The 72,089-nt window shown below is 44.2% G+C and overlaps 2 protein-coding genes across 3 annotated transcripts in view; one reads left to right on the top strand and one right to left on the bottom strand.

The window, feature by feature from the left end:
* The window catches only part of cenpf (centromere protein F), a 16,161-nt gene extending 10,076 nt beyond the window's left edge, over positions 1-6,085 (top strand). Inside the window, exons 15-21 of one of the 2 annotated variants that reach the window (XM_042325197.1) lie at positions 1-48; positions 233-1,698; positions 1,937-2,161; positions 2,326-2,383; positions 3,891-4,574; positions 4,685-4,815; positions 5,333-6,085. The exon at positions 1-48 is cut by the window's left edge and continues 69 nt beyond it. In XM_042325197.1, the coding sequence (XP_042181131.1) occupies positions 1-48; positions 233-1,698; positions 1,937-2,161; positions 2,326-2,383; positions 3,891-4,574; positions 4,685-4,815; positions 5,333-5,548 (2,828 nt within the window). In that variant the 3' untranslated portion in view covers positions 5,549-6,085. Of the gene's footprint in view, positions 49-232; positions 1,699-1,936; positions 2,162-2,325; positions 2,483-3,890; positions 4,575-4,684; positions 4,816-5,332 lie in introns of both variants that reach the window. The other variant, XM_042325196.1, reaches the window with a different exon arrangement.
* Positions 6,086-36,912: 30,827 nt separating this feature from the next.
* LOC112255805 (potassium channel subfamily K member 2-like) lies at positions 36,913-62,508 on the bottom strand. Its single transcript, XM_042325195.1, has 8 exons — positions 62,315-62,508; positions 55,792-56,011; positions 55,352-55,442; positions 53,090-53,207; positions 52,326-52,486; positions 48,922-49,108; positions 48,179-48,318; positions 36,913-41,764 (listed from the first exon to the last, which is right to left on the bottom strand). Coding segments are annotated over exons 1-8 (1,269 nt in total). The 5' UTR covers positions 62,316-62,508; the 3' UTR covers positions 36,913-41,413.
* Positions 62,509-72,089: the final 9,581 nt, after the last annotated feature.

Genomic DNA, 72,089 nt, shown 5'->3' with positions numbered 1-72,089 from the left:
AGCTCTCTGATGTCATGGAGATGCTAGAGACGCTGGAGATGGCCAAAGGTAAGGACCAGAAGCCCAAATTGTGGACCTCTGGACCTCTAATTTAATCTTTGTAATATGCCTCATTTTAATAGTGTTTGCATGTAATTGGTTTAATTTTTGTGCTTTAGGCTAATGTATAGAAAGTGAAAAGCTTTTTACTTTATTTATGAATGAATGAAGATATGATTCTTCCATCCTGAAGGTGGTTGGAGCGAGAGGTTCTTCCAGGTGGAAAGCGAACTGAAGAGGGTTCGTTCTGAGAAGGACAATCTAGAGAAACACATCCTCTCCATGGAGGCTGATTTGGAGTGCCTGACCGAGCAGAAAGTCACGCTGGAGAGGGAGATGGAGGCTAGCCGCAAAGCTAAATGTGACCTGGCCCAGCAGCTGGCCACCCTCACCTCAGAGAACGGACAACTCAGACAAGAGATGGTGTCCTGCAGCGAGGATAGGAATGAGCTGGAACAGTCAGTGGCACAGTGGAGGGATAAGGCAGAGAGTCTGGAGAAGACAAACGTGGATACTAGAGAGGTTATTAAGATCTTAGAGGAAGATATCAGAAATGGGAAGACGGAATCTGATGTGACGTCTGCTAACCTGGAGAGTCTGCAGATGGAGAGAGGTCAGCTGGTGCTGCAGTGTCAGGCGCTAGAGAAGACCATCACCCTGCAGAGCGGGGAGAAGGACAACCTGATTAACCAACTGAACAGCTTCAAAGATGACCAGAGCTCTGCGAGCAAAAACACTGAGTCCATGGCCTCTAAGATCCAGTCTCTGGAAGGGGAGATATCTAGACTAGCCCAGTCTCTGGAGTCTTCTCTGCTAGAGAAAGGAGAGATAGCCTCACGCCTCAACTCAACCCAGGAGGAGGTGGCCCAAATGAGGTCGGGCATCGAGAGGCTCCGGGTCCGCATAGAGTCCGACGAGAGAAAGAAAAAACACATGAGCGAACTGCTGAAGGCTGCCCAGAGGAAAGCAGATGCTCTTCAGGACCAGCTAGACAAACGGGAGAGGGAGAGGGAAGACGCTGACCAAAACCTAGAGGAGGCTGTGCTTCAGGCCGAGACCGCCACGGCCCAACTTGAAGAGTTGGAGGAAGAGAAGAAGGAACTGGCCAGTAAGATTGAGGAGATGACCGCCGAACTGGACAGCCTGAGAAATGAGAAGGAGAGGCTTGAGGAATTGCTCTCTCTGAAGAACGCAGAGATTGAGGAGATGAAGGCAGCAAACCGAGCTGCCACTGAGGAACTGGAGAAGGGAATGAGAGAGGCGGAGGACAAACAGAGGGCAATGGTGGAAGAGTTACAGGCCCAGCTTGGCTCTATGAGCTCTGAGCTGCAGAAATGCAGAGAAGGCCTGGAGGGGGAGAAGGAGAGAATGCGGTCTCTAACAGAGGAATGGAAGACTGAGGGGGAGAGGCTGAAGAAAGAGGTGGATCGACTGCAGGCTTTGGAGATCGAGCGGGAGAAGGAGAGAGAGATGCTGACTCTGAGACTGCAGGAGGACCTGGAGGCACAGCAGAGAGAGATGGGGGACATCCGAGAGAACAACAACACCCTGCAGCAAGAGATGGAGAAGCTGCAGGCACTACTGTCTGAGCGGGAGCAGAAAGAACAGGCTCAGTGTGCAGAGAGACTAGAACTACAGCAGCAGTCAGAAAGCTACAAGGTCAGTCGTTTTCTATAGTCCTATTGATATCATGTAGAATAGCCTATATTCTTAGTATTTGGAGTTTTCATTCATCCATACGAGACTGGAATGATCTTGGTACTTTGTACTTTTCAACCACGGTTAACGGTGTTGGAAACAGATGTGTTAAACTGTGCCGGTCTTCTGGTTCAGCAATGCAGTGTGTCAGTCACACTATGTATGTCCTCTTTCAAACACACTACTGACTCCTCCCTAGTTATCCCTGGAGGAGGTTACCTCGGAGAAGGAGGTGCTGAAGGCACAGCAGGAGGAGGAGGTTGCAGCCCTTAGGGGTGAGCTGACCTCGGAGCAGGAGGTGCTGAGGGGACAGTTGGCTGCAGCGGAGGAGGAGATCAGAGGTCATCTGTCAGAGCTGAGCAGTCTGAGAACCAGAATGGAGGAGCTCAGCACTACCATCACACAGCAGGACAGCAGCAAACAGGTATACAGCCCTTGTCACATTGTTGCTTTACGGCCTGGAAATTCATTGCATTAAATTAGGAGTGAAAACCACTTGAAAATGTATTACTTTAAAAAATATATATATTATCTGTGAGTGATTTATTATGGTAACTAATATTTTTTTATCTGTGTCCTGTCTGGAAGGTATCGGAGCTGAGCTCCAGAGTGGCCCGTCTGTCTAAGGAGAGGGACTCAGCCCTAGGTAAGGTTAACCTGTGGATGAACTCCTGTAAACAGCTGGAGAAGGAGAGGGAGGCTCTTGTACTGGAGACCCAGAAACTACAGGCCAGCCAGACACCAGGTACCATTATCTACTACATTACCATCAATAATAAATATCATTGATATATGAAAACAGTAGGGGCCCCAGAATTGAACCCTGGGGAACCCCACATGAATACTTACATTATTTGAAACAAGTGGTGAAAAAAGTACCCAATTTGTAAAACTTGAGTAAAAGTAAAGATATCTTAGTAGAACATTTCTCAAGTAAAAGTCACCCAGTAAAACACTACTTGAGTAAAAGTCTAAAAGTATTTGGTTTTAAATATACTTAAGTATCAAAAGTAAATGTAATTGCTAAAATATACTTCAGTATTGAAAGTAAATGTATAAATCATTTCAAATTCCTTATATTGCAAACCAGACGGCACCATTTTTTAAATGTATTTTATTAATGGGTAGCCAGGGGCACACTCAGACATAATTTACAGTGCATTTGGCAGGGATACAAAAATTTGCCGTTTTAAATCCAAAATAGGTAACCTACATGGTTCGTGTTGATCCGATGCGAAAGTTTAGGGGGGGCTTTGGATCAGTACTGGCTGTAAGTGAAAGAGTGATTCGCGTTTGGAGCGATACTGTCTGTGTCCAAGGCTCAGCCAATCGTTCACATCACATCAGAACGCGACTGAAGAGAGAAGAGACAACCAATTCGCTAGTTACAGCATCAGCTTTGTAAAGCCGAAGAGTAGAAAGGCAGTTTGTCAGTAAACAGCAGCACGTCCCCTGAACCATAACCAAGAGGTAACGGTAGGTGAGAAGCCTGACCAGGGGTGAGAAGGTGATGAAAGAGTAGAAAGGCAGTTTGTCAGTAAACAGCAGCGCGTCCCCTGAACCATAACCAAGAGGTAACGGTAGGTGAGAAGCCTGACCACGGAGACGGGGCTGAGAAGGTGATGAAGTGTACTTCATGAGCTGTAACTGAAAAACAACTGGCATTTGGAAAGTTTGAGGTGAGGGAGAAAGTGTGGTGGAACAAGTATTGTTAAGTAGCGTCATCTTGCTAGCTTGATCAAATTATCCGTTAGCTAGCCAGAGAAATGTTGAGCAACATTAGCCAACTTAAGTGAACAAATAATTGTGTTTATGGTGTGAAAAATGTGCAGGCTAATAACATCAGACAGCTAACGCCAGCTAGCTAACGTTAGTAACCTAACCAATTCTCTATAGTATTATTAACTGGTCTACGACTCCTTGCCGTTCATCAATTTGCGTTACTGGACTCTGGTAATCTGTGTGAAATGTTAACTAGTTTACGAGCTAACTCACTAATCTGTGAACTAATGTTTTCCCTCTACAGTATGTGGTTAATTTTCAGAATGCGAGAGTTAGGTGAAAATAAGGCGTTTGTTTAAACAAGTGGATTCAGGGATCAAGTGTAGCTGGGCCTGGGTCATTTTTCATGTAAAACCTCCATGTCGTTCCAGCTGGTGAAGAGAGCAGTGATGAGGTACAGAAGAGGAGCTCTGAGGAGGTGCAGGCTGAACTCAAAGAGTTGAAGAAAGCTCTAGAGGAGAGGAGTGAGGAGGTGCAGGAGCTCAGCAAGACTCTAGCAGAGAGAAGCAGGGAGTTGGAGGCGCAGAAGAGGAGCAGTGAGTCTGAACTGGAGGAGCTAACTGAAGCCTTGGAGGAGAGGAGCAGGGAGGTGGACGAGAGCATGGATAAATACTGCAGCCTGATGGTCCGTGTCCACAAGCTGGAGGAGACCAACGACACGCTGGAAACACGCCTGGAGCGCCTTGTCACGCAGACCACTAGCAGCACGGCTAACAACGCTAGCAACACGGCTAACAATGCTAGCAATAAAACACCCAGGCGAAAGTCAGGCAGGAGGTCAGCCTCCAGGGCACAGGAAGCACTCATACCGTTGGGTCCCACAGAGACAGACTCTGAGAACACGGTGCCTGCTGGTCAGGGTCAGGGGTCGTTGGGGAAGAGGGGTTGTGGTGTTCTAGCAGCTAGTGACAACAGCAACACTCCATTTAAAGCCCAGGAGGCCCTGCTGAACACTGCCAAGAGGATCAAAGCAACAGCAACCACGCCCAAACCAGGAAGTAGACAGGAAGAGGAGGAGTTTAGGCCAGAGGGACTTCCTGAGCTGGTGCAGAGAGGTGAGACCTGGGAACATGGATTCCAACAATAACTTTGTTCTTATTGAAGCATAATAAACCTGAGCTACTACGATCGGCCTCATGTTTGATTTGTCTCATGTCTCTCTCAGGGTTTGCTGATATCCCTCTAGGAGAGGCCAGTCCCTTCATCATGAGGAGAACCGCAGTGCAGCGCTGTAGCCCTCGCCTGGCCGCCGCACGACACACTGCCACCACCCCCTCTGTAACCCCCCAACACAAGGTGAGTTACACACACACACACACACACAAGACAGAGCACCTGCGGATTGTCACATGCAGCCAGAAACACAGCCCCACACTGCACACGACACACACACCTACAGGGGGGCCGCAGAGTCCTAAAGGTGAGCCCCACACTGCACACGAGACACACACACACAGGGGGGCAGCAGAGTCCTGAAGGTTAGCCACACACTGCAGTTAAATTACAGTGTGTCATTGGTCAGCAGAGAGTGATCTAAGCCATGGGAGAGATGGAGGGTAGAGAACAGACTTGTCACTAAAAGAAGGTGAGAGATGGTTGTGTTCAGTCAGTCAGCCGGATGTGACCCTAACCTAATTTCACTTTAGGAAGCTTTAGGGGGGGCATTTCACTTTAGGAGGGGGAAGGGGGGGTGGACCATTTCACTTTAGGAAGCTGGGGGGGGGTGGACCATTTCACTTTAGGAAGACTGGGAGAGTCCACTCATGTCTCTGTCCATAACATGACCATTTAAAACCCTTTCCTCCTCTTGCAGGTGCTGGAGCCCCTGTCTCTTCAGAGCCCTGTCGGCATGGCAACTCTGTCTGACAGCCCTGGTGGGAAAGGCCTGTGTGTTAGTCCCGCCTCCAGTGGCGAGGAGAGGCGTGGCCGTCGGTCCCTGAGCACACGGAAGACTCCGGAACAGAGGGAGAAACGCAAAGAGGCCATGATGACAGCATCACGCCAAGAGGAGAACTGCCAAGTGCAGTAACATAGCAACTAACTAACCTGTACAAAGCCAGTAACACCCCAGCCCAAACCAATGTGAGGACAGAATACTGGTGTCAGAATGTCTGTAAACTGCATTACTAATGTAATTCATCTGTCTGCTGTCTGTGGTACAGGTGAAACGCGATTCTCCAATGTAAGCTGTAGATATTAAATGTTTTTGTGTTTTTGCTCTGAACCTGTTTTATACTTTCTATTCCTCCTGATTTACTACTACTGTTAATAGCACAACAATAAACTTTTTTTTTTTTTAAATTTTATCTGTTATTAGGGCTGGTTTTCCAGACCCAAATGAATCCTACTGGACTAGAAAGCATGCTCGATGGAGAATCTCCATACCATTGGAACTTAATGTGTGTCTGTAGAAACTATCCCATAAAGTCGTATAAGATAACTCCAATACCTAGTTCTGTAGCTTTACGGGTCTTTTCTGTGTCAATAACTAATAATTCCACTTCACTCCAGCTCATTGGTTGTTCATAATGATATAACTGCTGTTTTACTAAACATTGTGATCACATTTGCTTGACTGCGTCTCTTTTAACCCATGGTCTCACATCAGTGTACATATTTCATTTGACTTTGTCTTACGTGGCATTTTCTCACTCTTGGTTGTATTCAGTCAGACGGTGACTAGTCTGTCGACACACACACACCTCAACTCTTATCTCTCACGCACAGCTCAGGAAATCAATAATCCTGTGTTTTGAAGCCACAGGGAGAGAGGGATCTCACTGCACAAAATACCCCTGTATCAAGATCTGACACATTCTGATACAGCATATTTCAATGTGTATCTGATTGTGTCCAACTCAACCGTATCAAACTGCTTCAGCCCACGTTGATGCGTCATGTCAATCACCAATCATATTCGTTGACACATCCTAACATCTCAGGTATGCATTTGATCCCTTATTGACTAATTGTATGAAATTAATCTTAAAAGTTACTGTGCTCATTGCTGTCACCATGAAAATACCCCCTCCCAAAAAACAAAATGTTACAGTGGAACCCAGACCTACAGACCAGGGCTTTTGATAATCAAACTTAATACTGGGTCTAAAACGTGTGATTAAATGTCCCCCCATGGGGGCAGTATTGTACAATTATTCTATTTAAACAGGGAAGTTTATACCTTAATTTCAAGTCTTGTCAGTCAAATTTCAAGATGTAATTTATAGGCCTGCGGTACTTGCTGCAGCAGACACTACAAAGAACGATCATTTATAACCCAACAAACAAACGTAATATGGTGACAAATATTTAATTTGTTTACAGTAACAAAAACCACGTTTCACAAATCAGTGTAACTCCAGCACTCACAAATAAAGAATGAAAAAAGCAGAGTTTTCATTAGTTTGACTTAAAGGATCTGTGCATGAAGCGGTTTCTTCAGGGATTGAACCGACTCTACCACAGACAGGAACAGGACTCTACCACAGACAGGAACAGGACTCTACCACAGACAGGAACAGGACTCTACCACAGACAGGAACAGGACTCTACCACAGACAGGAACAGGACTCTACCACAGACAGGAACAGGACTCTACCACAGACAGGAATTAAGTTTAGAATGTCCAACCACAGTCCTGGCAGAGACTCTGCCCTTTAAATGACTGTTACCATGCAGCACCACTCTTATAACAGGGCCCAGGAGTGGAGATGGACACTTTGAAATACAAAAGTTGAATATAAAAACATTAAAAAGATGGTATGTTCAGGTTAAGATTCATCTTCCATTCTAAAGGGTAATGTGAGTACCCATATCGTTTGTGTTTTGTAACCTAGACTAGTGCACCTCCCTCTAACTGTAACATGTATCATTTAACCTAGCTAATGTAATCCACAGTGGAAATATATTTCAGTTACCAAATTGTAGAAATGGGATATTAGTGTGGAGATGAAGGAGCGTCTTTATTTTGATATCAGTGGAGGCTGCTGGAGCGAATGGAATGATGCCAAACTATGTGTGATGCATTTGACACAGTTCTCATTCCGTTCTGGCCATTACAACCAGCCCGTCCTCCCCGATTAAGGTGCCACCAACCTCCTGTGGTGTGTAGTGTATGTTTGGGTATTATACATGGAAGATTCTTGCTTCTGCAGCGATCACCTGAATGGTCCTTTCAGCTGTAAAAGAGAAATAATTGGTTGAGAGTATTGTGTGTACGTAGGCTATATCGGCATGTATGTTGAATGTGTGAGAGAACAAAAGAGAGACCAATGGGGGGGAAGAGAAGATGAGGACAGTTAAAATGATAATATCTGATGGACAGACCACGTAAATTTAGCATCTGACCAGATTACGCAAGGTTTTAGTTCTGGGTGAACTGAGATTACACCCAAAATGCCATACATCTCAGTTTCTAAGGTCTGTTCAGAAACAGTCCTACATCTTCACATCCAGATCAATATACACTGAAAAAAAAAATTATATATATATATAAATAAACACAACATGTGAAGTCATGGTCTCATGTTTCATGAGCTGAAATTTTCCATACACACAAAAAAAACATTTTTTTTGTACACAAATTTGTTTACATTTCTGTTAGTGCCAACATAATCCATCCGTCTGACAGGTGTGGCATATCAAGAAGCTGATTAAACAGGATGATCATTACACAGGTGCACCTTGTGCTGGGTACAATAAAAGGCTACTCTAAAATGTGCAGTTTTGTCACACAACACAATGCCACATATGTCTTTGAGGGAACGTGCAATTGGCATGCTGACTACAGGAATGTTCACGAGAGCTGTTGCCAGAGAATTAAATGTACATTTCTCTACCATAAACCGCCTTCAATGTTGAGAGAGAATTTGGCAGCATGTTAAACCGGCCTCACAACCACAGACCACGTGTTACCATGCCAGCCCAGGACCTCCACATCCGGCCTCTTCACCTGTGGGATCGTCTGAGACCAGCAACCCAGACAGCTGATGAATCTGTGGGTTTGCACACCCAAGAATTTCTGCACAAACTGTCAGAAACCGTCTCAGGCAAGCTCAATTGCGTGCTCGTCGTCCTCACCAGGGTCTTGACCTGACTGCAGTTTGACGTCGTAACCGACTTCAGCTCACCTTTAATGTCCACTGGCACACTGTGCTCTTCACGGATGAATCCCGGTTTCAACTGTACCAGGCAGATGGCAGAGTGCCCCATGGTGGCGGTGTGGTTATGGTATAGGCAGGCATAAGCTGTGGACAACTGTTACGAATCCCTTTTGGCCCGACAGTCTAGGGGGGATGGTAATGAGACCCGTAACATAACTCATGCAAATTATTATTGTGACGAAGTAAAAAAGTGTGAACGAAACCACGACAGAAATGTACCGTCAAACTCCAGGTTTATTTATAAACACACGGTAATGGGGGGAGAACAGGAAAAGGGGCTGAGCTGGACCCAAGGAAAGAAACAATAAATATACAAAAACACCCCTAAGCTAGACTAGCCTACTTTAACAACAGCTAACTAACTAACTAACCAAAAATACAGTGGGTTGTCCGCCCAGTTCTAACTAGTGTATTTAACAAAGTTCACCTACGGGTAGTGTATGCCCATGGGCGACTTGTCTTGGTTTCCCCCTTTTCCCACCAGCAACAAACAAACACCATAACCAAAAATAATACTCACAGGTGATGACAAAGTGCTATGGAGGTGCTCAAACAAAAGAGAGGTTAAGACACAAAGAGAGAGTGAAACACAGAGACCTACAGACATGGCATTTACAGAGAGATTGAGCTCTAGAGCAAACAAATGATGGAGTTTTTAAACCAAGGGGAAGGAACTGTGATAGGGTAGGAAATAGGAGGAGGTGTGTCTTCTGATTGATGATTGATTGTTGACTGATTGGGGAGTGATGATCTTCACCTGTGAGGGGAGAAGGAGAGAAAAGAAACACACACACAGGATACACACACACACAGGATAACTGTATACGTAACAACAACGAACACAATTGCATTTTATCAATGGCAGTTTGAATACACAGAGATACTGTGACAAGATCCTAATGCCCAATGTTGTGCCATTCATCAGCCGCCATCACCTTAACATGATAATGCATAATGTCGCAAGTGTGACGACCCTCCCACTCTGTCTGCCGTATTCTCTCTTTGTTCTTGTTTCCTTATTAGGATGCCGGTGGGCGGAGTTGGGAGGGTCGTCATCTACATGGGAAACACCTGGGCCCGGTGTCTCCCAGGATAAATACACCACTTCCCCATTCATGGAGGAGACTCTCTCCATGCAGACACACCTGGGCCCGGTGTCTCCCAGGATAAATACACCACTTCCCCATTCATGGAGGAGTCTCTCTCCATGCAGACACACCTGGGCCCGGTGTCTCCCAGGACAAATACACCACTTCCCCATTCATGGAGGAGTCTCTCTCCATGCAGACACACCTGGGCCCGGTGTCTCCCAGGACAAATACACCACTTCCCCATTCATGGAAGAGACTCTCTCCATGCAGACACACCTGGGCCCGGTGTCTCCCAGGATAAATACACCACTTCCCCATTCATGGAGGAGACTCTCTCCATGCAGACACACCTGGGCCCGGTGTCTCCCAGGACGAATACACCACTTCCCCATTCATGGAGGAGACTCTCTCCATGCAGACACACCTGGGCCCGGTGTCTCCCAGGATAAATACACCACTTCCCCATTCATGGAGGAGACTCTCTCCTTGCAGACACACCTGGGCCCGGTGTCTCCCAGGATAAATACACCACTTCCCCATTCATGGAGGAGACTCTCTCCATGCAGACACCTTTATAGATTTTGTTGTGTTTCTTGGTGGTTTTTTGGTTGTTTGTTTTAGCATCTTTCAACACCCTCCATTATCACATTCATGCATGCAGAACACTCACTTACACTACTGATTACTGACTACACACACCATTGTATATTATACTTAGTTACTTATTTAATAAATATATATTTTGTTACTCCTTATCTCCACGTTGTCTCCCTTTTGTTACGGGCTTTGAGCCGGTTCGTGACACAAGGATCTGTACACAATTCCTGAAAGCTAAAAATGTCCCAGTTCTTCCATGGCCTGAATACTCACCAGACATGTCACAGCAGATACCGACTGGCTTTATTTGCTCTGTCCCTTAACGTAATACTTTATGAAACACTTGAGTAGTTGAATCGGGTGTGTTAGTCCTGGGCTGGAACAACAGTGTAGAGTGACTATGGGTTGGATTTCTGGATACCAGAAAGTGGGACATACAGTGCCTTCAGAAAGCATTCCGACCCTTTGACTTTTTCCACATTTTGTTACATTACAGCCTCATTCTCAAATAGATTAAATAAATACAAATCCTCAGCAATCTATACACAATCCCTCATAATGATAAAGTGAAAACAGGTTTTTAGAATTTTTTGCAAATGTATATATATATTTTTTTTTAAATACCTTATTTACATACATATTCAGACTCTTTGCTATGAGGCTCGAAATTGAGCTCAGGTGCATCCTGTTTCCATTGATCAACCTTGAGATGTTTCTACAACTTGATTGGAGTCCACCTGTGGTAAATTCAATTGATTCGACATTATTTGGAAAGGCACACACCTGTCTATATAAGGTCCCATAGTTGACAGTGCATGTCAGAGCAAAAACCAAGCCGTGAGGTTGAAAGAATTGTCTGTAGAACGCCGAGACACGACTGTGTTGAGGCACAGATCTGGGGAAGGGTACCAAAAAATGTCTGCAGCATTGAAGGTCCCAAAGAACACAGTGGCCTCCATCATTCTTAAATGGAAGAAGTTAGTAACCACCAAGACTCTTCCTAGAGCTGGCCACCCGGCCAAACTGAGCATTCGGGCGAGAAGGGTAACGGTCAGGGAGGTGACCAAGAAGCCGATGGTCACTCTGACAGAGCTCTAGAGTTCCTCTGTGGAGATGGGAGAACCTCCCAGGAGGACAGCCATCTCTGCAGCACTCCACCAATCAGGCCTTTACGGTAGAGTGGCCACTCCTCAGTAAAAGGCACGTGACAGCCTGCCTGGAGTTTGCCAAAAGGCACCTAAAGACTCTCAGACCATGAGAAACCACATTCTCTGGTCTGATGAAACCATGATGGAACTCTTTGGCCTGAATGCAAAGCGTCACGTCTGGAGGAAACCTGGCACCATGGATGCACGGTTCACCTTCCAACAGGACAACGACCCTAAGCACACAGCCAAGACAACGTAGCACAAGTGACTAGATCATAACAAATTGGTCAGATGACGCAGATGCCAAGCTACAGGACTGTTTTGCTAGCACAGACTGGAACATGTTCCGGGATTCCTCTAATGGCATTGAGGAGTACACCACATCTGTCATTGGCTTCATCAATAAGTGCATCGAGGACGTCGTCCCAACAGTGACTGTACGTACATACCCCAACCAGAAGCCATGGATTACAGGCAGCATCTGCACTGAGCTAAAGGCTAGAGCTGCCACTTTGAAGGAGGGGGACTCCAACCCGGAAGCTTATAAGAAATCCCACTATGCCCTCCGACAAACCATCAAACAGGCAAAGCGTCAATACAAGACTAAGATCGAGTTGTATTACTCCGGCTCTGGTGCTCGTCGGATGTGGCATGGCTTGCAAACCATTACAGACTACAAAGGGAAGCACAGCTGAGATCCGCCCAGTGACACGAGCCTACCAGACGAGCTAAACTACTTCTATGCTCGCTTCAAGGCAAATAACACTGAAACATGCATGAGAGCAACAGCTGTACCTTAAGACTGTGTGCTCACGCTCTCTGCAGCCGATGTTTGTAACACCTTTAGACAGGTCAACATTCACAAGGCCGCAGGGCCAGACTGATTACCAGGACGTGTACTGTGAGCATGCGCTGACCAACTAGCAAGTGTCTTCACTGACATTTTCTACCTCTCTCTATCTGAGTCTGTAATACCAACATGTTTCAAGCAGACCACCACAGTCCCTGTGCCCAAAAACACTAAGGTAACCTGCCTAAATGACTACCAACCCGTAGTGCTCACGTCTGTAGCCAATTTGCATACTTCACAGATGATGCAGTCTCTATTGCACTCCAATCTGCCCTTTCCCACCTGGACAAAAGGAACACCTAGGTGAGAATGTTATTCATTGACTACAGTTCAGCCTTCAACACCATAGTGCCCTCAAAGCTCATCACTAAGCTAAGGATCCTGGGACTAAACACCTCCCTCTGCAACTGGATCCTAGACTTCCTGACGGGCCGCCACCAGGTGGTAAGGATAGGTAACAACACATCCGCCATGCTGATCCTCAACATAGGGGCCCCTCAGGGGTGCGTGCTTAGCCCCCTCTAATTCTCCCTGTTCACTCATGACTGCATGGCCAGGCACGACTCCAAACACCCTTAAATTTGCCGATGACACAACAGTGGTAGGCTGGTCACAGCCAACAACGAGACAGCCTATAGGAAGGAGGTCAGAGACCTGGCTGTGTGGTGCCAGGACAACAATCTCTCCCTCATCGTGATCTAGACAAAGGAGATGATTGTGGACTACATGAAAAAGAGTACCGAACACACCCCCATTCTCATGGGTGCTGCAGTGGAGCATCTTGAGAGCTTCAAGTTGCATCACTGCCTGGTATGGCAACTGCTCGGCCTCCGACCGCAAAACACTACAGAGGGTAGTGTGAACGGCCCAGTACATCACTGGGGCCAAGCTTCCTGCCATCCAGGACCTCTATACCAGGCGGTGTCATAGGAAGGCCCAAAAAATTGTCAAAGACTCTAGCCACCCTCGTCATAGACTGTTCTCTCTGCTACCACATGGCAAGCAGTACCGGAGCGCCAAGTCTAGGTCCAAGAGGCTTCTAAACAGGTTCTACCCCCAAGCCATAAGACTCCTGAACATCTAGTCAAATGGTTACCCAGACTATTTGCATTGCCCCCCCCTCTCCACAACACTGCCACTCTATGTTGTCATCTATGCAAAGTCACTTTAATAACTCTACCTACATGTTCATACTAACCGGTGCCTCAACTAACCGGTGCCTCCGCACATTGACTCTGTACCGACACCCCTATGTATACAGTTGAAGTCAGAAGTTTACATACAGCTGAGCCAAATACATTTACACTCAGTTTTTCACAATTCCTGACATTTAATCCTAGTAAAAATTCCCTGTATTAGCTCAATTAGGATCACCACTTTATTTGAAGAATGTGAAATGTCAGAATAATATGAGAGAGAATTATTTACTTCAGATTTGATTTCTTTCATCACATTCCCAGTTGGTCAGAAGATTACATACACTCAGTTAGTATTTGGTAGCATTGCCTTTAAATTGTGTAACTTGGGTCAAACATTTCAGGTAGCCTTCCACAAGCTTCCCACAATAAGTTGGGTGAATTTTGTTCCATTCCTCCTGCCAGAGCTGGTCTAACTGAGTCAGGTTTGTAGGCCTCCTTGCTCGCACACACGTTTTCATTTCTGCCCACAAATGTTCTATAGGATTGAGGTCAGGGCTTTGTGATGGCCACTCCAATACCTTGACTTTGTTCTCCTTAAGCCATTTTGCCACATCTTTGGAAGTATGCTTGGAGTCATTGTCCATTTTGGAAGACCTATCTGCGACCAAGCTTTAACTTCCTGACTGATGTCTTGAGATGTTGCTTCAATATAGCCACATAATTTTCCGTCGTCATGATGCCATTTATTTTGTGAAGTGCACCAGTCCCTCCTGCAGCAAAGCACCCCCACAACATGATTCTGCCACCCCCGTGCTTCATAGCTGGGATGTTGTTCTTCAGCTTGCAATTCATTGTAGCTGGGGATTTTAACAAGGCTAATCTGAAAACAAGACTCCCCAAATTCTATCAGCATATTGATTGTGCAACCAGGGCTGGTAAAACCCTGGATCATTGTTATTCTAACTTCCGCAACGCATATAAGGCCCTCCCCCGCCCTCCTTTTGGAAAAGCTGGTCCGACCAATCTGATTCCACGCTTCAAGATTGCTTCGATCACGTGGACTGGGATATGTTGCGCATTGCGAAGACGCTGATTCGGTGAGCGAGTTCATTAGCAAGTGCATCGGTGATGTCGTACCCACAGCTACTATTAAAACATTCCCAAACCAGAAACCGTGGATTGATGGCAGCATTCGCGCGAACCACTGCTTTTAATCAGGGCAAGGTGACATGACTGAATACAAACAGTGTAGCTATTCCCTCCGCAAGGCAATCAAACAAGCTATTCCCTCCGCAAGGCAATCAAACAAGCTAAGCGTCAGTATAGAGACAAAGTAGAGTTGCAATTCAACGGCTCAGACACAAGAAGTATGTGGCAGGGTCTACAGTCGATCACGGATTACAAAAAGAAAACCAGCCCTGTTGTGGACCAGGATGTCTTGCTCCCAAACAGTGGCACTGTATTGTCCTATTGCTTTGAGGACAATACAGTGCCACTGACACGGCCCGCTACCAAAACCTGCGGACTCTACTTTACTGCAGCCGACGTGAGTAAAACATTTAAACGTGTTAACCCTCGCAAGGCTGCAGGCCCAGATGGCATCCCCAGCCGCGTCCTCAGAGCATGCGCAGACCAGCTGGCTGGTTTGTTTACGGACATATTAAATCAATCCTTTTCCCAGTCTGCTGTTCCCACATGCTTCAAGAGGGCCACCATTGTTCCTGTTCCCAAATAAGCTAAGGTAACTGAGCTAAACGACTACCGCCCCCGTAACACTCACTTCCATCATCATGAAGTGCTACCCGACACCCTAGACCCACTCCAATTTGCTTACCGCCCCAATAGGTCCACAGACGACGCAATCGCAACCACACTGCACACTGCCCTAACCCATTTGGACAAGAGGAATACCTATTTGACCCCGCCCTGTGCAACTGGGTAATGGACTTCCTGACCGGCCGCCCCAACAGGTGGTGAGGGTAGGTAACAACATCTCAACTCCGCTGATCCTCAACACTGGGGCCCCGCAAGGGTGCGTTCTGAGCCCTCTCCTGTACTCCCTGTTCACCCACGACTGCGTGGCCATGCACGCCTCCAACTCAATCATCAAGTTTGCAGACGACATTACAGTGATAGGCTTGATTACCAACAATGACGAGACGGCCTACAGGGAGGAGGTGAGGGCCCTCGGAGTGTGGTGTCAGGAAAATAACCTCACACTCAGCGTCAGCAAAACAAAGGAGATGATCGTGGACTTCAGGTAACAGCAGAGGGAGCACCCCCTTATCCACATCGATGGGACAGTAGTGGAGAGGGTATTAAGTTTTAAGTTCCTCGGCGTACACATTACGGACAAACTGAATTGGTCCACCCACACAGACAGAGTGGTGAAAAAGGTGCATCTTCAACCTTAGGAGGCTGAAGAAATTTGGCTTGTCACCAAAAGCACTCAAACTTCTACAGATGCAATCTGAGAGCATCCTGTCGGGCTATATCACCGCCTGGTAAGGCAACTACTCCACCCACAACCGTAAGGCTCTCCAGAGGGTAGTGAGGTCTGCACAACGCATCACCAGGGGCAAACTACCTGCCCTCCAGGACACCTACACCAGCCGATGTCACAGGAAGGCCATAAAGATCATCAAAGACAACAACCACCTGAGCCACTGCCTGTTCACCCCGCTATCATCCAGAAGGCGAGGTCAGTACAGGTGCATCAAAGCTGGGACCGAGAGACTGAAAAACAGCTTCTATCTCAAGGCCATCAGACTGTTAAACAGCCACCACTAACATTGAGTGGCTGCTGCCAACATACTGACTCAACTCCAGCCACTTTAATAATGTAAAAATGGATGAAAAATGTATCACTAGCCACTTTAAACAATGCCACTTCATATAATGTTTACATACCCTACATTACTCATCTCATATGTATATACTGTACTCAACACCATCTACTGCATCTTGCCATCTTTATGTAATACATGTATCACTAGCCACCTTAAACAATGCCACTTTTATATGTTTACATACCCTACATTACTCGTCTCATATGTATATACTGTACTCGATACCATCTACTGCATCTTGCCTATGCCGTTCTGTACCATCATGTCACACCCTGACCGTAGAGAGCTTTTTTTGGGGGTTGGTCAGGGTGTGATTTGGGTGGGCATTCTATGTGTTTGTATATCATACGATGCCCGTTACACATCACTCATTCATATATTTTTATGTACATATTCTTCATCCCTTTACACTTGTGTTTATAAGGTAGTTGTTGTGAAATTGTTAGGTTAGATTACTTGTTGGTTATTACTGCATTGTCGGAACTAGAAGCACAAGCATTTCGCTACACTAGCATTAACACCTGCTAACCATGTGTATGTGACAAATAACATTTGATTTGAGTTGAGTTGAAAATAGCTGTGCAGCAGCGGATAGGTGGACACATTTTCAGTACTAGCCTCATATGAACAGTACTAGCCTCATATGAACAGTACTAGCCTCATATGAACAGTACTAGCCTCATATGAACAGTACTAGCCTCATATGAACAGTACTAGCCTCATATGAACAGTACTAGCCTCATATGAACAGTACTAGCCTCATATGAACAGTACTAGCCTCATATGAACAGTACTAGCCTATGCCTCATATGAACAGTACTCATATGAACAGTACCTCATAGCCTCATATGAACAGTACTAGCCTCATATGAACAGTACTAGCCTCATATGAACAGTACTAGCCTCACATTTTCAGTACTAGCCTCATATGAACAGTACTAGCCTCGCATGAACAGTACTAGCCTCGCATAAACAGTACTAGCCTCGCATGAACAGTACTAGCCTGGTCTGAACAGTACTATCCTCAGGCTAGCAGGCTAGCTGGTTTATAAAATGAATGGGGTTATTTGAGATCCCTGTTATAAAATATGCATGAAATGCATCCTCCAATAGCACCGTCTGCCTGTGCCCACACATATTGTCTCAAGAAAATTTTCTATTTTTAATACACTCAAACACCAAATTAGGCCATCATCACTGTCAATCATGAATGATAATTTTTCAAGTTTTACCGGTGAAACTACATCTGCATGGCAATCATTTGAATGGATCTCAATCAGTTTCATGGTTATAATCAATGGATTTGGATTTTCTTGAATTACTGTTTCATGGGAGAATTAGAGCAGAGGATGTCAACAAACTATTAGCCTTTCTTGTATTTTGTTTCAATCAAAGCATATATCCTGCTTGGAGTTTTGGCGCATGATAAATTGTGTTTTACTATTCATTTTCAGCTAAACAGACTAAAATCTTATTTGAAATTAGGAGGTATTTTTGGTCTACCTGTAACTTTATAAGCCTACACTGCTATGTGTTTATATTCAGTTCTGTAATGGAAAATACTAATTCATTGTTATGTGATCATGTGAGATATTGATTCAGCTTTGATCTAACTTTACTAAACGAGCACCATTGTGGGAAGTGATAATCTTTTATTTGTAATGATAGGTGATGAGTAGGACTACTAGGTGTAAAGACAACAGGTCTTAATGAGTAGGACTACTGGGTGTAAAGACAACAGGTCTTAATGAGTAGGACTACTAGGTGTAAAGACAACAGGTCTTAATGAGTAGGACTACTGGGTGTAAAGACAACAGGTCTTAATGAGTAGGACTACTGGGTGTAAAGACAACAGGTCTTAATGAGTAGGACTACTGGGTGTAAAGACAACAGGTCTTAATGAGTAGGACTACTGGGTGTAAAGACAACAGGTCTTAATGAGTAAGACTACTAGGTGTAAAGACAACAGGTCTTAATGAGTAAGACTACTAGGTGTAAAGACAACAGGTCTTAATGAGTAAGACTACTGGGTGTAAAGACAACAGGTCTTAATGAGTAAGACTACTGGGTGTAAAGACAACAGGTCTTAATGTGTAAGACTACTAGGTGTAAAGACAACAGGTCTTAATGAGTAGGACTACTAGGTGTAAAGACCACAGGTCTTGATGAGGGTTGTTTTAAGGGATTGGACTGCCCTTTGTGACTCTAAAAGGACAGCTTTGATAAGCTTGAGCACATGATTAGAATATACCCTATTACAGAATAAAATATTAACAGGGGTGAACTATCAATTCATGTAATTTATTTGCATAGATTTAATGCATGTATTCATGCATGTCAAAAACTAGAAGCATTATTACAAATGCATCTACAAATGCATTATTACATCCAACTTGGCCCAATTCACATTTCCAATTTCCCACCTTGACATAGCCTACCAAGCTACAATGGGCCCTGCGTCTCAACCAATAACCAATAGGCTAAGTATCCAAAGCAACTACAGCAGACTCGTGGGCTTTGCTGTGGACACTCTGGTTTGGGTGCCCTCGGTAGAACAGTGTCTCTGTTACCAAGTGGTCACATATCGTTCTGGGTTCCACTGCACAACAGCAGGTCGGTGGAGTTTTATGAACATCAAGGCAGACACAGTGAAAACGATTGTTTCCCCAACAGGCCTCTGCAGTGCACACATGTAGCCTACAATTCTTCGTCATTAGCCAGAGAGTAGACAGGGAAGAAACCACCATTTACCTACCTCTAGACTGCTGTAGTCTACATGTTTATTTGGTTTGTAATTGTCATTTTCATGGAATTCTTGTGGGGATGAAATATAATTGATTTAGTATTGATCTAAATAAATGTTCCTTGTATTCTCAAATGGAAACAAGCGAGGGCCCTCAGGCTCTCTCAGCACTACATATGCTTACTTGTGAAGCGAGGGCAACTGCACTGCATTATTTCATCAATAAAGATTGCAGCACCCTCACCCCCAAGCTACTTCCAGTGGCTATGTGCCCGGTGCCCCGAGCCTCGGGCTAGATCCTACTACCCCAGTCTGATCAGTTCTAGCCTCGGGCTAGTGGGCCAGATCCTACTACCCCGGTCTGAACAGTTCTAGCCTCGGGCTAGTGGGCTAGATCCTACTACCCCGGTCTGAACAGTTCTAGCCTCGGGCTAGTGGGCTAGATCCTACTACCCCAGTCTGAACAGTTCTAGCCTTGGGCTAGCAGGCTAGATCCTACTACCCCGGTCTGAACAGTTCTAGCCTCGGGCTAGTGGACTAGATCCTACTACCCCAGTCTGAACAGTTCTAGCCTCAGGCTAGTGGGCTAGATCCTACTACCCTGGGCTGAACAGTACTAGCCTCGGGCTAGTGGGCTAGATCCTACTACCCCGGTCTGAACAGTTCTTGCCTTGAGCTAGTGGGCTAGATCCTACTACCCCGGTCTGAACAGTTCTGGCCTCGAACTAGTGGGCTAGATCCTACTACCCCGGTCTGAACAGTTCTAGCCTCGGGCTAGTGGGCTAGATCCTACTACCCCGGTCTGAACAGTTCTAGCCTTGGGCTAGCAGGCTAGATCCTACTACCCCGGTCTGAACAGTTCTAGCATTGGGCTAGCGGGCTAGATCCTACTACCCCAGTCTGAACAGTTCTAGCCTCGGGCTAGTGGGCTAGATCCTACTACCCCGGTCTGAACAGTTCTAGCCTTGGGCTAGCGGGCTAGATCCTACTACCTCGGTCTGAACAGTTCTAGCCTTGGGCTAGCGGGCTAGATCCTACTACCCCGGTCTGAACAGTTCTAGCCTTGGGCTAGCGGGCTAGATCCTACTACCCCGGTCTGAACAGTTCTAGCCTTGGGCTAGCGGGCTAGATTAATATCCATATTATATCCCCCTCTGTTGTTGTTCTCTCTGTCTACTGTGTTGTTCTGTTGTTCTCTCTATCCATTGGATTTGACTGTAAATGGGTTGGCTGTGCTGTAAATGGATTTGTTTTGCTTGTATATGTAAATGGGTTTACTCCATGTGTAACTCTGTGCTGTGCTGTAAATCACATTTTGAGCCCTGTGTTAAATAAAGTGTAAATAAAATAAAAAAATAAACACATTTTAGTGTGTGTGTGTGTGTGTGTGTGTGTGTGTGTGTGTGTGTGTGTGTGTGTGTGTGTGTGTGTGTGTGTGTGTGTGTGTTCTCTATTCAACCTGGAGTGTCTTTACATGTATAAAGAAAAGCTTTATTCAGAGGGTTTATTGAAGTATTTGGTCCTATTGTTTGATAATTACCTCAAGTCAATGTATTGATCCCTTAGCCTCCCGAGTCTAGCTTTTTGTAAACAGAACTACTGCTATATGAGCAGAATTAGATTCATTTATTGATTGATGACTGTTTGACTATATGCCACAATAGAAAGGCTGTCAGTATAACTGAAGTTGTAGGGTTCTCCATTGACCTAGATCCTGTCTTCTCAGTCTAGGCTTAAAAACAGACGCCTCACAAGTCCTCAACTGGCAGCTTCAACTAGTCTAAAGAAGGCCAGTTTTCAGCTGTGCTAACATAATGGCAAAAGGGTTTTCTAATGAGCAATTAGCCTTTTAAAATGATAAACTTGGATTAGCTAACACAACGTGCCATTGGAACACAGGAGTGATGGTTGCTGATAATGGGCCTCTGTACGCCTATGTAGATATAACAAGGACATTTCTAAGTGACTCCAAACTTTTGAACGGTAGTGTATATGAAAGTACAGTTGAAGTCGGAAGTTTACATACACCTCAGCCAAATACATTTAAACTCAGTTTTTCACCATTCCTGACATTTAATCCCAGTAAAAATTCCCTGTCGTAGGTCAGTTAGGATCACCACTTTATTTTAAGAATGTGAAATGAATAATAGTAGAGAGAATGATTTATTTCAGCTTTTATTTCTTTCATCACATTCTCAGTGGGTCAGAAGTTTACAAACACTCAATTAGTATTTGGTAGCATTGCCTTTAAATTGTTTAACTTGGGTTTAATGTTTCGGGTAGCCTTCCACAAGCTTCCCACAATAATTTGGGTGACTTTTGGCCCATTCCTCTTGACAGAGCTGGTGTAACTGAGTCAGGTTTGTATGCCTCCTTGCTCACACATGCCTTTTCAGTTCTGCCCACACATTTTCTATAGGATTGAGGTCAGGGCTTTGTGTGGCCACTCCAATAACTTGACTTTGTTGTCCTTAAGCCATTTTGCCACATCTTTGGAAGTTTACTTGGAGTCATTGTCCATTTTTGGAAGACCCATTTGAGACCAAGCTTTAACTTCCTGACTGATGTCTTGAGATGTAGCTTCAATATATCCACATAATTTTCCGTCCTCATGATGCCATCTATTTTGTGAAGTGCACCAGTCCCTCCTGCAGCAAAGCACCCCCACAACACGATGCTGCCACCCCCATGCTTCACGGTTAGGATGGTGTTCTTCGGCTTGCAAGCATCCCCCTTTTTCCTCCAAACATAACGATGGCCAAACATTTTGGCCAAACAGTTCTATTTTTGCTTCATCAGACAAGAGGACATTTCTCCAAAAAGTACGATCTTTGTCCCCATGTGCATATGGCTTTTTTATGGAGGTTTTGGAGCAGTGGCTTCTTCCCCGCTGAGCTCCCTTTCAGGTTATGTCGACATAGAACTCGTTTTTACTGTGGATATAGATACTTTTGTACCTGTACAGCATATTCACAAGGTCCATTGCTGTTGTTCTGGGATTGATTTGCACTTTTCACACCAAAGTACGTTCATCTCTAGGAGACAGAATGCGTCTCCTTCCTGAGCGGTATGACTGAGTAATTGCGTACTATTGTTTGTACAGATGAACGTGGTTCCTTCAGGCAATTTGAAATTGCTCCCAAGGATGAACCAGAATTGTGGAGGTCTACATTTTCTTTTCTGAGGTCTTGGCTAATTTCTTTTGATTTTCCCATGATGTCAAGCAGAGGCACTGAGTTTGAAGGTAGGCCTTGAAATATATCCACAGGTACACCTTCAATCGTATGTATTAACACATGCAGCAAAATGCACAAGAATGGGTAAAATATGTAAGAACAACAATCTATAATGTCAATTGTCCTTATTATCATTTATTGGCCTACTGTTTTATATGTCAAATATCCACCTTTTAGTGAATGAAAAAAATGGCATCTTTGTGTAAATATCTATATTTTTTGATACACCAGACGTATGTCCTTGAACCGATTATTTTAAAATCACACCGAGAGCCGATGTACAGAACACTTTCTCTCTCCCAAAGCGAGCAGTCCCGGAGAGCCACGCAGCGCTGTCCATGTTGCTGATCCTGTCTGTGGAAGTCAGCAGTAAAAGCTGAGCCAATAACAACTGGACCTGGGAGATGCGCTGGCACAGGATATGATGCGCTAGCTTGGTCAAGCAATGTTTTGACTGGCACTGAGATGGGTGTTTGAGTGGTGGGAAATGTGTGTTTTGACAGCCGCTGACACAAGTGTGTGTGTCTATGTTCTTTCGTTATGACTGATGTGTGTGCGGTGTTGGTGTATGCATGAGCTGCTCTATTTTCTCCCCGGCAACGCTGTCTAAGCAACCTTCGCCGGGGACAACGCCTGGGCCAAGCCACGGCAGGAAGGTGAGACTGGTGAACGAGGGAGAGAGGGAGGAGAGGGGGAACCAGGGATCCCGGGAGATGTTGTGGTACTTGGAGAGCAGGGATGTGTTTACCAGATTAAAATGGGATTTCTAGACAACTCCCCTGACACACATTCTGTCTTGAGTGTCTCTGTCCCTCCATCTTTCTATCTCTCTCTCTAATTACGTCCTTCAGTTGAGCCAAACAGAATGGTCGTTTAAAACAAGACATAATTTCCTCTCTCACAGGAAGGAAGCTCCAGTCTGAGTTCTCCATAGAGAACGATAGAGGCCTCTAGTGGCCAACAGGCCGTATTAGCATTGGCAGCGCCATTGAGGGCATCCACTATTTTAATGCGGTCAACACATACCTTATTTTAAGTGTTTCTAAAATCCCCTATGGGAGAAATTTATGGTGGAAAAAACGATTGGAACCATTTCTCTGTTTGACCGCTAGGTTTTATGGGTATTGTGACACCTACACTGTGGCGCTCTATGGCACTGTCCATGCTGTCACAGACTCTAAAATGGCACAAATACAAAGATGAGTCCTCTATCTATCTCTATGGAGTGCTCTTACTGGTGGTCACCTATAGCATGCTGCTGCTACGACACTGGTAGCTTTGTTTTGACTTGTGACTGTCATTTACTGTAAATACACTATAAATACAGCTTGACCTAAATTGAAATTCATGGTTCATAGGCATCTTCCCCAGGGGATGCTTTTAAAGGTCGGACCTTGGCCTTTTGACAGAGACTCGGTAGTGAACAGCCTTTATATGAAACCCAACCCTAATGTAGATACAGTAACACGATTCTGGAGAAGACTGTCGGTTATATGGCCGCATTAGGTACAACTCCTGTATATGCAGGACATACTGATGGCCTGGGGGTAGAGCTGATGACGTCCTTGTCACGCCCTGATCTGTTTCACCTGCCTTTGTGATTGTTTCCACCCACCTCCAGGTGTCACCCGTTTTCCCCATTAGTCCCTGGGTATTTATTCTGGTGTTCTCTGTTTGTCTGTTGCTAGTTTGTCTTGTTTTGTGAAGTCAACCAGCATGGTTTTCCGTGCGCCTGCTTTGTCTTAGCTCGCTTTTGCTAGTCCTCCTGGTTTTGACCCTTGCCTGCCTTTACTCTGATGCTGCCTGCCTGACCGTAGTGCCTGCCTGCCACTCTGTACCTCCTGCACTCTGACCTTGTTTATGATATTTTGCCTGGCCACGACCATTCTCTTGCCTGCCCCTTGGATTATAATAAATATCAGACTGCAACCATCTCTATCTGGGTCTCACCCTGTGCCCTTATAGTCCAATTACACACACACACACTATAGTGCTTAATTTGAACAGGATCCGGGAATCTCAGTTGGGGATAAAAGCGATCAAAGTTCATTCGAGTTGCCTCTTCGTTAATTATCCTGCACCGAAAAAAAAGCGTAATGTGGAAAAAGTATATTTATGGTTTGCGCAACATTGTAACCTACAGTATGTGTGATACGGATTGGACTGTATATCTCACAACTAGAATGAGATGACTTTTCTATCATCTCTGATAGACATGAGAATGCAGCTCATCTCTCCTGCCTTGACCTTTAATGTATTTCCTTATTGAATCGTCGCCACGCGCGAAGGAACTGAAGGAACTGTAGCTCCCCTGTTAAGTTGAAATACATTTGCCGAAGTTATAGAATTATTGTCTGTTCAGAGAAAGGATTTCATTCAGAATAGCCTACTACACCACGAGAAGGCCTATAATTTAACCACAGAGGATCAATAATTTATTGTGGAGTGTTACCCAATAACAAGAAATTGTCTGCAGTCGGGAACGCGCGGCAAATCTGCCAGGGAACAAACAGCATGTAGACAAAACTGGCCTTTTGCAATATTTAAAATACAGTCGCGGGAAAACACAGATTGGATAAGACTCTATGCTGTAGGCTACCAACATATTTGATCAACTTCCAAATATTGTTTTAAAGTAAAACAAGAGAGAGCGAGATGGGTTTTTGGCACGAGCGCATCGGCCATCACCAACCAGCGAGCTGTGCTTCATTGGTTGAGTCAGTGAAGATGGAAATCATTTTTAGGACTATCATTTCCTCCTCATATTGTAGCCTACAGTGTCTCCACACACCTAGACTATTGATGGATTCAAGACAAGGTCTTTTTTTATTGATCTCTGATTCTCAGTTGGTCAGTGTCATAGTAGCCTGCAATTTCGATCATTTGTGCTGTATTAAAAAAGATTCCGCCAAAGTCTCCAGTCATGTAAAATGAAGTGCGTTTATAAAAGGCCACACTTTTCCCAGACCATAGGCTTCTCAAATTTTACCCAACGTGCTCTTTGTCACTACGGAAATGCGATGAGATTCATGAAATGAAGCGCAGCTCGCTGGTTGGTGATGGCCGATGCACTCGTGCCAAAAACCCATCTCTCTCTCTCTTGTTTTACTTTAAAACAATATTTGGAAGTTGATCAAATATGTTGGTAGCCTACAGCATAGAGTCTTATCCAATCTGTGTTTTCCCGCGACTGTATTTTAAATATTGCAAAAGGCCAGTTTTGTCTACATGCTGTTTGTTCCCTGACAGATTAGCCGCGCGTTCCCCACTGTAGGCACATTTATTTCAATGTATCAGGGAAGCTTCAGTTCCTTCGGAACCCTTCCGCCAATGATTCTATAAGAAAATAAATGATGAAGGTCAACGCTGGAGAGATGAGAGTTGCAGGCTCATGTCTATCAGAGGAAAGAGGGAGAGAGATAGAAAAGTAATCTCATTCTAGCTATGTGAGAGATACAGGCGCATGTCTCACACAGCCACAGCCACCTATTGGTCTCACACAGGTTACAATGTTGCGCAAACCATAAACCCCGGCTCAAATTATGCAGTGGATACTTCGCTCTACAATTTACAAAATTACGTATTGGTTTCTTTACCCTGCAGGCAGTCTATGGATAAGGTATGACAGAAATCCATGCTTTGCTTTAGTTTACACAGGCTAACTGTTTCAGCAAGAACGAGCTGGCTGTATTTAATGACCATGTACTCTTATCTCCTGGCACAGATAAGAGGACTGGCCACCCCTCTGAGCCTGGTTCCGCTCTAGGTTTCGTCTTAGGTTCCTGTCTTTCTTGGGGTTTCTTCCTATCTACTGTGCATCTAAATCTCCAATGCATGCTTTTGGGGATTTTAGTCTGAGTATCTATATAAGGCTCCCAAGAGGCGCAGCACTGCATCTCAGTGCTAGAGGCGTCACTACAGACCCTGGTTCGATTCCAGGCTGTATCACAACCGTCTGTGATTGGGAGTCCCATAGGGCGGCGCACAATTGGCCCAGCATTGTCCGGGTTTGGCTGGGGTAGGCCGTCATTGTAAATAAGAATTTGTTCTTCAATAATAAATAAGCACTTTGTGACAACTGTTGATGTAAAAGGGGATTTCTTTATGAAATACATTTGATTGATTGATTTATTGATTGTTAGCATTTGTGGCACAAATCCCATTCAACTCATGGAACCAATATCAGCGTTTTTCACGCATCACATTCAAAATCATCTATAAATTACTTTTTTAGCTTCTTAAATACATTTTTAATAGTTCTGGATCATTTGGACATGATGCACATTAAAATGCTAATATCAGGCCCATGACTTGAATGGGATTTGTGCCACAAATTGCTAAAATGTTAGCATTTGGAAACAGTACCAGGAAAACTAAACCAAAGCATGGACTGCTGTCGTTGAGAGAACGCCGAGAGAACATTACGTACAGTGGCATCTGAGAACATTAGAACATAGAGCAGCATCCCATACAGGGACATCCGAGAACACAGAACAGTAGTCAATAATACATCCTGGCATTTATAAGATTAATCCCAGTTCTACTGGAAACTACATCCTCTCCACTGCTTTCTGTGTCATGGTTTCTCTTCTTCCTGTGTCTCTCTGTATCATGATCTCTCTTCTTCCTGTGTCTCTCTGTATCATGATCTCTCTTCTTCCTGTGTCTCTCTGTATCATGATCTCTCTTCTTCCTGTGTCTCTCTGTATCATGATCTTTCTTCTTCCTGTGTCTTTCCACTGCTGACCATTCAGATCCTTGACCCTCATCCTCCCGCTCCATATCATCAGAACTTTCAGCCATTTCCAACCATCCGCCATACGTTCCTCGCCCTCCATTTCCAACCATCCGCCATACGTTCCTCGCCCCCATTTCCAACCGTCCGCCATACGTTCCTCGCCCCTCATTTCCAACCGTCCGCCATACGTTCCTCGCCCCCATTTCCAACCATCCGCCATACGTTCCTCGCCCCCCCATTGAGTAAGTCCCCGCTCTCTCCTTGCTGTTATTATGCCGGACAGTTTTGTGCCTTGGCTGTGTTTATTGTGGGTCCTAGAGCTGGCTGTTTTCTAGTCGGTGGTTGGGTTCTGGCTTGCTGCCTATAACTGTGGTGATCGTACAAACTGTGTGATTCAATCTAATTATCACCCTGTGCGGATTGATCGATTTTTTGCTGATTCCTCACGAAGCTATTTTATTTGCGTGAATTTTAACTGACTTTTTCAAAAAAGGTGTCTACCAATTTCTGCGGGGAACTGACCTTTTCCAGATTGGCGACTACCACCTTCAGAAACTACGGAGAAATGTTCATCCTATGTAGGATCTGCACCTATTTTGCACAGTTCCGGGATAATATTGGCTGACCAAATGTCCAATGTAGAAACTTTCAGCTTATTGAGGAATATATGTCTGAGCTGGACTTCCAGAGTCGGCAAATGGAGATATTGCAATGTATCCCATCCCCCACACACTCCTTGGAGAATAAAGTTGCAAGAATGCTTTATGAGGAGCTGGCCGATGCCGCGGTTATCGATCCTGCATCCCAGTGGAGGCACGTCACACAGTGTAAGCCTAGCGCAAGGCAGCGGTCTTTGGTGAATGGGGCTGAAAGGGCTTTGGGGGAATCACATCCTGCTGACCAACAGTTTCACCCACCTGATTCGAGAGGTTCCTGCTCCTTCATCCTCTACCCTGTCTTCTGAGGGTCCAGCTCAGCGGGTTTCTACCACAGGCCGTACCCCCCCAGGTGCCCTCTCACATCAGGCCTTGAGGGTGTCTGAGGTTCCAGCCTCCCCTCTGGTCCTCCGTCCCCCATCTCCTGTCGGTCCTCAAGGAGGCACAGTAAAGGCTGGACGTCCATGGTCACTCACCTTCCTCCAGCCATCATCATTGGTAGCTCCATGGTGAGGCACACCTCAGTTCCTGGAGCAAAAACCCTGTGCCACCCAGAGGCTACGGTGAAGGATATCACAGGATTTCTTCCATCTGTCCTACAGCCCAGGGCTGCTGCTGTCGTAGTGCATGTGGGATTACATTACATCAAAAAGGGTCAATCAGAGATGATGAAACAGGATTTTATTGAGCTGATCAACACCCTGAAAGGCTCTGAAAAGCAGCCGAATATCTCTGGCCCTGTGCTGTCACTGGGTCGTGGCTGTGAAAGGTTCAGCAGGCTCTTAGCACTTCATATCTGGCTGAAGACTACTGCCACTCTGTTGGCATAACTTCTATTGACAATTTCAACACTTTTTGGAAACAAAAAGGTGCTCTACATAGGCGATGGATTCCACCCAAACTATCTAGGAGCCTGGACTCTCTCTTCACATTTCAAGGCTGAGTTAAGGTATTGACTCAGAGTTAGACCAAGCCCCGCTTAGCACCTGCGCCTCATGACACTCACCTGGACTCCATCACCTCCTTGATTATCTTCCCTATATCCATCACTCCCCTTTCGTCCTTTCCTCAGGTGTTATTGACTCTGTTTTCATGTCAGTGCGTTGTTTGTGTTTTGTGTTTATTTTATTTATTAAAACCCCCTGAACTTGCTTCCCGACTCTCAGCGCACTCACATGTTGTTCTCTAGTTCTGGAATATTCCAGATGGACTACATATTTATTAATTGGATGGTTCTCCCATTGATCAGGTTCCTGCCTATAAATATTTGGGCATTTAGATTGACAAAGACATTATGTTTAAAAGACATACGGATGAGCAAGTTAAAAAGCTAAGATTTAAAGTGGGAATGTATGGAAATGGAAATGTATCTTTCCTCTCCCTAAATAGCAGGAAGTAGATTGTACAGTCAACTTCCCTGCCAGTTCTTGACTGTGGTGACACCATTTATCTGAACGCAGCAGCCACTACTCTTAAACCTTCGGATGCCGTTTACCATAGTTCCCTTCACTTTATCACTGATGACAGTTGTAATACACATCACTGCATCCTGTATCAAAAGGTTGTCTGGTCCTCATTAAAGTCCCGTAGGCCACTTCATTACTCCCTCTTTGTTTACAAAGCTCTACTGCACAAGCTTCCAACATCTCTCACTTCATTGTTGAAGTATGAAGACATGATTTATAAAACATGTTCGCAGGGTTGGTTAACTCATGAGGTTCCTCAGGGCTTCACTGAATTGAGTAGATTGGCTTTGAGCAGCGCCCCACTGCTGGAACAATCTGCAGATGATGTTCTGGTGCTGCTCGGGCAGTTCAGGGTATTGATTGAAGACCTGGTAGCTGAGCGATGTAGATGCTATCTATGATTGTATTTTCCATTGTTGTGTATTTTAACTGTTGCTTGTATTCTATAAAATGTGTAAATTGTAAATTGCGGGGCTGCCTTGTATAAGAGACCTTGGTCTCATTGGGATTCCCTGTTGAAATAAAGGTCAAATTAACTATTCAAATACTGTGAATTATGGATATACTGCATGGCAGGCCTATAGTACTGTTAGCTGGGTAAAGAGTTAGGCCTACAGTAGGTTACAGTAGGCTGAGTAAAGACTTGGATATACTGTACAGTAGGATTCTTCTCTAGTAATAACAGCTCCTGTTGTTGGGTAGCCCTTCACACTCATACCCATATACAGGGCCTTGCAAAGGTATTCATCCCTCTTGGCGTTTATCCTATTTTTCATTACAACCTGGAATTTAAATGGATTTTAATTTGGATTTAATTTAAAGGACATACACAAAATAGTCCAAATTGGTGAAGTAATTTTTTAAAATATAATTTATTTTATTTTATTTGTAATACATAAATACATAAAAGTGGTGCGTGCATATGTGTTCACCCCTTTGATATGAAGCCCCTAAATAAGATCTGGTGCAACCAATTACCTTCAGATGTCACATAATTAGTTAAATAAAGTCCACCTGTGGGCAACCTAAGTGTCACATGATCTCAGTATATATACACCTGTTCTGAAAGGCCATAGTGTCTGCAACACCACTAAACAAGGTGCACCACCAAGCAAGCGGCACCATGAAGACCAAGGAGCTCAGGGACAAAGCTGTGGAGAAAATGTCCAAAACTTTGAACATACCACGGAGCACCATTAAATCCATTATAAAAAAATGGAAAGAATATGGCACCACAACAAACCTGCGAAGAGAGGGCCGCCCACCAAAACTCACGGACCAGGCAAGGAGGGCATTAATCAGAGAGGCAACAAAAAGACCAAAGATAACCCTGAAGGAGCTGCAAAGCTCCACAGCGGAGATTGGAGTATCTGTCCATAGGATCACATTAAGCCGTACACTCCACAGAGCTGGGCTTTAAAGGAAGAGTGTCCAGAAAAAAAACATTGTTAAAGAAAAAAATAAGTAAACACGTTTGGTGTTCGCCAAAAGGCATGAGGGAGACTCCCCAAACATACTGTATGGAAGAAGGTACTCTGGTAAGATGAGACGACTAAAATTGAGCTTTTTGGCCATCAAGGAAAATGATACGTATGGCGCAAACCCAACACCTCTCATCACCCCGAGAACAGCGTCCCCACGGTGAAGCATGGTGGTGGCAGCATCATGCTGTGGGGATGTTTTTCCATCGGCAGGGACTGGGAAACTGGTCAAAATTGAATGATGGATGGCGCTAAATACACGGAAATTCTTGAGGGAAACCTGTTTCAGCTTCCAGAGATTTGAGACTGGGATGGAGGTTCACCTTCCAGCAGGACAATGACCCTAAGCATACTGCTAAAGCAACACTCGAGTGGTTAAGGCCAAACATTTAAATGTCTTGGAATGGCCTCGTCAAAACCCAGACCTCAATCTAATTGAGAATCTGTGGTATGACTTAAAGATTGCTGTACACCAGCGGAACCCATCCAACTTGAAGGAGCCGGAGCAGCTTTGCCTTGAAGAATGGGCAAAAATCCCAGTGGCCAGATGTTCCAAGCTTATAGAGTCTGTCGTGGAAATATTCGGTCAATCATATTTCACAAATACCGGAGCATGTGAGTTCAAACATACTTCTATTACATCAATTTAACAAAAGCCGAGCTGGTTCATGAAAACAGTTGCCTTCCAGTCTTTGCACAGACTACTATTTGTCCTCCTTACATCATACTCATAGTAACTCCTCTTAATGGCTCATCACCTCTGGCATTTAGCCACCGTTATCATATTGCCTTCATATTAGGACATGGAACCTGTAGAGCCACAGATATAGTTTCATGCATGTAGGACCATAGTAACAGACCATGGCACTCTACAGGAATAACCAATACATGTCATCCTGCTAACTCCTCTGAAAGGGACACCCCTGTTCTGGAAAATACCCAAGAGGTGTAACCATAGCAACAGTACATAGTTGGACATAATAGTTATAGGAATAACCAGCCGTGCATGTCGAATGGTGTCAAATGACCCAAAGCACATAACTAGTTTTGCTGGATCCTTCTGAAATAAGTAATTGCCACATATGTACTGAAAAATTCACAATAACACATACCCCAAGAGACTTGCAGCTGTAATTGCTGCAAAAGGTAGTTCTACGAAATATTGTCTTTGGGGGGTGAATAGTTATGAACACTCAAATTCTGTTTTTTGTTGTGTTATTTCATAATAAAAAATATTGTGCATCTTCAAAGTGGTAGGCATGTTGTGTAAATCAAATGATACCCCCCCCCCCAAAAAAAAAATCAATTTTAATTCCAGGTTGTAAGGCAACAAAATAGGACAAAAGCGGGGGTGAATGCTTTCATAAGCCACTGTATAGGTTGAAAGTTGAAGATTTGGGCATTGATAAGCACCTAATTTGGAACGCAGTGGCTGTACAGTAACATGCTATAAATGACGTCAGAACTCTGGCTCTGCGCTTCACAGCTTTGTATGGGTTTTGACAGACAACTGTTCTTGAGCACCACACGTGACGAGAATTTGCCCCCATCCTTCCCGCTAATTGAGAAACTTTTGCACATGTTTTGTTGTCTGAGTGATATGCTGTAAATGAAAGCTGCAATACGTAACTTTTTGGGCGAGCTGACCAAATTCACATAGAAATATGAGTAATAGATCTGTCATTGTCATTGAAAGCAAGTCTAAGAAGGGGTAGGTCGGTTCTGTGTGTGCTATATTTCTATGCTTCCCATTTTCAAGTTTCGTTTTTGAGTCTTTTACTTTCGGTTTTGTACACCAGCTTTTTTTCACCAGCTTTTTAAAAAATGATTTTCGAACAGCTGAAAATACAATATTTTTGGTTATGAAAAATATATTTCACATTGGTTTAGATGGTACGGTGATTCTCTTACACTATCCTTGCTCATTTTGTGACATAACCTGAAATTATTTTAGCAACCAGGAAATGCCAGATTTTTACAAAGTGCATCTCTAAGAGGTTGGGGACTCCTCAGATAGCACATGAACACGCAATAAGCAATGGCAAAATGTGTAGAATTGCAGAAAAGTAGCTTTAAAGCAATCGTCCAAATGTATTTTAACTTATGTACATTACACCACTGCACTCAGGAACATTTAAGCATTCCCATGACATGATGCAGCCACCACCATGCTTGAAAATATGAAGAGTGGTACTCAGTGATGTGTTGAGTTGGATTTGCCCCAAACATAACGCTTTGTATTCAGGACATTTCACTCTGTCATTTAGGTCAGTATTGTGGAGTCATTACAATGTTGTTGATCCATCCTCAGTTTTCTCCTATCACAGCCATTAAACTCTGTAACTGTTTTAAAGTCACCATTGGCCTCATGGTGAAATCTCTGAGCGGTTTCCTTCCTCTCCGGCAACTGAGTTAGGAATCACGCCTGTATCTTTGTAGTGACTTGGTGTATTGATGCACCATCCAAAGTGTAATTAATAACTTCACCATGCTCAAAGGGATATTCTATGTCTGCTTTTCTTTGTTTTACCCATCTACCAATAAGTGCCCTTCTTTAGGCTTGCTATAACAAAGGGGTTGAATACTTATTGAATCAAGACATTTCAGCTTTTCATTTTTAATTCATTAGTAAAAAGTTCTAAAAACATGATTCCACTTTGACATTATGGGGTAGGCCAGCGACACAAAATCTCAATTTAATCCATTTTTAATTCAGGCTGTAACACAACAAAATGTGGAATTTGAGTGTTTTCTGTTTTGCAATGGTGACCATACCGGTCATTAAAAATATCAATGCGAGTAGACCACTGATTGGCCAGCTCGTCCTCCTCAGGAGGATGACATCATCCAGCATTTTTGAGATACAAGTTCGAGGTGGGTTTTCAAGTGTTTTCTTTGCTTCTCCAATTTATGCTTTGACCACAAAATGAGTATATGAGTTAATAGAATATTAACTTTAAGAAGTACAATTTTCACTTGACATTTATTTTAAAACTCTCAGCCTCATGGCAAAGTGTGTAGTGTAGCAGGAAATTAGCTTTTAAACTGCAAAATGTTTTCATACTCATAGCAAAATATGCTGAATAGTAGAGATGAGCTATAATTAAAAAAAGCACATTTGTCTCTCTGCTCCATGGCAAAATTTGTAGAATAGTATAAAACAACATGTGTTGAAATGCAGGAAGTGTCCCCCCCCAAAAAAAAGAGGAATGCACAGGCTTAAGCTCAGCGGGCTAAGACAGTCTTGTGGGGGTAGATGACAAACCCAGTTGATCACACCAGACTTGTCCACTCTCTTCCGTTGAGCTGTTTCTCCTTCCGTGAAACACGCACCTGAATGGACGCTCCTTTCTACTAGCACCAACATTACGATCCGGATCTCTGAATTGCCCTGTGAAAGCCTAACATTTTATAACTTAGCTTGTCATGTGAGCAATAGAATAAGCTGCCGAATGATGCCCACCTGACCCCGATTGTGATTTATAATATGCAGTTTTTGGATTGCGTTAACAACAGTAATGGTGTGAGGGCGGGGATGCAGGGCTGTGTCCCAAACAAAACAACTACCAGTGTACTTGCTCTAGTTCCTCAACAGCACAGCTAGGAGAGATTAAAAAAAAGCACCTTATAGTTGAACAATCTTCTTTGAGTCATAAAAATGCATTGGAATTATGTAAGAACTGTGCACATTTTGGAGAGGTGTGGGGCCACTAGATAGTCCTCTCACTCAAACCCTTGTCATTGCTTTGTCTTACAGTATGTTGCACCTAGCCCACATTTTCCAGGAATATTCTTACCATGTTGCTGAATATATCCAGAGTATTTTCAGATTTCGTTAACAAATGCGTACAGTAAAGTACAGTAAATGTAAAATGCACATAAAATCAACAGTCTAATGTTTGGATTCAGTCTTGTGTCATTTGAACTGTTGTGTCCTCAACTTTGGTCTAATTATTTTCATATAATATCCAAATTGTTACCTTTCAATTGTTACAATGTTTATGTATATGCTATTCATATTTATTCTGTAAGAAACATTTCAATTTATCTCTATCCATATAGGCCAATTCCCATCGGTGTAAAGGGTAATGGCTTCAAGTCAGACAGTAGTCTATTCGTTTCCTGTCACATATGTTCAGTTGAAGTCGGAAGTTTACATACACTTAGGTTGGAGTCATTAAAACTCGTTTTTCAACCACTCCACACATTTCTTGTTAACAAACTATAGTTTTGGCCAGTCGGTTAGGACATCTACTTTGTGCGTGACACAAGTAATTTTCCCAACAATTGTTTACAGACATATTATTTCACTTATAATTCACTGTATCACAATTCCAGTGGGTCAGAAGGTTACATACACTAAGTTGACTGTGCCTTCAAACAGCTTGGAAGATTCCAGAAAATTATGTCATGGCTTTAGAAGCTTCTGATAGGCTAATTGACATAATTTCAGTCAATTGGAGGTGTACCTGTGGATGTATTTCAAGACCTACCTTCAAACTCAGTGCCTCTTTGCTTGACATCATGGGAAAATCAAAATAAATCAGCCAAGACCTCATCAGCTTCATTCCTGAAGGTACCACGTTCATCTGTACAAACAATAGTATACAAGTATAAACACCATGGGACCACACAGCCGTCATACCGCTCAGGAAGGAGACACGTTCTGTCTCCTAGAGATGAACGTACTTTGGTGCGAAAAGTGCAAATCAATCCCAGAACAACAGCAAAGGACCTTGTGAAGATGCTGGAGGAAACAAGTACAAAAGTATCTTTATCCACAGTAAAACGAGTCCTATATCAACATAACCTGAAAGGCTGCTCAACAAGGAAGAAGCCACGGCTCCAAAACCGCCATAAAAAAGCCAGACTACGGTTTGCAGCTGCACATGGGGACAAAGATCGTAGTTTTTGGAGAAAGGTCCTCTGGTCTGATGAAACAAAAATAGAACTGTTTGGCCATAATGACCATCGTTATGTTTGGAGGAAAAAGGGGGAGGCTTGCAAGCCGAAGAACACCATCCGTGAAGCACGGGGGTGGCAGCATCATGTTGTGGGGGTGCTTTGCTGCAGGAGGGACTGGTGCACTTCACAAAATAGATGGCATCATGAGGACAGAAAATTATATGGATATATTGAAGCAATATCTCAAGACATCAGTCAGGAAGTTAAAGCTTGGTCGCAGGTAGGTCTTCCAAATGGACAATGACCCCAAGCATACTTCCAAAGTTGCGGCAAAATGGAATGCGATGAAAGAAATAAAATCGGAAAGAAACAATTCTCTCCACTATTATTCTGACATTTCACTTTCTTAAAATAAAGTGGTGATCCTAACTGACCTAAGACAGGGAATTTGTACTCGGATTAAATGTCATGAATTGTGAAAAACTGACTTTAAATGTATTTGGCTAAAGTGTATTTAAACTTCCGACTTCAACTGTAGGTCATAATAACTTTTCTACAAACAGATTTAGCAGCTGAGTGATTGTTATGCAGTGATACCACTGTGGGAACTAGGATGGTACAATAACATCCTCTGCTCTGTCACACTGCCATGCATATCTGTGCTGTATGATGTGCAGGGTTGGGGTCAATTTCATTTCAATTCCAGTCTATTCAGAAAGTAGACCAAACACTAATTCCAAAATGTTCCTCATTGAAAAGCATTGAAGATAATTGGAATTTCAGTGTACTTCCTGAAGTGACTGGAATTCAAAATGGAATTGACCCTGACGCTCTGTGTGAATCCGTGCCTGCCTGTGTGTAGTAGGTTGATGGATTAATATCCATGGGCTGCTGTATCTGAGGCCTGGGATATCGGTCTGCATACCGTCTGTCTGTCTGTTGACTTTGGCCACCCAGTCCAGCTTACATAACATCACCTCACACTCCAAATGGCCCGTTCTGAGGACAGACAGTATGTCCCAACCAGAGACTTAGTTTGGGGGTGTCTCTCCGCTCTCATCATCAGATTAAAGTGATAGTCCACCCCGAAACAAAACCCTGTCACAACTTATCATACCTCAAAAAATATGGTCTAGAGTCCATATCCCATGCTATCTGTTGTGTAGATACGGTAACAGGAGAAATATGCAGGCTTTTCATACCATTGAAGGGGAAAGTTGGGCAGGCACCATCTGATTCCATTATATTTTGAGGTGAACTATCGTTGTAAAATGATAATGAAGCAACCATCACATACTCATCCACATGAAAGGTCAGTTATGTTGTCTAATTGAACAAAACCACTGACCTCAAGTTATATCAATAGATTTCATATGGCTGGTGAGTGTTTTTTGAATGAGGCAGTAGACAGAAGAATTGAGAATAATGTATATTTTCAAGCCATTAGATATATCAAAAATAAAGAAATCAGTTATATAGACTGGTTCTACAGACGTTTTTTTCAGAATCAACGTTTATCTGTGGATGACAAAGTCTGGGCCGAACAGCCAGAGCACCAACAGTGTAGAATTGTCCCAAATAAAACAAAGATGAACAATCATAGAAGACTTAACATATCTGGTGTTGTATTTGCAGAATACTTAATAACAGTTCATACATGTTAATTAATAGCCATCAGTAACCCATGTTAGAGTCAAAGCTAATGATACTGTAATAATAGCCAGACATGGGCCAAATACACAGTTCGTATGCGCTTGATTTAGCTTGTCTGACCCAAGCCCAATAATGGACTATAAAGGAGCCTAACGTTCCTCCTTGTAGTCCAAGGACCTTTCATGTTCTGTTTAAAAGGGGGAATTGGCTCTGGCAGCCAAAACAACCAAATACTCCATCTAAATGTGAATCGATTCTCAATTGCGGTACAGTTCAGGAAATAATAAAGCCAGCTACGTTCATATCACATCAAAAATTATTTCACAAAAATGCAAAATATACACTTTTACTGTAGAGTATTTTAACTGGTTTTACCACAGTTTGGAGCCGAAAGTATTTTTAATTGACAACACATTTATGGGTGTCTGTCTTCCGTTTAGACAAAGGTGTTCAGAGAAACAGATAGCTGATAAGCACAGGTAGTTAACTCTGTTTTCCATAAACAAACTCTGTAACATGGATATAAGGCTGTGCGGGAACCCTAACCCTATAAAAAGTTATTTAACCTTTTGTTTTTTGACAATTATTTCTCGCTGTTATGAAAAATGCTTTACTTCCGTTTCCAAAACCGTACCACAAGCAATTCATGTTAACGTTTAGAGCAAGTGTCGGCCTTTCTTAACAAATGTCTTCCTGCCAGAAGATACTATCGTAAATAGGCGCTAAAGCTAGTTAGCGTCTATGAAAAGGACTAGTCCAGCCCAATGGAACCAATGGAATAGTCCCAAGTGCAAACTCTGCGTGCTAGCCATGATAAATCAAATGCACCTCAAGTATTTGGAACAAAACAAATGCATATTGGACCCAGGCCTGACAGTAACACAGACAGAGAAAAGGCAAAAGACAGACAGACCAAGCCACTACTATGGCACAGCCGTGGAAACAACAAGCAACACATCGTCAGGACCGGAATCACTTCCCCCAGGCTTGTAAGACCATGACTGTGTCCTAAATCATGCCAACTACTTACTACAACGACATACCGTGTACTAATACTAGTAGTACATACTATTAAGAACATGCTGTTTAGTAAAAACATATGCAGTAAGCAACAAATAACATACTGAGAAGACGGCATCTACTTCCTCGTTACCTTGTTATCTTACCTTGTCATTTGTTCATTTTAGTTGCGCCTCTATTATTCTGATTGTCGGCTGTTGTCAAACACACGTGAGTCGGGAAATATGATTCTCTTCCTCACTAACGTGCAGCGAATTCTACTTCATGAAAAGCCGAAATTAGTATGACATCCTGGCATTTATTAAATCATACTAATTTTTCTAAATCTCAAATACTATAAAATGTTTTATTTCCTCATACCCAAAAAGCATACTACCGTATTTACCATGCAAGTGTGGGTATTCAGACACGACCCATGTTATTACAGTACTTTATTGTTCTCTATCCCCCTAACACACTCCCCTATAGATGCACTCTCGATTTTACCTTGCTTGTGGATTACAATTAATGGACATTTTTGTAATTAATGGACACAATCATAATTGGATATGCTGAGACGAGTGGTTGATACATTTTTCATTAGGGCAAATCTAGTCTGACATTTTAAAGTGGAAATTCCAAACTTTAGACCTTAAACCTTGAATACAATATAATTAGCATTTCCTGCTGCACAGGAAAATGATCAGCAACGCCAGACCAATCAAATTAAGATAGCAGGTCTGTATATCTCTCTACTACCTAATAACTAATGGTGTTCAGTCAGAGATAGTAGCGCTCTCTGAAATGATCGTTGTCAGGGATTTCACATACAGGATCTGTTCCAATATCCACTTTATCATCTCGCCTAACACTTATTAAGCTTGCATTCTAGATGGGATACAAGTGTGGACATTGGAACGGTAGCCGTGGTTTCACACTGGTTCTAATGAATTCCAACACAGCTCTGTGGACTGCACGCCAGACAGGCAGCAACATCGCTAGAAAAAGAACAGTTACAGTTTATCTCCGCATAACGACGATACGAAAGCCTTCATGGTGAAAGAGTTAGCTGTGAAAACAATAAAAATGTTGTAACTTGAAAACACAAGCGGTAAAATAAAAGTGCATGTTGAATGGCAGGTGTACACAGGGTGTGTGAGAGAGAACCCCTCAGGTATGTGTGTGTGTGTTTGTGAGTGTGCATGTAATGCTGAATGATTTCATGTGTTGGTGGGGTTTTTTTGCCTGTAAAAAACTGTGTTTCATCAGCTCTTTGTCCGTTTGTAACGTTTCAAGTAACATTCAAAGTCATCTGGCCTGTGTATCCGTCTGCAACACATCCAATTCAATGTAACAGAGTTCATCCCTGTATGGGGAACCCGGGACTCAAACCCACAACAACACTTACGCACTCAAGTCAACCGTGTTACTGACAGAGCAAGATGCTGACCAGCTTGTCACTCTGCAAGCGACAGTTGACTAGATCTCCGGGCGGGTGACGTCACTGCACGATGGCTAGCTCTCACTAGCTAGTTCACATCGGCTAGATCAAACCCCTCCTCCTCCTCCTCCTCCTCCTCCTCAAATACACCACTATGGTTTCAATCAAACATACCTTAGATTGAACATAAAAAGGTCTGCTATTAGATAATGTATCATATGAAAAGACAGATAGTCATGTGAATACAAATCAATCCTAATTGGATATGGAGACGAGCGGTGGCGGAGAGCTAGCTGAGACATTGAACAGATTGATGAACCATGTGGATCTACTTACTCCACCTCCTTACGGAGGAAGACATGATATAGGGATCTGATTTTACAGTCTGAACACAGCAGGTATCTTAACAGTCAACCACCACACCCTCATCTTAGGGCGGCACGTAGCCTTGCGGTTAGAGCGTTGAGCCAGTAACTGAACGGTTGCTAGTTTGAATCCCAGAGCTGACTAGGTAATAAATCAGTTGATGTGACCTTAAGCAAGGCACTTAATCCTAATTGCTCAAGGGTTTCCGTTGATTATGGCAGACCCTGGCTGTTACCCCACTATCTGAGGCTGCCTCAGGAAAATGTGGGATATGCAAAAAAACACATTTCCAATTAATAAATTAATATATACTTGTACATGTGTGAAATAGGACAAATATAAGCACCCACCAAATTCAAATTATTTTTTTATCTCCTTCAGATTTGGCGTTAGCTCTGAATACGACAACATAATGTTGAACAGAACTGTCGATTTTAGGAAATGTGTCGAAGCAAGGCAGCCATTTTTTGTCATCATGGCAAGGGTGAGTTTTGGTTCACATTGATGTTGCATGTACTGTAGTAGGACATTTTGACAACACAAATAATTGGCACTTATGTCAAAAGTCATAAGCCTAGTTTTTTTCCCCCAATGTTAAAATATCTGTCCTGAAACAGTCCTAGTAAAGTGGAGCATCCATTTGATGCTCCAAACTCCCAGCATCCCTGGAGCAGCTCGGAGGACTACAGCCACGTAGTTCTACAGACAAACTGTCTCGTTGTTTTAAATGACAAGAGTGAGCGTTATGATCGACAAGAGAAATCATTGTCTGTTCATTTCACATGGTAGAAAAGGACTAAGGCACCGCTGTGGTTCCTTCAGTAGAAAAAAACCCCTGAGCGGTCCGGTTCTGGTTAACAGTCAGGGAAAGGTTCCCTCTTGGAACCCTTTAGAACCCTATAGAACCGAACCATACTCTGACTCAAGGCATAGAGACGTACTAATACTCACTGATATTCCTCATACATTGGCAACATAATAAATTGTATACATAAACCAAGGTTGTGTCCTAAGTTATACCCTATTTCCAATATAGTTGACTGCTTTTGACCAGAACCCTATGAGGTTATGGCCATTAAGTAGAACACTATACAGGAAATAGGATGACGATTCAGCTTTGCCCTGACCTTACCCTGACCTTACTCCCCAAACGTGACTCTTCTATTCAGATACATCTGTTCACAGTTCACAATTCATGTTGTTATTCGGTTGTAGTTCAAAATCAAAATGCTTCATAATTGATTCATAGTGTTATATTGTTATATAGTCCGTCATAAGGGCAGTTGTTTATCAATGACATCATCCACTTTGTGCTGAAAGATGGCTGCCATTGGTTGTTGTAACCAGGTGGGCGTGGCTTGTGCTGAAGCAGAGTCAGAGGTGAAAGGTTGTGACCTCTACTTGAGGTGTAATAGCAATGTCACCTCTCTTAGGGTCCACCCCCTTCCCGTTTAGGAACGGACTTCCATTTTTGTTGGTAACAGGCGGGGACATCGGCTCCTTCTCCCGATCCAATTCATTGGTGAAGTTGACGGACATCTTCCTTTTGGGTGGGGTGAGCTCGGGGTCAGAGTTTAGGCCCAGCTCGGATGACATTTTGCTTTTGATTGACGCGGCTCGCTGGAACTTGTCGTAGACCTCAACGCTGAGGCGACGCCTAGTCTCCTTGAACTCTGCCGAGACGTTAGCCGTCCACTCTGCTGCGTGAGCCCTGATCTCCCCTACCTAGAGGGAGAGAAATAAGCGAGAGGGTGGAGAGGAGGGGGAGAGATAAGGGGAAAGGAGGGGGAAAGGAGAGGGAGAGGAGGGGGAAAGAGGGGAGAGATGAGAGGGAGAGAGATGAGGGGGGGAGAGATGAGGGGGAAAGAAAGGAGGGGGAGAGAGGAGGGGAGATGAGAGAGATGAGGGGAGAGGAGGAGAGGATGAGAGATAAGGGAGAGAGGAGGGGGAGAGGAGGGGGGAGAAATGAGGGGGAGAGATGAGGGGGAAAGACGGGGAGAGAGGAGGGGGAAAGGAGGGGGTGAGGAGAGAGGAGGAGGAGAGGAGGGAGAGGATGAGAGATGAGGGAGAGAGGAGGGGGAGAGAGAGAGAGAGAGAGGGGGAAAGGAGAGGAGGGGGGGGAAGGAGAGAGAGATAAATGCTGTGTGAGACTGTGCTGTTCTCATCATATCCAGGAAGTCACCTGAAAAAGATGAAGCTGTAGTGGATAGCAGACGTTTTAAGGGCTCCTGTTCTGCTACTGTTTTTTTTAACATAATGTCTCCGGCATCATTTCCTATGACCGAAAACGGCTTCTGGACATCAGAACAGCGATCATTAACCTTGATTTGGATTCAAATGTCTACTTCAACGAGTCGGCAGCTCTGGACGTTCTGCTTACTCCTGACTAGTCCCTAATTACTCCTAAGAGGAAGCATCGGTAAATCAAAAGACAGGTGAAGCGACCTCCTAACGAGATTATGTTGGCAAACAAATATATCGCCATTGCCCTTTGTTCTGTTGGCGAATGTGCGGTCCCTGGAGAACAAACTGGATGAACTCAGTTCAAGACTATCCTATCAACGGAACCTGAAGAACTGTATTCTATCTTTCTTGGAGTCTTGGCTGAAGGGCATGGATAATATGTATTGATAATATACAGTGCATTCGGAAAGTATTCAGACCCCTTCCCCTTTTCCACATTTCCATGACTCCGTAAAACAGAGTATGTTACAGTCCCTGATGTCTCTCTGGAAGGAGATCCTCGCCCTGAGCTCATCTACTTTATTGTTAAGAGACTAAACATTAGCAGGTATTATACTCGGAAGCGGTGGATGGTGTGCACGCCTCCTGAGTCGGACTAGAAGTCCACCCCGAAAACCTCTTCTCCGCTGATGGCGACTTGAAGCAGCCTCTGGGATAAGTTCAATTGCCCTGGGATGTACGAACAAAGGATCCAATTCGGGAAAGTCGTATTCCTGGTTAGTTACCGCTGCTCTGATTTCCAAAAGTTATTTCCTGCTGTATGTAATAACACAAAAAATATTCTGTGCTAATAATGTAAGAAGAAACACACACAAAAAATCTAAATACTGCAAAGTTGCCTAGGAGCTAGAAGCAGAGCTGCCATGTCTGTCGGCACCATCCTACTAGCACAGACTGGGATATGTTCCGGGATTCATCCGATAACATTGAGGAGTTTACCACATTAGTCACCAACTTCATTAATAAGTGCATTGACAACATCCCCCCCACAGTGACCGTACATACATAACCTAATCAAAAGCCATGGATTACAGGCAATTTCCGCACTTAGCTAAAGGAGGCCTATAATCCGGAGGCCTATAAGACACCTATAAAACAGGCAAACTGTCAATCCAGGACTAAGATTGAATCCTACTATGCCGGCTCTGATGCACGTCGGATGTGACAAGACCTGCAAACTATCACGGATTACAAAGGGAAACCAACAGCAAGCTACCCAGTGACGTGAGCCTACCAGACAAGCTAAATGCCTTCTATGATCACTTCGAGGCAAGCAACACTTAACCATGCATGAGAGCGCCAGCTGATCTGGACGACTGTGTGATCTTGCTCTCCGAAGCCAATGTGAGTACAACCTTTAAACAGGTTAACATTCACAATGGAATGGATTATCAGATGCTTACTCAGAGCATGCACTGAACAGTTGGCAAGTGTCTTCACTGTCATTTTCAACCACTCCCTGTAATCCCTACATGTTTCAAGCAGACCACCCTAGTCCATGTGCCCATGAATGCCAAGGTGACCTGGCTAAATGACTTTCACCCTGTAGCACTCACGTCTGTAGCCATTAAATGCTTTGAAAGTCATGGCTCACATCAATACCATCATCCCAGACACCCTGGACCCACTTCAATTCGCATACCAACCCAACAATCTATATTGCACTCCACACTGCCCTCTCTGACCTGGATAAGATGAACACCTATGTGAGAAGGCTTTTAATTGACTACAGATCAGCGTTCAACACCATAGTCCCCTCCAAGCTCAGAACCCTGGAACTGAACACTCCCCTCTGCAACTGGATCCTGAACTTCCTGACGGCCGCCCCCAGATGGTGAGGGTAGGCAACAACACATCCGCCTCGCTGACCTACAACAAGGGGGCCCCTAAGGGGTGCGTGCTTAGTCCCCTCCTGTACTTCCGGTTCACAAACGACTGTGTGGCTGTGCACGACTTCAACACCATCATTAAATTAGCTGACTTCATGACGGTGGTAGGCCTGATCACCAACGACGATGAGACAGCCTATAGGGAGGAGGTCAGAGACCTGGCACATAGTATCCCTGCACATAGACTCGGTACTGGTACCCTGTGTATATAGCCTAGTTATCGTTACTCATTGTGTATTTATTCCTTGTGTATTTACTCATTGTGTATTTATTCCTTCAGCCTCCAGCCGCCCGTCCCGCCACAAGGAGTCGAGGTCAGCCTGCAGCCGCCCGGCCCGCCACAAGGAGTTGCTAGAGCACAATGAGCCAAGTAAAGCCCCCCCGGCCACACCCTCCCCTAACACTGGGTCAATTGTGCGCCACCCTATGGGACTCCCGATCACGGCCGGTTGTGATCCAGCTCGGGATCAAACCTGGGTCTGTAGTGATGCCTCTAGCACTGCGATGCAGTGCCTTAGACCACTGAACCACTTGGGAGGTCCTCTATTATTTCTCAAGCTTTCTCTCTGCATTGTTGGGATGGCCCACAAGTAAGCATCTCACTGTTAGCATGTGACAAATAAAAAATGTATTTAAATTTGATTTGACCTCAATTACTGTACATGTTCTATTAAAGCTACCATGGAAACACACACAACTGTACTGACTGCATGGGGTAAATGGTATGTTGGACACGTCACGCTGCACACACACACACACACACACACACACACACACACACACACACACACACACTGCACACACACACACACACACACACACACACACACACACACACAACTGTACTGACTGCATGGGGTAAATGGTATGTTGGACACGTCACGCTGCACACACACACACACACACACACACACACACACACACACACACACACACACACACACACACACACTGTACTGACTGCATGGGGTAAATGGCATGTTGGACACGTCACGCTGCACACACACACACACACACACACACACACACACACACACACACACACACACACAACTGTACTGACTGCATGGGGTAAATGGCATGTTGGACACGTCACGCTGCACACACACACACACACACACACACACACACACACATCATTATTATCAAAACGTGTGATATCTTCTTTGGTTTAGTGGTTGTCAAAACATAGAGAAGAGTTATTGATAAAGTATTGATTGATTGATTGATGGATTGATATACAGTATATACTGCATACTGTATAATATACTCAGGGTGAAACAAGACTTGAAAGAGAGAGAAAAAGAGAGACGAGGGATCCCTGGACTAGCACGCTGCAGACAGGGTTGCACGGCTCAAAGAGCATTTCAGGATAAGATGAATGTGATTGGCCTAATCAGATCTGTAGTGTAGTTCCTCTTTGCTGAGTTGGCGAAGGGGCTTGCTCTGCTGGCAGTTTAAATACAGTTCTTCACATGTAAGGAAGAGAAGGGGATGGGAGGAATAGGGGGAAAGAGATCTAAACAGGAGAGGAATAGGGGGAAAGAGATATAAACAGGAGAGGAATAGGAGGAATGGGGGAAAGAGATATAAACAGGAGAGGAATGGGGGAAAGAGATATAAACAGGAGAGGAATAAACAGGGAAAGAGATAAGAGATAAACAGGAGAGGAATAGGGAATGGGGCTAAAGAGATATAAACAGGAGAGGAATAGGAAGAATGGGGGGAAGAATGGGGGAAGAGATATAAACAGGAGAGGAATAGGAAGAATGGGGGTAAAGAGATATAAACAGGAGAGGAATGGGAAGAATGGGGGTAAAGAGATATAAACAGGAGAGGAATGGGGGAAAGAGATATAAACAGGAGAGGAATAGGGGAATGGGGGTAAAGAGATATAAACAGGAGAGGAATAGGAAGAATGGGGGTAAAGAGATATAAACAGGAGAGGAATAGGGGAAAGAGATATAAACAGGAGAGGAATAGGAAGAATGGGGGAAGAGATATAAACAGGAGAGGAATAGGAAGAATGGGGGTAAAGAGATATAAACAGGAGAGGAATGGGAAGAATGGGGGTAAAGAGATATAAACAGGAGAGGAATAGGAAGAATGGGGGAAAGAGATATAAACAGGAGAGGAATGGGGGGGGTAAAGAGATATAAACAGGAGAGGAATAGGGGGAATGGGGGTAAAGAGATATAAACAGGAGAGGAATGGGGGAAAGAGATATAAACAGGAGAGGAATAGGGGAATGGGGGTAAAGAGATATAAACAGGAGAGGAATAGGAATGGAATGGGGGGAAGAATGGGGGTAAAGAGATATAAACAGGAGAGGAATGGGGGGAAAGAGATATAAACAGGAGAGGAATAGGGGAAAGAGATATAAACAGGAGAGGAATAGGGGAAAGAGATATAAACAGGAGAGGAATAGGAAGAATGGGGGTAAAGAGATATAAACAGGAGAGGAATGGGAAGAATGGGGGTAAAGAGATATAAACAGGAGAGGAATAGGAAGAATGGGGGTAAAGAGATATAAACAGGAGAGGAATGGGAAGAATGGGGGTAAAGAGATATAAACAGGAGAGGAATAGGAAGAATGGGGGTAAAGATATATAAACAGGAGAGGAATAGGAAGAATGGAAGACACAGATATAACAGGAGATGAATAGGAAGAATGGGGGAAAGAGATATAAACAGGAGAGGAATAGGAAGGAATGGGGGAAAGAGATATAAACAGGAGAGGAATAGGAAGAATGGGGGAGAGAGATATAAACAGGAGAGGAATAGGAGGAATGGGGGAAAGAGATATAAACAGGAGAGGAATAGGAAGAATGGGGGAGAGAGATATAAACAGGAGAGGAATAGGAGGAATGGGGGAAAGAGATATAAACAGGAGAGGAATAGGAAGAATGGGGGAGAGAGATATAAACAGGAGAGGATGTGTGGGAGCGGTGGTATGGGTGGTGTTCACGCAGAGAGCTGTTCAAGTGTAGAAGGTCTGTTATTCTAATCTATTGTACAGTCACTGTTTGGGTGGTAACTATCACACTCTGGAACAAACAAATGATACTGTATGGTCTACTCCATCACTGTTTTGTTGCATTACTGGTGCCTCTGTGGTTCTTAATGAGATCATAGGACCAGAGCCCATTAGACTGTAGAGTGAGACAAGAGAGGAGAGAGTGATACTCATTAACTTGATAAACTTACATTCTCTCTCACTCTGTCTCTCTCTCTGACTGTCTGGCTGTCTCTCTCTCTCTGTCTCTCTCTGTGTCTGTCTGTCTCTCTCTCTGTCTCTCTCTCTCTCTGTCTCTCTCTCTCTGTGTGTCTCTCTGTGTGTCTCTGTCTTTCTCTGTGTCTCTCGCTCTGTCTCTCTGTGTCTCTCTCTCTGTCTCTCTCTCTCTGTTTCTCTGTCTCTCTGTGTGTCTCTCTCTGTGTCTCTGTGTCTCTCTCTCTGTGTCTCTCTCTCTGTGTGTCTCTCTCTCTCTGTCTCTCTCTCTCTCTCTCTGTGTCTCTCTCTCTGTGTCTCTCTCTGTCTCTCTCTGTGTGTCTCTCTCTCTCTCTGTATGTCTCTCTCTCTCTCTGTATGTCTCTCTCTCTCTGTGTGTGTCTCTCTCTCTCTGTGTCTCTCTCTCTCTCGGTGTCTCTCTCTCTCTCGGTGTCTCTCTCTCTGTGTCTCTCTTTCTCTCTCTCTGTGTGTGTGTGTGTGTCTCTCTCTCTCTCTCCCTTCCTCTCTCTCTCTCTTCCTCTCTCTCCCTCTTCCTCTCTCTCTCTTCCTCCTCCCCATCTGTTGGGTTGTCGTGTGGAGAGTGTCCCTGGAAAGGCTCACAGCAATCAGAAGATAGTTGATTTGAAGGAATAATGGTTACCAGGGGGCAGAAGTTTGTATGTATGTAATGTGTATTCTATGCTATTCTGTGTGTGTGTGTGTGTGTGTGTGTGTGTGTGTGTGTGTGTGTGTGTGTGTGTGTGTATGTATGTGTGTGTGTGTCAGAGAGAAAGATACCTCCTCTTTGGTCTTCTTAGAGATGACTCTGAGCCAGTCTCCTATCATGCTGAGTACAGCAGCGAAGTACGCCAGACCCACCAGGATCCAGAACCACACCACAGGCTTGTAATAGTCCAGATACTCTATCTCTGAACCACCTGGAGAGGACACACACACACACACACACACACACAGAAACCCACGTACAAACAAACGCGTGCACACACACACACACACACACGCACACACATACATACACGTCACGCACACACACCCACACACACACACAAACACGTACACACACAGAAACACACACACACGTTAGGCTGACCAGCTCCTTGTTGTAGTTCTGAGCAGTACATTCTATCTGATTAGTGCCCTGTCTTAATGTGACCCTGCTTCTCACAGCAGGACAATAATCCTGCAGCAACAGGAAATGTGAATTATTATGTGGATTATAATTCATGGTTGATACATTTTTCATCACAGCTTTGAGTACACTACAATTTTGCATTTCCTGCTGTTGTGATCCAATGAAAATAGCCGATCTGTATGTTCTGTTCACCTTCCACGGGTGATTGGTTAACATGCGACAGAGACTGATACCTGCACCCTTTAACTAGTCTTTAAAATAGATATTCATCTTAATGAGACAAACCTGTATAAATAAAGGTTAAATGAAAAAGTGTGAGCGTACGAACGTATACTTAAGCAAGTTAGGACTTGGCCTGTATCGAATTACTACCGTCGGAAACATTTACCTGCGACAAAGTCCCCGAAACCAATGGTTGTCAAGGTGATGACTACAAAGTAGAGGGACTCCAGGGCACTCCAGCCCTCAATATGTTTAAAGATGGCTGCCGGCAGCGCCACGAAGAGCAGACAGCCGAACAGGATGAAGAGAACGGTAGAGAGGACACGAATCTTGGTCTGACTAACATCCCACTGCTACAGAGAGAGAGGGGGAGGGAGGGAGATTATTAATCTATCTAACCATTATTCCAGCTAACTTCACACCACATTTCTCATGTACAGCAGTGACCTTGGGAAGAGTTGCAGAGTTAGCCAACTGGATTCTGGGGATGATTAGGAGGTGGCCATGAGGGATGGTATTCCAGGCAATACTTTAGTGCTGTGGTGTCAAACTCATTTTGCCCCAGGGGCAGCATTCGATAATTGGCTGTCATTTCCTGCACTGATGTGTTATTATCTACACACGGTGTCATGTTTCTTTTGTTTTAGTATGCTGCCTCCATTTAAAAAATAAAAATAAATCCTTGACAGGATAATTATTCTCCCCTTTGACATTTTCATCAATTCTTACTTTCGCCCCACTAATTTCTGGGGGTTTCTACTCCCTAAATTGTTGACTGTTTTTGTGCAGTTAGCTAGCAGTGCTCCACTGTTAGCAACCAATGGCTAGTCGTTTCTTACTGCTGATAAGAATGAATGATTTACATCTTTTTTTTCCAGTCATTACTGAATTATTTAATGTAACAAATCAAACATTAAACCTGGTAAATAATTCATGTAGACCAGTGGTCACCAACCGGTCGGTCGATCGTGAAAGGTATTTCTAGTCGATCGCCGAACATTTCTGTATAAAAAAACAACGATAAAGCCTGTGTCTGAAGGTACAAACTCTGCCTTCCAGGAAGGCCCGGAGAGCAAATCAAGTGCACTATAGGCCTACTGCTGACCAATCGGATGGCTCAGATGACCGTGTCTGCAGTAACGTAGCGGGTGGAAAAGAAAGCTACAGTAAAGTTGATACTGTGAGATTTCAAAACTTTTAAAACCACGACTAGAGAGAGACTGTCAACGAACACAGCAAAGAGCTGCTGTTTTTATTAGTGAGTTTAATGTTTACGTTCTTACTCAGCACTGTCAACACTTTGTATTCAACACTTTAATAGGCTATTCAAATGCACATTCTCCCTACTTCCACTCAGCACTACAACCAACACTGCAGCCGTAATGAATGAGAAGGAAAGTGTCTCTATAGGCTTGTGTTGTTATTATTAGCTGCTTGGGTCTTTTTTAATATCCAGGAATATTTCACTTCCTCTGTTCATCGGAGTAACAACATGAATTTGTGCATGAGCCATGAATTAATGCAATGCGACTTGAGTGTCGCCATCAGCTGGAAGACAGTGTCCCTTTTTGGTCAGTGTCAGCTGAGACTGACCATCAGATACAGACACCATCAGCCCAGTAAAATATTTAAATGTATGCTCACTCAACTGAGCCTCGCAAGTAATACAACAACTGATCTATTACCGTTGTTATCATATAGCATACCTCAAAAAAAAAAAAAGTTTTTTTTTATGGTCCAAACAACAATGCATTGGCAGGGCAATTCAAGCAAATTCAATATACACTAATAATGTATTGGGCCTATACCGTACTGAACAAACCTCATTGCTTCAGTACTGTTTTTAATAGGTTCATGTTGCATAGGGTTTGGTTTTTAAGCACATTTGTTAACACATTTTTAAACAAATTTTTGTTTCTTCAAAGTAGCCACACATTGCCTTAATGACAGCTTTGCACACCCTCTCAACCAGCTTCACCTGGAATGCTTTTCCAATAGTCTTGAAGGAGTTAAATATACTGAACACTCGTTGGCTGCTTTTCCTTTACTCTGCTATCCAACTCATCCCAAACCATCTCAATTGGATTGATGTCGGGTGATTGTGGAGGCCAGGTCATCTGATGCAGCACTCCATCACTCTCCTTCTTGGTTAAATAGTACTTACACAGCCTGGAGGTGTGTTGGGTCATTGTCGTGTTGAAAAACAAATGATAGTCCCACAAAGCACAAACCAGATGGGATGGTGTATTGCTGCAGAATGATGTGGTAGCCATGCTGGTTAAGTGTGCCTTGAATTCTAAATAAATCACTGACAGTGTCACCAGCAAAGCACCCCCACACCATCACACCTCCTCCTCTATGCTTCACGGTGGGAACCACACATGCGGAGATAATCCTACTCTGCGTCTCACAAAGACACGGCAGTTGCAAACCAAAGGACAGATTTCCACCAGTCTAATGTCCACCGGTCATGTTTCTTGGCCCAAGCAAGTCTCTTCTTATTATTGGTGGTCATTAGTAGTGGTTTCTTTGCAGCATTTCGACCATGAAGGCCTGATTCACACAGTCTCCTCTGAACAGCTGATTTTGAGATGTGTCTGTCAATTGAACTCTGTGAAGCATTTATTTGGGCTGCAATTTCTGAGGCAGGTAACTCTAATGAACTTATCCTCTGCAGCAGAGGTAACTCTGGGTCTTCCTTTCCTGTGGCGGTCCTCATGAGAGCTAGTTTATCATAGCGCTGGACTTGAAGAAACTGTCAAAGTTCTTGAAATTCTCCGGATTGACTGACATTCATGTCTTAAGGTAATGATGTACTGTCATTTCTCTTTGCTTATTTGAGCTCTTCTTACCTGGTCTTTTACCAAATAGGTCTATCTTCTGTATACCACCCCTACCTTGTCACAACACAACTGATTGGCTCTAACGCATTAAGAAGGAAAGGAATTCCACAAATTAACTTGAAAAAGGAACACATGTTAATTGAAATGCATTCCAGGTGACTACCTCATGAAGATGGTTGAGAGAATGCCAAGCGTGTGCAAATCTGTCATCAAGGTAAAGCGTGGCTACTTTGAAGAATCTAAAATCTAAAATATATTTGGATTTGTTTAACACTTTTTGGTTACTACATGATTCCATGTGTATTAGTTTGTAGTTTTGATGTCTTCACTATTATTCTACAATGTAGAAAATAGTAAAAATCAAGAAAAACCTTTGATTGAGTAGATGTGTACAAACTTTTGACTGGTACTATATATATATATATATATTTATAATAATAATAAGAAGAATTATGATACATTTTTGTTGTTGTTGTGATATATCTTTTTGTTGCTCCAACCACCCGCAGACTGGATTGGAAGCCTGGTGGGCCATATGTTTGACACCCCTGTTGTACAGTGTTGCTAACTGTAATGAAGTAATGGACAGTCATTTCAAAACCTCCTGACAGACAGGCCTCTACTCTCCTGGGATAGAGAAGTAATTAAGAGTGGCTACACACACACACACACACACACACACACACGCACGCACACACGCACACACACACTCTCTACATGGACTCACCACAAACATCTTCTCGACCCTGGCGGTGGCCTTCCCAAAGATGGTTCCCAGTTGGTCTCCTACTCCAGCCAGCAGGAAGCCAAACAGAGGGATGCCCAGAAGGGCATAGATGATACAGAAGATACGCCCTCCTTCCGTATGGGGGGAAATGTTCCCAAATCCTGGAGAGACGGAAGAAAGGCGACATCTTTAAAAGACTGTGCAGTTGAAATGTTGTTTAGATGTTCTATTTCCTTGTTATTCTACTAGTTATTTGATTGTTTAGTTCTTTGTCACTTAAATGTTTTCTTCGTCCGTAATACAGCAATTCTGTCTGGAAATGAAATCACTTGCAGAGTTGCTTCCTTTGGGAACAAGTGAATGTAATTTCCCTTTATAAGGAGGAAGACAAGGCAATAATAATATCCATTAGCTACAGCAGTCTATGTGCTAGGTTTACACTATTCACTCTTTCTCTTTTGTCTCTATCTCTTTCCTTCCCTTTCTCCCCTGTGTCCTTAGGGTGGGTCACCAACCAATTAGTCCTAAACTTTAACCTCCACCTCTCCCTCTCCCCCTCCATCCCTCCACCTCTTGTTAGAGGCCCCACCCAGTCTTTTTGGAGTGCAATTAAATCCCAGGTCCTTGGGGAGTGAAGGGAGAACAGAGAGATAATAGGAAGGATAGAATAATGAAAATTGATTTACAGAAGAACGTTGTAATGACGACTGTACTGAGAGGGTAAATGAGATGTTCGACACACACACACACACACACACACTTACCGATGGTAGTGATGACAGTTCCAGCGAAGAAGAAAGAGGAGCTTAGGTCCCAGAGGCTGCTGTGATTGGTCAGAGTCCCGGCTGGGTTCACCCCTGAACGGATCGCTGACACCACTTGCTGTGGATGAGACACACACACACATAGACCATGTCTGAATACCAATACTTAAATTCTAAATAGTAGGTTGACTGGGTACGCAGAAATAAAGTTGAAGTGGGAAGTACTTAGGTTGGAGTCATTAAAACTAGTTTTTCATCCACTGCACAAATTTCTTGTTCACAAACTGTAGTTTTGGCAAGTCGGTTAGGACATCTACTTCATGACACAAGTCATTTTTCTAACAGTTGTTTACAGACAGATTATTTCACTTATAATTCACTGTATCACAATTCCAGTGGGTCAGAAGTTTACATACACTAAGTTGCCTGTGCCTTTAAACAGCTTGGAAAATTCCAGAAAATTATGTCATGGCTTTACAAGCTTCTGATAGGCTAATTGAAATAATTTGAGTCAATTGGAGGTGTACCTGTGGATGTATTTCAAGGCCTACCTTCAAACTCAGTGCCTCTTTGCTTGACATCATGGGAAAATCAAAAGAAATCAGCTAAGACCTCAGAAAAAAACTTGTGGACCTCCACAAATCTGGTTCATCCCTGGGAGCAATTTCTAAATGCCTGAAGGTACCACGTTCATCTGTACAAACAATAGTACGCCAGTATAAACACCATGGGACCACGCAGCCGTCATACCACTCAGGAAGGAGACACGTTCTGTCTCATAGAGATGAACGTACTTTGGTGCGAAAAGTGCAAATCAATCCCAGAACAAAAGCAAAGGACCTTGTGAAGATGCTGGAGGAAACAGGTACAAACGTATCTATATCCACAGTAAAAACAAGTCCTATATCGACATAACCTGAAAGGCCGCTCAGTAAGGAAGAAGCCACTGCTCCAAAACCGCCATAAAAAAGCCAGACTACGGTTAGAAACTGCACATGGGGACAAAGATTGTACTTTCTGGAGAGTTGTCCTCTTGTCTGATGAAACAAATATAGAACTGTTTGGCCATAATAACCATTGTTATGGTTGGAGGAAAAATGGGGAGGCTTGCAAGCCTAAGAACACCATCCCAACCATGAAGTACGGGGGTGGCAGCATCATGCTGTGGAGGTGCTTTGCTGCAGGAGGGACTGGTGCACTTCACAAAATAGATGGCATCATGAAGAGGGACAATTATGTGGATATATTGAAGCAACATTTCAAGACATCAATCAGGAAGTCAAAGCTTGGTCGCAAATGTGTCTTCCAAACGGACAATGACCCCAAGCACACTTCCAAAGTTGTGGCAAAATGGCTTAAGGACAACAAAGTCAAGGTATTGGAGTGGCCATCACAAAGCCCAGACCTCAATCCTATAGAAAATGTGTGGACAGAACTGAAAAAGCGTGTGCGAGCAAGGAGGCCTACAAACCTGACTCAGTTACACCAGCTCTGTCAGGAGGAATGGGCCAAAATTCAGCCAACTTATTGTGGGAAGCTTGTGGAAGGCTACCTGTAACGTTTGACCCAAGTTAAACATTTTAAAGGCACACACACACACACACACACACACACACACACACACACACACACAGTATTGTTTTCTGGATCTTGCCTGTTCTTTAACGAGTAGACCAATATCTAGACACAAGGTTTTCAACAGCAGAAGAAAACAGTAAACCCTGTGTGTTCTGATGGTCTAATGGCTCTACTGGACATGAGCAGAGAAGGGAGAGCCAAACGACTGCTGGTTGCTTAATGTCACCTCTGTCAGACTGTGAGAAGAGTTAAAGCTGAGAACAACCTCGCCTCTGTCTGAGAGGAACTCTGACTCATCCTTGCGGCACACCGGTAGTTCATATCTCATTATGACATTGAATAGATTGGTAGTGCAGCTGTTAGCCCCAGTCTCAGTAATGGGATGACCAGGGAGTAGGCTCATTCCCTGACGAATTCAGCCTGCCACCATGTACAGTACATCTGTTACCATGGTCAGTGAGGTCACTCCAAGATCCAGAGTGGTTTTTAGTCCTTTTTAATCAACTTATTTATTTCCTGAAGCCACACTGTGACATCACTGTGTGTTAAAACGTTAACATTTTGGAATTCACCACGCAAATCAGCACCAATGGCAGCAGAGATACATTCTCAATTAGTCACTCTGGCAATTAACATGATTACACACACACACACAGACACACACACAAGCGGTAACAATGGTACCTTGACCAGTTCCTCCAGTTGGCTGTGGTTTACACAGGAGTGTGTAGAGAGGAAGTCTAGTTTCTGAGTCAGGATGGCCAGGCGCTGAGCACTGGAGAGAGAGGAGGATGACAGGTTTACAAAGAGATAAAGGAGGGATAGAGAGAGTGATGAGAGAGAGAGAGAGAGAGAGAGAGAGAGAGAGAGATTGTGTGCAGGGAGAGTGAGAGATAAATAGGAGAAAGAGGGAGAGATATGGAGAGAGAGAGAGAGAGAGAGAAACAGAGAGATGGATAGATACCTCGAGAGAGAGAGTGAGAGAGAGACACAGAGACACAGAAAGATGGATAGATACCTCTCATGGGGTTGTTCCTGGGCTTTGAACATGGATAGATTGAGAGAGAGAGAGAGAGAGAGGGGGGGGGTTGTGTGCAGGGAGAGGGAGAGAGAATGATAAATACCTCTCATGGGGTTGTTCTAGGGCCTTGAAGACGGCAGCTCCAACGACCAGGTAGAGAACCACCAGGAGGAAAATGGCCGACACCGTCTTCCACTTCATCACCGTGGCAATAGCCTGACACTCCTCTGTGGGGCTCAGTGTGATTGACTTGGCGGAGAAGGAGCGGCGGGGCTTGCTGCTGTGAGTGGCGGATTTGGGGTCCACTAGGTCAGGTGCTGCCACTATTTGGGCGATGGGGAGAAGAGATGATTAGTTGATTGATAACGTATTTTACAGTATCTTCTTTATTTCCTGTCAACAAACTCAGATAGTTCATACTTTAAATGAAGTTTCATTGATATGACATCTTGAAAGTCTTAAAGGGAAGTAGAAATTAGAAGGAGCCCGTGTGTGTCCATGTCTTAAAGGGAAGTGTGTGTCCATGTCTTAAAGGGAAGTGTGTGTCCATGTCTTAAAGGGAAGTGTGTGTCCATGTCTTAAAGGGAAGTGTGTGTCCATGTCTTAAAGGGAAGTGTGTGTCCATGTCTTAAAGGGAAGTGTGTGTCCATGTCTTAAAGGGAAGTGTGTGTCCATGTCTTAAAGGGAAGTGTGTGTCCATGTCTTAAAGGGAAGTGTGTGTCCATGTCTTAAAGGGAAGTGTGTGTCCATGTCTTAAAGGGAAGTGTGTGTCCATGTCTTAAAGGGAAGTGTGTGTCCATGACTTAAAGGGAAGTGTGTGTCCATGACTTAAAGGGAAGTGTGTGTCCATGTCTTAAAGGGAAGTGTGTGTCCATGTCTTAAAGGGAAGTGTGTGTCCATGACTTAAAGGGAAGTGTGTGTCCATGTCTTAAAGGGAAGTGTGTGTCCATGACTTAAAGGGAAGTGTGTGTCCATGTCTTAAAGGGAAGTGTGTGTCCATGACTTAAAGGGAAGTGTGTGTCCATGTCTTAAAGGGAAGTGTGTGTCCATGTCTTAAAGGGAAGTGTGTGTCCATGTCTTAAAGGGAAGTGTGTGTCCATGTCTTAAAGGGAAGTGTGTGTCCATGCTGTGCTGTGGCTGGTGAGTCATTGTTGTGTGGGTTTTCTCTATGTTTCTGTGTTGTGTAGGTCTGACACATGCTCTTCTGCAGAAGGAGAAACACATTGGCTGTTTGTTCAGGAAATGCACCAATAAATAGTGTTGTGTGAGACACGGCCGTCGAGCAGCCGGGCTCTTAAACTGTTGTGGGCAATGTGAATCACACACATCAGCTATTCTGCAGCCTTCACCCTGTGTGTGTGTGGTGTGTGTGTGTGTGTGTGTGTGTGTGTGTGTGTGTGTGTGTGTGTGTGTGTGTGTGTGTGTGTGTGTGTGTGTGTGTGTGTGTGTGTGTGTGCGTGCGTGCGTGCGTGCGTGCGTGCGTGTGCGTGTGTGTGTGTGTGTGTGTGTGTGTGTGTGTGTGTGTGTGTGTGTGAAATGTACCAATAAATAACGTTGTGTGGAACATGGCCGGGCTCTTAAACTGCTGTGCTAACGTATATCGTATAGCACGCCCCCATCTGCATCGACTGGGCTGTAGTGAAGAGGGTCAAAAGCTTCAAGTTCCTTGGTGTGCACATCACAGAGGACCTGACATGGACCCATCACACCAGCACTGGGGTGAAGAAGGCGCAACAGTGCCACTTCAAACTCAGGGTACTGAAGAAATTTGGCATGGTCCCTAAGAACTTCTACAGCTGCACCATTGAGAGACTCTTGTCTGGCTGCATCACCGCCTGGTATGGCAACTGCACCGCCCTCAACCGCTAGGCTCTACAGAGGGTGGTGCGGACGGGCCAATACATCACTGGGGGTGAGCTCCCTGCCCTCCAGGTCATTTACACCGGAAGATCGTCAAAGACTCCAGTCACCCGAGCCACGGACTGTTCCCTCTGTTACCGAACAGGGTTTCCTGGAGCATCGGGTCTCGGACCAACAAGCTCTGACACAGCTTCTACCACCAGTCCAACAGACTGCTGAGCTGCTAACCCGAGCTGTCTACCTGCTCAGACCTGCACCGTAGAGATTATTTACGTGGACTGTCCAAACATCCATACCTTACACACAGGGGTTCAATTGGACCAGGTGCTGGCGATTATGATCCAAATGAGAACCCAAAGCGGAACTGAGAACCAGTACATTTGGTTACGCAAATTTGGAATTATCCAATGAAAAATTGTCGTCCACATTTAAATTTCCTCAGCAAACAACATGACTTATCGACAGCAAACTCAGACAACCCCATAGAAGAAAAGTTGACCTATTCGATTGGTCAGCTTGTCGCATTCTATGCGATAAAAGAATATTCCTCTCTATGTGCTTTCAAATTGAGAGTGCTGCACAGGGAGAGAAACATGCATGCCCAGTCAACGTAGACGCAGAAAAACACACCTTTGCAAGCAGTTTTGATGGACGCTGTTAATATAAAGGGGGAATCGCAGAACTTTCTAGAGTTACTAAACTTATTTCTCAAATCCCCAAAAGTTGTGAACTGCACCATTTTACAGTTTTTAGCAGAAGCATGATTTATATGTGTTAATCACTGGCCAGTGGAACCAATGATGTTAAATCAGGGGGACGTCCTGTGTGTGCATGCAGTAAAAATATATATAAATAGACCTGCTGGGCCTAGATGGACCCCCTCTTTCAAGCTAATGCAAAATTCTAACAGTGTAATTAATCCATTTCATATACGCTATCGCAAAAACAATAATTTGGTTGTGTTTATGAAGGTCTTATGTAACATTAGAATAGGTTATATATATTTTTTTCTGTTGTTATAACACAAGATAATTTTCACTAGTTTATGTTACTGAAGGATATGTGTAAAATAAATAAATAAATAAACACTCAAAACACCCATAACCAAGTGTTCAATTAACTTATTCGTGGAGTGCCTTTGTTACTATGAAACCGCTGTCTATCAGCTATTTCTCTTTGTTCTTGTCGACTCTTATTGAACATTGATGCCACTTTGAACACATATACGTGTGGTATGATTGTTATTTAGCCTCTTGCAGATCTGGACAAACGATCCAACTACCACTATTGTCACTATGAATGGTGGACAGAGGACAGGATAGACTGTAAGACTGGTAGACTATACTGACCTGTGGGTTAGTAAAAGTTAGACTGGTAGACTATACTGACCTGTGGGTTAGTAAAAGTTAGACTGGTAGACTATACTGATCTGTGGGTTAGTAAAAGTTAGACTGGTAGACTATACTGACCTGTGGGTTAGTAAAAGTTAGACTGGTAGACTATACTGACCTGTGGGTTAGTAAAAGTTAGACTGGTAGACTATACTGACCTGTGGGTTAGTAAAAGTTAGACTGGTAGACTATACTGACCTGTGGGTTAGTAAAAGTTAGACTGGTAGACTATACTGACCTGTGGGTTAGTAAAAGTTAGACTGGTAGACTATACTGATCTGTGGGTTAGTAAAAGTTAGACTGGTAGACTATACTGACCTGTGGGTTAGTAAAAGTTAGACTGGTAGACTATACTGACCTGTGGGTTAGTAAAAGTTAGACTGGTAGACTATACTGACCTGTGGTATAGTAAAAGTTAGACTGGTAGACTATACTGACCTGTGGGTTAGTAAAAGTTAGACTGGTAGACTATACTGACCTGTGGTATAGTAAAAGTTAGACTGGTAGACTATACTGACCTGTGGGTTAGTAAAGGTTAGACTGGTAGACTATACTGACCTGTGGTATAGTAAAAGTTAGACTGGTAGACTATACTGACCTGTGGTATAGTAAAAGTTAGACTGGTAGACTATACTGACCTGTGGGTTAGTAAAAGTTAGACTGGTAGACTATACTGACCTGTGGGTTAGTAAAAGTTAGACTGGTAGACTATACTGACCTGTGGGTTAGTAAAAGTTAGACTGGTAGACTATACTGACCTGTGGGTTAGTAAAAGTTAGACTGGTAGACTATACTGACCTGTGGGTTAGTAAAAGTTAGACTGGTAGACTATACTGACCTGTGGGTTAGTAAAAGTTAGACTGGTAGACTATACTGACCTGTGGGTTAGTAAAAGTTAGACTGGTAGACTATACTGACCTGTGGGTTAGTAAAAGTTAGACTGGTAGACTATACTGATCTGTGGGTTAGTAAAAGTTAGACTGGTAGACTATACTGACCTGTGGTAGAGTAAAAGTTAGACTGGTAGCCTATACTGACCTGTGGTATAGTAAAAGTTAGACTGGTAGACTATACTGACCTGTGGTATAGTAAAAGTTAGACTGGTAGACTTTACTGACCTGTGGTATAGTAAAAGTTAGACTGGTAGACTATACTGACCTGTGGTATAGTAAAAGTTAGACTGGTAGACTTTACTGACCTGTGGTATAGTAAAAGTTAGACTGGTAGACTATACTGACCTGTGGTAGAGTAAAAGTTAGACTGGTAGACTTTACTGACCTGTGGTATAGTAAAAGTTAGACTGGTAGACTTTACTGACCTGTGGTATAGTAAAAGTTAGACTGGTAGACTATACTGACCTGTGGTATAGTAAAAGTTAGCACATGGAAATGCGTAGTGCATACGGGAAGTACGAATACACCTTGATAATGGGGAGGGGCATGCAAGCAGACGAGGAAATGAGGATGGAAGAAATGATATAGTAAAACCTGTAAAAGAGTGAATGTTAACCAATAAAAACCACACAACCCTCCCCTGTGACCAATAAAAACCACACAAACCTACCCTGTGACCAATAGAAAACCACACAACCCTCCCCTGTGACCAATGAAAACCACACAACCCTCCCTGTGACCAATAGAAAACCACACAACCCTACCCTGTGAACAATAGAAAACCCACACAACCCTCCCCTGTGACCAATAGAAAACCACACAACCCTTCCCTATGACCAATAGAAAACCACACAACCCTCCCCTGTGACCAATGAAAACCACACAACCCTCCCCTGACCAAGAAAACCACACAACCCTCCCCTGTGACCAATAGAAAACCACACAACCCTCCCCTGTGACCAATAGAAAACCACACAACCCTCCCCTATGACCAATAGAAAACCACACAACCCTCCCCTGTGACCAATAGAAAACCACACAACCCTCCCCTGTGACCAATAGAAAACCACACAACCCTCCCCTGTGACCAATAGAAAACCACACAACCCTCCCCTGTGACCAATGAAAAAAACATATATATATATATATATATATAGAGAGAGAGAGAGAGAGAGAGAGAGAGAGAGAGAGAGAGTGTGTGTTGTAATGATGTGCAAATAGTTAAAGTACAAAAGGGAAAATAAATAAACATAAATATGGGTTGTATTTACAATGGTGTTTGTTCTTCACTGGTTGCCCTTTTTTGTGTGGAAACAGGTCACAAATCTTCCTGCTGTGATTGCATACTATTTCACCCAATTCAGATGGAAGTTTATAAAAATGTATTGAGGAAAAGGCCTTTTTAAATGCCTAATGAGTTTACGACTGTTTTACCCCAACTCCATCATCACCCAAAGTACAAGGCCTAAACGTGTATTTTTAAACAAGAAATGCTTGAACTGGTTGAATCAACGTTGTTTCCATGACGTGTTGACAAAAAAATGCAATGCGACGACGTTGAATTAACACGGAAAACTGATTGGATTTGCAAAAAGTTATCAAGGTAAGGCAATTTTTTTCACCCAACTTTTAACCTAAATCCAATGACATTATGACACTTTTTGTTGATTTCATGTTGAAATCAAGTCAATTGACAACTCAACCAAAAATAAATCTAAACTAGATGTTGAACTGACGCTACTGAACATGTCCAGCCGATTCAGTCTCAATCACATGGGCCTACAATAAATGCTTATTATTATTTAAATAATATTATAAATGTGCAGAAAAAGCCACTTAATACGCGTGTTTGCACTGATCTAGGGACAGGATATGCTATGCCCGCGCGCAGAACGCTGCACCTGTCCTTCTTACGCACGCAATAGCGCTGTGCTGCATGATACAAATGTAGTTTTCTGGAAGATAAAAAGTACCGAATCAGTTTTAGCTAAAGTAGGCCTATGTGTGTACAAATGGTAGACCCGCGGTCTATGTAGAGTAGGAAACTCACAAGCTACCACAATAACAGAATCTACCAAAACACACACAAAAAAAATAAACAAAATCAAAACATCTACGAAACAGAAATGTTGTGCAGTGGGTACTTTTCATGAAATCATGGTCTAATCTTGTCTCACCACAGAGAAGCAGCAGGCAGTCCTGTCCTCTGAAGGGGTATCCGTATCAGAATGAACAATAGTACAGTAAATTGTTCAGTACTTTCATACAATAGTCTATATACATTCTACACAGGGCAGCTGCCGGCCCTCCATCTATAAGAGATATAAGATATTGAATAAAGGGGAATCATAACCCTGTCTGTGTCCTCTCACACAAGCAAGCACACGTAGCCTACAGTACATGCGCGCACCTAAACGCACACAGCGGTCCATTGGCGCACCTACACACACCGGTCCAGTAAACGTTAAAGACCGCCACTTACTTATTCTCTAGCCGATGCCCTCTGCTCTCCGCTCCTCACAAGACGTTCTCTCCGTGATTAGTGGAATGTTTTCTCTTCTTTTCCCGTTTTCTCTTCTTCCCTTCCTTTGCCTCTGTTGGTGTTCACACGCAGGTGCATGCAGGGCGGACGTTTCCACATGGCACCACAGCCAAGACCTCTCTCTCGCTCTCTCTCTCTTGCTCTCCCTCACTCTCTCTGTCTTGCTCTCCCTCACTCTCGCTGTCTTGCTCTCCCTCACTCTCGCTGTCTTGCTCTCCCTCACTCTGTCTCTCTGTATCTTTGTCAATTCAATTCAAGGGGCTTTATTGGGATGGGAAACGTGTTAACATTGACAAAGCAAGTGAGGTAGATAATACACAAAAGTGAAATAAGCAATAAAAATGAACAGTAAACATTACACATACAGAAGTTTCAAAACAATAAAGACATTACAAATGTCATATTATATATATATACATACAGTGTTGTAACAATGTAATATGTGAGGAGAACAAGTATTTGATACACTGCCGATTTTGCAGGGTTTCTTACTTACAAAGCATGTAGAGGTCTGTAATTTTTTATCATAGGTACACTTCAACTGTGAGAGACGGAATCTAAAACAAAAATCCAGAAAATGACATTGTATGATTATTAAGTAAATAATTTGCATTTTATTGCATGACATAAGTATTTGATACATCAGAAAATCAGAACGTAATATTTGGTACAGAAACCTTTGTTTGCAATTACAGAGATCATACGTTTCCTGTAGTTCTTGACCAGGTTTGCACACACTTCAGCAGGGATTTTGGCCCACTCCTCCATACAGACCTTCTCTAGATCCTTCAGGTTTCGGGGCTGTCGCTGGGCAATACGGACTTTCAGCTCTCTCCAAAGATTTTCTATTGGGTTCAGGTCTGGAGACTGGCTAGGCCACTCCAGGACCTTGAGATGCTTCTTACGGAGCCACTCCTTAGTTGCCCTGGCTGTGTGTTTCGGGTCGTTGTCATGCTAGAAGACCCAGCCACGACCCATCTTCAATGCTCTTACTGAGGGAGGGAGGTTGTTGGCCAAGATCTCGCGATACATGGCCCCATCTATCCTCCCCTCAATATGGTGCAGTCGTCCAGTCCCTTTTGCAGAAAAGCATCCCCAAAGAATGATGTTTCCACCTCCATGCTTCACAGTTGGGATGGTGTTCTTGGGGTTGTACTCATCCTTCTTCTTCCTCCAAACACGGCGAGTGGAGTTTAGATCAAAAAGCTTGATTTTTGTCTCATCAGACCACATGACCTTCTCCCATTCCTCCTCTGGATCATCCAGATGGTCATTGGAAAACTTCAGATGGGCCTGGACATGCGCTGGCTTGAGCAGGGGGATGTTGCGTGCGCTGCAGGATTTTTATCCATGACGGCGTAGTGTGTTACTAATGGTTTTCTTTGAGACTGTGGTCCCAGCTCTCTTCAGGTCATTGACCAGGTCCTGCCGTGTTGTTCTGGGCTGATCCCTCACCTTCCTCATGATCATTGATGCCCCACGAGGTGAGATCTTGCATGGAGCCCCAGACACAGAGGGTGGTTGACCGTCATCTTGAACTTCTTCCATTTTCTAATAGTGCAGTTAATATAGGTTCTTCCCACGTTGTAACAATGGTTAAAGTACCCAAGGGAAAATAAATAAGCATAAATATGGGTTGTCTTTACAATGGTGTTTGTTCTTCACTGGTTGCCCTTTTCTTGTGGCAACAGGTCACAAATCTTGCTGCTGTGATGGCACACTGTGGAATTTCACCCAATAGATATGGGAGTTTATCAAAATTGGGTTTGTTTTCGAATTCTTTGTGGATCTGTGTAATCTGAGGGAAATATGTCTCTCTAATATGGTCATACATTGGGCAGGAGGTTAGGAAGTGCAGCTCAGTTTCCACCTCATTTTGTGGGCAGTGTGAACAGTGTGAACATAGCCTGTCTTCTCTTGAGAGCCAGGTCTGCCTATGGCGGCCTTTCTCAATAGCAAGGCTATGCTCACTGAGTCTGTACATAGTCAAAGCTTTCCTTACGTTTGGGTCAGTCACAGTGGGCTGGTGTTCTGCCACTGTGTACTCTCTGTTTAGGGCCAAATAGCATTCTAGTTTGCTCTGTTTTTTTTGTTAATTCTTTCCAATGTGTCAAGTAATTATCTTATTGTTTTCTCATGATTTGGTTGGGTCTAATTGTGCTGCTGTCCTGGGGCACTGTGGGGTGTGTTTGTGTTTGTGAACAGAGCCACATGGCTTTGTTTTGGCTTTGTTATGGTAAGTTTGGGAATCACTTCCTTTTAGGTGGTTGTAGAATTTAACGGCTCTTTTCTAGATTTAGATAATTAGTGGGTATCGGCCTAATTCTGCTCTGCATGCATTATTTGGGGTTCTACGTTGTACACGGAGGATATTTTTGCAGAATTCTGCATGCAGTCTCAATTTTGTGTTTGTCCCATTTTGTGAAATCTTGATTGGTGAGCGGACCCCAGACCTCACAACCATCCTATCTATCTATCTATCTATCTATCTATCTATCTATCTATCTATCTATCTATCTATCTATCTATCTATCTATCTATCTATCTATCTATCTATCTATCTATCTATCTATCTATCTATCTATCTATCTATCTATCTATCTATCTATCTATCTATCTATCTATCTATCTATCTATCTATCTATCTATCTATCTATCTATCTATCTATCTATCTATCTATCTATCTATCTATCTATCTATCTATCTATCTATCTATCTATCTATCTATCTATCTATCTATCTATCTATCTATCTATCTATCTATCTATCTATCTATCTATCTATCTATCTATCTATCTATCTATCTATCTATCTATCTATCTATCTATCTATCTATCATCAAGTTTGCGGACGACACAACAGTGGTAGGCTTGATTACCAACAACGACGAGACGGCCTACAGGGAGGAGGTGAGGGCCCTCGGAGTGTGGTGTCAGGAAAATAACCTCACACTCAACGTCAACAAAACTAAGGAGATGATTGTGGACTTCAGGAAACAGCAGAGGGAACACCCCCCCATCCACATCGATGGAACAGTAGTGGAGAGGGTAGCAAGTTTTAAGTTCCTCGGCATACACATCACAGACAAACTGAATTGGTCCACTCACACAGACAGCATCGTGAGGAAGGCGCAGCAGCGCCTCAACCTCAGAAGGCTGAAGAAATTCTTGTCACCAAAAGCACTCACAAACTTCTACAGATGCACAATCGAGAGCATCCTGGCGGGCTGTATCACCGCCTGGTATGGCAACTGCACCGCCCTCAACCGTAAGGCTCTCCAGAGGGTAGTGAGGTCTGCACAACGCATCACCGGGGCAAACTACCTGCCCTCCAGGACACCTACACCACCCGATGCTACAGGAAGGCCATAAAGATCATCAACCACCCGAGCCACTGCCTGTTCACCCCGCTGTCATCCAGAAGGCGAGGTCAGTACAGGTGCATCAAAGCTGGGACCGAGAGACTGAAAAACAGCTTCTATCTCAAGGCCATCAGACTGTTAAACAGCCACCACTAACATTGAGTGGCTACTGCCAACACACTGTCAATGACACTGACTCTACTCCAGCCACTTTAATCATGGGAATTGATGGGAAATGATGTAAATATATCACTAGCCACTTTAAACAATGCTACCTTATATAATGTTACTTACCCTACATTGTTCATCTCATATGCATACGTTGATACTGTACTCTATATCATCGACTGCATCCTTATGTAATACATGTATCACTAGCCACTTTAACTATGCCACTTGGTTTACATACTTATCTCATATGTATATACTGTACTCGATATCATCTACTGTATCTTGCCTATGCTGCTCTGTACCATCACTCATTCATATATCCTTATGTACATATTCTTTATCCCCTTACACTGTGTATAAGACAGTAGTTTTTTTTTTAATTTTTTTTATTTTTATTTTTTATTTATTTTTTTTTTTTGGAATTGTTAGTTAGATTACTTGCTCGTTATTACTGCATTGTCGGAACTAGAAGCACAAGCATTTCGCTACACTCGCATTAACATCTGCTAACCATGTGTATGTGACAAATAAAATTTGATTTGATTTGATTTGATTTGATTATCTATCTATCTATCTATCTATCTATCTATCTATCTATCTATCTATCTATCTAGAGAGAGAGAGAGAGAGAGAGAGAGAGAGAGAGAGAGAGAGAGAGGGAGAGAGATATGGAAAGCGGTAGGGGAGGGGAGGAGAGGAGAGGTGGGGGAGGAGAGGGGTAGAGGTAGGGAGGAGAGGAGAAAGGGGGAGAGGTAGGGGAGGAAAGGAGAAAGGGGGAGAGGTCGGGGAGGAGAGGAGAAAGGGGGAGAGGTGGGGAGGCGAGGAGAAAGGGGAAGAGGTGGGGGAGGAGAGGAGAAATGGGGAGAGGAAGGGAGGAGAGGAGAGGGGGAGAGATGGGGGAGGAGAGGAGAAAGGGAAGAGGTAGAGGAGGAGAGGAGAAAGGGGGAGAGGTAGAGGAGGAGAGGAGAAAGGGGGAGAGGTAGAGGAGGAGAGGAGAAAGGGGAAGAGGTGGGGGAGGAGAGGAGAAATGGGGAGAGGTAAGGGAGGAGAGGAGAGGGGGAGAGATGGGGGAGGAGAGGAGAAAGGGGAAGAGGTAGAGGAGGAGAGGAGAAAGGGGGAGAGGTAGAGGAGGAGAGGAGAAAGGGGAGAGGTAGAGGAGGAGAGGAGAAAGGGGAAGAGGTGGGGGAGGAGAGGAGAAATGGGGAGAGGTAAGGGAGGAGAGGAGAGGGGGAGATGGGGGAGGAGAGGAGAAAGGGGAAGAGGTAGAGGAGGAGAGGAGAAAGGGGAGAGGTAGGAGAGGAGAAAGGGGGAGAGGTCGGGGAGGAGAGGAGAAAGGGGGAGAGGCAGGGGAGGAAAGGAGAAAGGGGGAGAGGTGGGGGAGGAGAGGAGAAAGGGGGAGAGGTCAGGGAGGAGAGGAGTAAGGGGGAGAGGTAGGGGAGGAAAGGAGAAACGGGGAGAGGTGGGGAGGAGAGGGGGAGAGGTCGGGGAGGAGAGGAGAAAGGGGGAGAGGTCGGGGAGGAGAGGAGAAAGGGGGAGAGGTGGGGAGGAGAGGAGAAAGGGGAAGAGGTGGGGGAGGAGAGGAGAAATGGGGAGAGGTAAGGGAGGAGAGGAGAGGGGGAGAGATGGGGGAGGAGAGGAGAAAGGGGAAGAGGTAGAGGGGAGAGGAGAAAGGGGGAGAGGTCGGGGGAGGAGAGGAGAAAGGGGGAGAGGTCGGGGAGGAGAGGAGAAAGGGGAGAGGTCGGGGAGGAGAGGAGAAAGGGGGAGAGGTGGGGGAGGAGAGGAGAAAGGGGAAGAGGTGGGGAGGAGAGGAGAAATGGGGAGAGGTAAGGGAGGAGAGGAGAGGGGGAGAGATGGGGGAGGAGAGGAGAAAGGGGAAGAGGTAGAGGAGGAGAGAGAAAGTGGACGAGGTAGGGGAGGAGAGGAGAAATGGGGAGAGGTGGGGGAGGAGAAAGGGGGAGAGGTAAGGGAGGAGAGGAGAGGGGGAGAGATGGGGGAGGAGAGGAGAAAGGGGGAGAGGTGGGGGAGGAGAAAGGGGGAGAGGTAAGGGAGGAGAGAGAGGGGGAGAGATGGGGAGGAGAGGAGAAAGGGGGAGAGGTGGGGAGGAGAGGGGAAAGGGGGAGAGGTGGGGAGGAGAGGAGAAAGTGGAAGAGGTGGGGGAGAGAGGAGAAGGAGGAGAGGAGAAAGTGGGGGAGAGGGAGAAAGGGGGAGAGGTAAGGGAGGAGAGGAGAGGGGGAGAGGTAGGGGAGGAGAGGAGAAAGGGGGAAAGGTAGGGGAGGAGAGGAGAAAGGGGGAGAGGTAGGGGAGGAGAGGAGAAAGGGGGAGAGGTGGAGGAGGAGAGGAGAAAGGAGGAGAGGAGAAAGGGGTAGAGGTAAGGGAGGAGAGGAGAAAGGGGTAGAGGTAAGGGAGGAGAGGAGAGGGGGAGAGGTAGGGGAGGAGATGAGAGGGGAGAGGAGGAGAGATGAAGAGAGGAGTAGATGGGGGGGGGGCAGGGGCTCTCTGGGTTGATGGTGGGAGCAAATTTCTTCCAGCAAATTCAGAAAAGTGCTGTTGTACACCAACAGCAGGTACTTCAGAGGAAAATCAGTCAATTGAAATTCAATAGGTACTAATCTATGGATTTCACATGACTGGGAATACAGATATGCATCTAGTATGGGAGTGGATCAGAAAACCAGTCAGTATCTGGCATGACCATTCATTCAGCGAGATACATCTCCTTAACATAGAGTTGGACATTTTCACCTTCCAGGAATTGTGTACAGATCCTTGCAACATGGGGCCGTGCATTATCATGCTGAAACATGAGGAGATGACAGCAGATGAATGACACGACAATAGGCCTCAGGATCTCATCATGGAACTCACATTGCCATCGATAAAATGCACACAACGCCATACATGCTATCTGCCCTCTGCCAGGTATCGGTGAAACTGGGATTCATTTGTAAAGAGCACACTTCTCCAGTGTGCCAGTGGCCATTGAAGATTAGTATTTGCCCGCTGAAGTCGGTTATGACGCCGAACTGCAGTCAGGTCAAGACCCTGGTGAGGACGACGAGCACGTAGATGAGCTTCCCTGAGACAGTTTGTGCAGAAATTCTTTGGTTGTGCAAACCCACAGTTTAATCAGCTGTCCAGGTGGCTCGTCTCAGACCATCCCGCAAGTGAAGAACCCGGATGTGGAGGTCCTGGGCTGGCGTGGTTGCACGTGGTCTGCGGTTGTGAGGCCAGTTGGACGTACTGACAAATTCTGTAAAACGACATTGGAGGTGGCTTATGGTAGAGAAATTAACATACAATTATATGGCAACAGTTCTGGTGGACAATCCTGCTGTCAGCATGCCAACCCTCAAAAACAACTGCACGTTCCCTCAAAACCGAGACATCTGTGGCATTGTGTTGTGTTCCATAACTGCACATTTTAGAGTGGCCTTTGATTGTCCCCACCACAAGGTGCACCTGTGTAATGATCATGCTGTTTAATCAGTTTCTTGATATGCCACACCTATCAGATGGATGGATTATTTTGGTAAAGGATAAATAAATGCTCACTAACAAGGATGTAAACAAATTTGTTGAGAAATAATATTTTTGTGTGTATGGAACATTTCTGGGATCTTTTATTTCAGCTCATGAAACATGGGGACCAACACTCTACATGTTACGTTTATATTTTTGTTCAGTGTATTTGGATGATACTCTTATGTATGCTATTGCCCCTCCTTTTAAAACTGCATCGTGGGTTAATTAAGGGCTTGTAAGTAACTATTTCACTGTAAAGGTTGTTGTTTTCAGCGCATGTGACAAATAAAATTTGATTTGATTTGTCTGCGTCAAAACGAATCCTTTGTTGATATAAAACATGTGCTTTAATATGGGCAAAACGAAACACACGTTGTTTTCAAACTCTCTTAAGAATGTTTCAGGTGAATTACAAGTTCACTCATAACTTCTCTAATCAAACGTGTTCCCGCATATAAATACTGAGGCATTTGGATTGATATTTTATTTTTTTATTTTTTTATTTCACCTTTATTTAACCAGGTAGGCCAGTTGAGAACAAGTTCTCACTTGCAACTGCGACCTGGCCAAGATAAAGCATAGCAGTGTGAGCAGACAACACAGAGTTACACATGGAGTAAACAATTAACAAGTCAATAACACAGTAGAAAACAAAGGGGGGAGTCTATATACAATGTGTGCAAAAGGCATGAGGAGGTAGGCGAATAATTACAATTTTGCAGATTAACACTGGAGTGATAAATGATCAGATGGTCATGTACAGGTAGAGATATTGGTGTGCAAAAGAGCAAGTAAATAAATAAAAACAGTATGGGGATGAGGTAGGTGAAAATGGGTGGGCTATTTACCAATAGACTATGTACAGCAGCAGCGATCGGTTAGCTGCTCAGATAGCTGATGTTTGAAGTTGGTGAGGGAGATAAAAGTCTCCAACTTCAGCGATTTTTGCAATTCGTTCCAGTCACAGGCAGCAGAGTACTGGAACGAAAGGCGGCCAAATGAGGTGTTGGCTTTAGGGATGATCAGTGAGATACACCTGCTGGAGCGCGTGCTACGGATGGGTGTTGCCATCGTGACCAGTGAACTGAGATAAGGCGGAGCTTTACCTAGCATGGACTTGTAGATGACCTGGAGCCAGTGGGTCTGGCGTCGAATATGTAACGAGGGCCAGCCGACCAGAGCATACAGGTCGCAGTGGTGGGTGGTATAAGGTGCTTTAGTGACAAAACGGATGGCACTGTGATAGACTGCATCCAGTTTGCTGAGTAGAGTGTTGGAAGCCATTTTGTAGATGACATCGCCGAAGTCGAGGATCGGAAGGATAGTCAGTTTTACTAGGGTAAGCTTGGCGGCGTGAGTGAAGAAGGCTTTGTTGCGGAATAGAAAGCCGACTCTTGATTTGATTTTCGATTGGAGATGTTTGATATGAGTCTGGAAGGAGAGTTTGCAGTCTAGCCAGACACCTAGGTACTTATAGATGTCCACATATTCAAGGTCGGAACCATCCAGGGTGGTGATGCTAGTCGGGCATGCGGGTGCAGGCAGCGATCGGTTGAAAAGCATGCATTTGGTTTTACTAGCGTTTAAGAGCAGTTGGAGGCCACGGAAGGAGTGTTGTATGGCATTGAAGCTTGTTTGGAGGTTAGATAGCACAGTGTCCAATGACGGGCCGAAAGTATATAGAATGGTGTCGTCTGCGTAGAGGTGGATCAGGGAATCGCCCGCAGCAAGAGCAACGTCATTGATATATACAGAGAAAAGAGTCGGCCCGAGAATTGAACCCTGTGGCACCCCCATAGAGACTGCCAGAGGACCGGACAGCATGCCCTCCGATTTGACACACTGAACTCTGTCTGCAAAGTAATTGGTGAACCAGGCAAGGCAGTCATCCGAAAACCGAGGCTACTGAGTCTGCCGATAAGAATATGGTGATTGACAGAGTCGAAAGCCTTGGCAAGGTCAATGAAGACGGCTGCACAGTACTGTCTTTTATCGATGGCGGTTATGATATCGTTTAGTACCTTGAGTGTTGCTGAGGTGCACCCGTGACCGGCTCGGAAACCAGATTGCACAGCGGAGAAGGTACGGTGGCATTCGAGATGGTCAGTGACCTGTTTGTTGACTTGGCTTTCGAAGACCTTAGATAGGCAGGGCAGGATGGATATAGGTCTGTAACAGTTTGGGTCCAGGGTGTCTCCCCCTTTGAAGAGGGGGATGACTGCGGCAGCTTTCCAATCCTTGGGGATCTCAGACGATATGAAAGAGAGGTTGAACAGGCTGGTAATAGGGGTTGCGACAATGGCGGCGGAAAGTTTCAGAAATAGGGGTCCAGATTGTCAAGCCCAGCTGATTTGTACGGGTCCAGGTTTTGCAGCTCTTTCAGAACATCTGCTATCTGGATTTGGGTAAAGGAGAACCTGGAGAGGCTTGGGCGAGGAGCTGCCGGGGGCAGAGCTGTTGGCCGAGGTTGGAGTAGCCAGGCGGAAGGCATGGCCAGCCGTTGAGAAATGCTTATTGAAGTTTTCGATAATCATGGATTTATCGGTGGTGACCGTGTTACCTAGCCTCAGTGCAGTGGGCAGCTGGGAGGAGGTGCTCTTGTTCTCCATGGACTTCACAGTGTCCCAGAACTTTTTGGAGTTGGAGCTACAGGATGCAAA

The sequence above is a fragment of the Oncorhynchus tshawytscha genome, linkage group LG08 (assembly GCF_018296145.1).
Source record: "Oncorhynchus tshawytscha isolate Ot180627B linkage group LG08, Otsh_v2.0, whole genome shotgun sequence".
NCBI classification, from domain to species: Eukaryota; Metazoa; Chordata; class Actinopteri; order Salmoniformes; family Salmonidae; genus Oncorhynchus; species Oncorhynchus tshawytscha.
The sequence above is the reverse complement of the archived record's forward strand: the minus strand, read 5'-3'. Positions and strand labels throughout refer to the sequence as shown.

What these genes read in the sequence shown, in the direction of transcription:
- LOC112255805 (XM_042325195.1), bottom strand. An exon ending in CTAGAACAACCCCATGAGAG is followed by an intron (nt 55,443 to 55,791) that starts GTATTTATCATT and finishes CTCTCTCTCCAG; the next exon opens with TGCTCAGCGCCTGGCCATCC. An exon ending in AACTGTCATCACTACCATCG is followed by an intron (nt 52,487 to 53,089) that starts GTAAGTGTGTGT and finishes CCGTCTCTCCAG; the next exon opens with GATTTGGGAACATTTCCCCC.